Source organism: Phaseolus vulgaris, chromosome 8 (assembly GCF_051622355.1).
Source record: "Phaseolus vulgaris cultivar YP4 chromosome 8, ASM5162235v1, whole genome shotgun sequence".
Lineage (NCBI taxonomy): Eukaryota > Viridiplantae > Streptophyta > Magnoliopsida > Fabales > Fabaceae > Phaseolus > Phaseolus vulgaris.
Window position 1 is genome coordinate 9,650,076 of NC_143505.1, and position 71,647 is coordinate 9,721,722.

General features: G+C 31.3%; 5 protein-coding genes and 1 non-coding gene across 10 annotated transcripts; 2 read left to right on the forward strand and 4 right to left on the reverse strand.

Moving 5' to 3' along the window:
* Positions 1-5,643: 5,643 nt before the first annotated feature.
* LOC137823429 (receptor protein kinase-like protein ZAR1) lies at positions 5,644-10,960 on the reverse strand. Its single transcript, XM_068628561.2, has 2 exons — positions 8,914-10,960; positions 5,644-6,717 (listed from the first exon to the last, which is right to left on the reverse strand). The coding sequence occupies exons 1-2, from the start codon at positions 10,400-10,402 to the stop codon at positions 6,083-6,085; spliced, it is 2,124 nt and encodes a 707-aa protein (XP_068484662.1). The 5' UTR covers positions 10,403-10,960; the 3' UTR covers positions 5,644-6,082.
* Positions 10,961-17,840: 6,880 nt separating this feature from the next.
* Positions 17,841-19,758, reverse strand: LOC137823430 (uncharacterized). Its single transcript, XR_016514703.1, has 3 exons — positions 19,556-19,758; positions 18,350-18,525; positions 17,841-18,212 (listed from the first exon to the last, which is right to left on the reverse strand). It is a non-coding gene; the product is annotated as an uncharacterized LOC137823430 (transcript).
* A 5,796-nt stretch (positions 19,759-25,554) lies between these two features.
* Positions 25,555-30,623, forward strand: LOC137826534 (uncharacterized). Of its 5 annotated transcripts, none has more exons than XM_068632527.2 (5): positions 25,555-25,751; positions 25,958-26,151; positions 26,690-26,757; positions 27,138-29,811; positions 29,899-30,623. In XM_068632527.2, the coding sequence occupies exons 2-5, from the start codon at positions 26,103-26,105 to the stop codon at positions 30,315-30,317; spliced, it is 3,210 nt and encodes a 1,069-aa protein (XP_068488628.1). In that variant the 5' UTR covers positions 25,555-25,751; positions 25,958-26,102; the 3' UTR covers positions 30,318-30,623. The 5 variants fall into 5 exon arrangements, with proteins under 5 accessions (XP_068488628.1, XP_068488630.1, XP_068488632.1 ...); XM_068632529.2 differs by having other exon boundaries at positions 25,614-25,751; positions 26,690-26,762; XM_068632531.2 differs by having other exon boundaries at positions 25,614-25,751; positions 26,700-26,757.
* A 7,054-nt stretch (positions 30,624-37,677) lies between these two features.
* On the forward strand, positions 37,678-40,820 carry LOC137824183 (proteasome subunit alpha type-4). Its single transcript, XM_068629669.2, has 2 exons — positions 37,678-37,793; positions 39,914-40,820. The coding sequence occupies exon 2, from the start codon at positions 39,920-39,922 to the stop codon at positions 40,670-40,672; it is 753 nt and encodes a 250-aa protein (XP_068485770.1). The 5' UTR covers positions 37,678-37,793; positions 39,914-39,919; the 3' UTR covers positions 40,673-40,820.
* A 2,596-nt stretch (positions 40,821-43,416) lies between these two features.
* On the reverse strand, positions 43,417-47,816 carry TBL34 (TRICHOME BIREFRINGENCE-LIKE 34). The gene is made up of 5 exons (XM_068632921.2): positions 47,386-47,816; positions 46,793-46,970; positions 45,488-45,684; positions 45,135-45,293; positions 43,417-43,872 (listed from the first exon to the last, which is right to left on the reverse strand). Exons 1-5 carry the CDS (start codon positions 47,745-47,747, stop codon positions 43,524-43,526), a joined length of 1,245 nt encoding a protein of 414 aa, XP_068489022.1. The 5' UTR covers positions 47,748-47,816; the 3' UTR covers positions 43,417-43,523.
* An 11,503-nt stretch (positions 47,817-59,319) lies between these two features.
* Positions 59,320-60,299, reverse strand: PYL4 (PYR1-like 4). Its single transcript, XM_068631750.2, has one exon. The coding sequence runs from the start codon at positions 60,136-60,138 to the stop codon at positions 59,581-59,583; it is 558 nt and encodes a 185-aa protein (XP_068487851.2). The 5' UTR covers positions 60,139-60,299; the 3' UTR covers positions 59,320-59,580.
* Between the last annotated feature and the right edge of the window lie 11,348 nt (positions 60,300-71,647).

Sequence of the window (71,647 nt, forward strand, 5' to 3'; positions counted from 1 at the left end):
AAACAGTACACTCAAGCTCTTGCACTTTTAAAAAAGTACAGTAGTACAACTTAACATGTACACATGTACTACACTTTCTCATTTATATTTTTAAGGAATTAGTTTTAAGAGAACTAATGCATAAAAAAATTTATAATTTAATTCTAAAATAAATTCAGAGGAACTAATTTATTGTGAAAATTAATATATATAATTATTTCTAACATGCGAAATGGAAAAAAATAAATAAACTCTTACAAGTCACATACTTTGAATCAAATTTACTTAACCATGTTAGTTTAAATTTTAAATTTTTAACAACATCAAGTCTAACTCACGACATAAAATGAATTTGAGAATCTAAGTAATTTTTTGAGCTAGACTAATATTAATTTAAATTAATATTTAGATCAAGTACTCTCTTCAACAGGTAATTTTTTAATTGTTATTCATAATTGTTAAATCAGTCACACGATCATTATTGTTAACTACTAACTGAATATTTATTTTCTTATTTCTTTAAACTTAATTCAATTATTATGTTAAGCTTATTTTATTTTGTTAATTTTTTTTATCTTAATATGATTGACAAATCAAAGGACTTTCAGAATTATCTGGAAATCGTTTTTATTTAAGCTAATCTTGATGAAGAATTACATAAGAATTGCATATTACTGACCATAAATATTAAATATCAAATGACAATATTTTAAATGTACTTAAAAAATAACAATAAAAACAACAATCTTATTATAAACATTGATTTTAGTAAAAATTTTGTTAAGATTCGTAAATCGTTTAATTGTATCATACTAATGGAAAATATGTAATTTTTAACATGTGGTGGATAATTTCATTAAAAAGTTTAGTTTTTTAATATTTCTATCTAAGTGATATTTTAGATCGGGAGTAGGAAGTAGTATCAGAATAAAGATGACAACGATCGAAACAGAGATGCAAGAAGAGGCGACCATGAAATAGAAAACACGACCACAAACACTTTCACTAATGTGACCACCAATGTCACCACGATTGAAACAACGCACCATGATCGAAACAAAGACACACCACCACACAGAACATGAACAAATCCTAGTGTGAGCAAGGTGAGTTTGTTTGATTTTGGGTTTAAAGAAGAAGAAAAAACCCTCTGGACTCGTCAATTCAATTGCAAATTCGCAAGTTCAACCGAGTTCAATGCGAGTTTATCGAGTTTGCTACAAAAACGAGTTTGCTTCCAAGTCAATTCATCCAGGGCGAGTGAGAACATAAATTGGACGAGTTAACTCACAAGTTGTATAATCATTTACAATAACTATAATAATAAAAAACTGTGAGAGTTGAGTAAGAGCTCATTGAGAAACTTAGAGTTGTAATATCTTATCATAGTGGATTTTGTCATGAGCATAGATTGAAGTTTCGTTAACACTTCATTTAAACCATGTTACTTTTATATGTGATTCTTTCTTACTCTTCTTTCATTTACCTTCTACCTGTTTTGTTTACTTATTCTCTTTGTTTTTGTTTATTTCTTATGTGGTAAATGCTCTTACAGTAAGTTTGAATGAGTTCTTCCATTATGAACATGGATTAAATCATTATGCCTTTCGTAAAAAAGAAGTTCAGAAATTCATTGGTTTAAATGATTTTCAGGTTGTGACGATTAAATTTGCATGCTTTCTAGTTCAACAAGGCCTTCCTGAAGCTACTCTGAAAGGTGAATATGAACCTGACGTTGCAATGGTGGAGAAGGACAAGAAAACGTTGTTGGAGAAGGGTTGCATCATAATTATTCTTAAACCTCGATGAGAAGGTGTTGAGGTAAGTCTCGAAGGAGAATACTACATGGATGAAGCTTGAGAGTTAGTACATGACAAAGTCCTTTGTTAACCGTATATTTTTTAAGCAAGTGTCATACTTATACAATATCAGTATGAAAAGAATACTAAATAAATTCAATAAGTTGATTCTTTATCTAAAGAATATTGACGTTGAGATCGATGATGAGGATCAAACGTTGTTGTTGTTGTTATGTTCTCTATCTAAGACCCAAGATCAGCTCAAAGAAACCTTGTTGTATGGAAAAGAGAATATATCTCCCTTTTGAGGAGGTTTACGCTGCTTTGAGCTTCAAAGAGTTGAACAAGAAGTTTGATGTTAAGTTATTTAATGTTGCAGACAACTTTGTAGCAAGAGGAAAGACCTCTTCCAATGATAACAGAGGAGATAACAAGAGGTCAAAGTCGAGGACTTGCAAGAAGGATTGTCACACCATAAGGTTTAAGAACCTTAACAAATTGTATGAATCAAGTAGACAATCTAGTTCTAATAGACTATTTACATCTAGTGAAGCAAAGGTCCTTATCGTGTTAAAAATACTAATGATTAAATGGACAATGAACTTCGGTACTCATTCCATATAACACCTAACAATTTATAATTTTAGGAGTTCATAAAATTTAAAGGAGGTTCGATTCTCCTTAGTGATAACAAGTTCTATAAGATAATTGAAGTAGGAACCATTAAGTTCCTTCTACACAATAGAATTGATATTGTTTGAAGAAGTTAGGTTTGTACCTAACTTAATAACCTTATATTTCTTGGTGAACTTGAAAATGAAGAAACATGTGTTTAATGGTGAGTGGGGAATGTTGAAGGTTATAAGGGGATTTATGGTAATGATGAAAGGTGTGAGGAAGAATAGTTTGTATGTTTTGGAAGATGCTATAGTATCTGGCTCAGTGTATATCCTTGAGAAGACCGTTTTATCTAAGGCTGAGATATGCCATAGAATGTTAGGTCGTGTAAACAAGAAAGACTTAGTTGAGTTGAAAGCAATAACAAAATTGACCAATTAAAATTTTGTGAACATTATGTCTAAGGTAAAACTTGCAAAACATGGTTTAATGTAGGACAACAAAGAGCGAGGGAGCCCCTAATTATGTTCATGTTGACTTGTGAGGTTCCTCTTCAAATCCATTACACTTTGGAGCTAGATACTCCTTATCAATAGTAGATGATTACTTGAGGAAGTTGTGGATCTATTCACAAAAGACCAAAGGCAAAGTCTTTGAGAATTTCAAGAGCTAAAAGCATTTAATGGAAAAGCATAACGATAAGATGTTGAAAATGTTCAAAACTAATAATGGTCTTGAATTTTGTTCATAATTTTTTGACACCTTTTGTAAGGAGAATACATAACAAGACACCAAAGGATAGTTGAGACTTCTAAACATAATGGTTTAACTAAAAGATTCAATATAACTATTCTAGAATGCATGAGTTGTTGAGTGTTAGAGTACCAAAGATGTTTTGGGTTAAAACTACTACTAGTACGAGCTACATGATAAAAAAATGTCCTCAACCGTGCTTGATATGAAGACTCATGAGGAAATTTGATCATAACATTCCCCAACTTTGAAAATTTATGAATCTTTAGTTGTGTTGTATATGGTCACATAAGGCAAAGAAAATTGGACGTATGTGTTGTTAAATGCATGTTTTCTTGCTATCCAAAAGGTGTGAAATGATATTATCTATGATATCTTAAGTTAGGATTCAAGAGGTATATCATTAGTTAGGATGTCGTCTTTAATGAAACTGAGATGACTAATAAACCAAAAGTTTTAGAATTGATTCTAAGAGAGAAGAAGAATCTATTGAAAACATACGCTCTAATGAAGAGAGCTATTATAATGTCTATAAACAAGAAGCGTCTGATGAAGACATACGCTCTAGTGACTACAAACAATCATGTATATTTATGCTATTTATTCTTTCATAGCACTATATTATCTATCTTGTGTTTTTTCGAGACGATAAGTATCTTAACTACTTTAATTATTTTCTATTACTGTGATTTTATACCATGTTAAACTTTTGGAGTAAGATTTGGTAATCAATATTATTTGTGTATAAAATTTTCAATAATTATTCTTTTTCTTTTTCTTTTTATGTTGTTGTTTTTCTTTCTTAATATTGGATTGAAACCAACATTTACTTTATTTTATCCAATCTTACACATGCACAACTAAACACAATATATTTGAACAAAGCAAGATGTAAGACAGATATCTCGCAAACCTCTTTAGTGCAACACAAATAAAAGAAGCGGGGGGAATTGAGAAGTGAGACGAGTGTGAAATAGTGTTTCTTTTGTGTTGAATCAAACACGACAAGAGAATCCTTATACTTAGCTCTTAACCTGCCTAAACTAAGATGACTTCCTTTGCAGAATATTTGTAGGAAAAAGTACGCCATGACTGAGGACAACAATTTAGACACTGATGAACGTATATTTATTCACATTCAATAGCTTCAATAATAGATTATTGAACTATAATAATAAATAAATTCATTATTTTAATTAATATTCATATAATTAGTTTTATTTGGGTCTTAACATTATTTTTGTTAATTTTGTGTGTTTAGAGTAAATGGGTCAAATATTCAAAAGTCAAGTTGCTTCTTGAATCAAAACAGAAAACAAATTCTAAGAAGAAGAAAGAGAAAATAAAAGCTACAATATCTCATAAACAGAATTGAAAACAAATCTTCTGCAAAATACAAGAATTATGGAAAGTTGGAAACGGTTAACAAAATACAAACTACAATATTTTCCCAAGATCATTGGAGCAGAAAAGCCCATAAAAGGAGAAAGAGAGAACTTCATAGGTTTTCTTAGTTTCTTTTCTTTTTTGTAATTCTTTTGTTTTGCCTTCGCATGGAAGACTAAACTTTTTTGGTTAATTCCTTTGTAATTTTCCATAGAGTTCTGAGGTTTTAGTCAATAAAAGTTTTGATTTTTAATTCTCTATATCTATTGTTTTAATAGTCTCATCTCTTAGAAAACTGGTTTTTGTGAGAAGTTATACTTGAACGCATGATTGAGAGTCTTCCTTATCTTAAACTTTGGTTTCTTAGTTAGTTCGCATTGTTCTAGTTAATTTTTTGGGCACATGATTCAAGGGAGATGAGATAAGCATTCCCATGAAGTATAGGCATGGAACAAGATGGGTATTGATTAAACTAGTAGACACATGCTTTGCTGGTGAGTTTCAGTTGAATTTCAATCTGATTTAACTGTTTGAGAATTGAGAAAAAATTAATCTTTAGAAAACTTGTGAAGAATTCAATGGTGAAGGAACTTGAAGATCAACTGCTTTTTATTTGTTATTTTAATCTTTATTATATTTTTTACACAACAATCTTAATCTCTTTTATCTATTATTATTGTTAATTTTCATTGTTTGCAGATATATTCTAAACAATCTTTCTAGACTTAGACAAGTCTATGCTGAAATCATGTTAATTTGATAACAAAACGAGGACTATTAGGCATGTGCCGAGTATATCATTACAATATCCGAAAGAAATTGAACCAATGAATCTGCTGACATGCATGTCTTCATTCCCAAAAGAAATAGACATTCCAGGATTATTAATCGAGTTTTTTAGTATAGCTTGTCGCTTTAAAACACTCCAATCTTAATACATAAGGATTAATTTAGTACCTAATTAATGTAGACAAATTATTAGGTTAATTAGATTAAAAATTCAGTCTCGGTATGTGTCGTTATTTTTCAGCGTAGTCTTTAGATTGGCAAATGGCAATGAACTAATTTGCAAATTTGTGAGTACTGGCAATCATTAGAACACCAAAGAAGAATGTGAAACTTGAGCTGTCATTGATAACAGAGTTGAATTAATTTTATTATACACAAGATTGCATCTTAACTTGCCAACCCAAGTAAATAACGCATGATATTATGAATTTATTGTGATGAAACTCATGATAAAATGAGATCAGAACAAAATTTAAATATATCTATGAACTGCCTTCATTTACCGAATAAAGAATAAAGATGAGACCTGTGATGGGGATAGCCGCCAAAAAATTGCTTTAACTTGAAAACGCAGTAGGGCCTACGGGTGTAGTTGGAGATGATAAGTATTCGCAACACCATCTTGATACCCCCAAGAGAAAACTTTCCGAGTGTTACCACACAAAAGAAATGCATTATGGAGCTGTAATGCATCTTCATTAAGTATCACGGAAATTCCAATCTCGGGTGCACTACTTCAGGTGGTAAACATTAGAACCTTATGATCCAATTCTTTCAAGATTTTCAGAGACGGTTTTCATCCTAGGCCTGACCTCAGGGTCTCCCTCAGTGCATTGTAGTGCTACATGAAACACAGCTAGTACTTCTTTCTTGGCTTGCACTTCATGGAGCATTGACGGATCGACCATTTCAGACAAGGGACTTTCTTGTTCAAACCCTTTCCTAACCCACCTCACCAAATCAGGGACTTCCATGGAAGTTGATGCTGCCAGAGAAGAATCTGGGGACTTTCCAGTAAGCAATTCAAGTAATACAACTCCAAATGAATATACATCCCATTTCTGGGTGGGTCTGCAACCGAGAACTCGAGCCTCTGGAGCTTTGTAGTTGTTAGTTCGCTCTGTTTGTGATGGCTTCAAGTAAGGAAGAGCTCCTCCCATAAAGCCACCAGAGGATGGGTTGTTGCCTGTGATGCTGATGAGTCTGTTAAGACCAAAATCAGAAATGTGGGGTTGAAAGTCCGTGTCAAGGAGGATGTTGGAGGGTTTGATGTCACCATGAACAAATTTTCTAGGACTGCATTCATGGAGATAGGCCAAGCCCCTGGCAGTTCCTTTGATGATCCTTAGCCTGGTTGACCATGAAAAATTCGGTGGTGGTTGACCATTTCTTCCTGCATAAATAAGTGGGGGGAGTAAATATGAACTGCTTTTAACTGAAAATTTGTATTGGGAATATTATAAATCTAGTGTAGAATGCAACGGATTATAAGTTATTTTTGTTGCAATTATAAATTTATGCTATTGATTCAAAAAGGAATTTATACAAACTTCATATAGCTTGACATATTTTCTTGAGAAAGGTCATAAAGCAATTTTACATATTTTTCTAGATAATTTCAAATATACCCACTAGAATTGACTTTGTGGCGGAAAGTTTGCATGACGCTCGTAAGTTTAAAACTTACTGTTATCATTATGCACAAAATTTATAAAATAATTTCAAATACAAAAAATATTAATTATTGGTTGGATTATCTATATCCCATATATTACACATTATTCAGTAAGCAAAAAATTATTAATCGGTGTTCACATTTTCCTAAAAGAATGAAGACTGGAAACAGTACGAAGTTCTGGAAGGGACAGGATAATCAAGAAAGTTTAGCCAAAAGGAAAATAATGGAACAAGGAAAAGTTAAGTTTTCTACTTGGAGTCTAAGAACAAGGAAGTTCCGCTACAATAAACAAAACAAAAAACTAGAAGTTCAATTTCAGCTGCATGAAGTAAAGGCACAAAAGTGGCACAAACTAGAAAGTTCTTTCTGGCCTACCATGGTACAAACACAAGGCTCTGTACAAAGCTTACTTTAAGAGATACGGTCTGCGGAATTAGTGATAACTGAGAATCTGCAAGTATTCGTATAAAAAGGAGATCCAAAAAACTAAAGTCAAACACACACAGCACTAGGGAAATAACTTGAAACTGTGAAACAGCAACTTTTCCACCTAAAGTTTTGGTTTGTTAAGTGGCCCATGTGCAGTAAGTGAGCTCAAGGTCTAGAAGCTCATGGTCCCCAACATGAGTGCCACTGCCATCACATTTCCCAGACACATGGTGAATGTCTTACTTTCTCGTCGGATGTCCCCAAAGCGAGGTCATTAACATTAGCACTGTTGTCTCACCAAACACTTTCTTGGATCTAACGCCCCTTAGCAATAATAAATAAACATCTAACCAAAGTGCTGATCTAACCATACACTTATACCTCAAATAAATTAAATAATGTCATTTCTTTATTTGTACCGAGACAAATTAAAATTTAATATTTGCACATTTGGACCAGTTAACCTACCATTTTGGTCCCATTGTCCCACAAATCTAAAGCAGAAACGACAATTTTATTATTCTAGCAAAACACAAACACTCACAATGAAAATGCAGAACTCCAAACCCAAATTGTTTCATGTTTCCCTGAAAACATATTTTATTATTATCACTTCTTTGAAAAAAAACATGTTAAATTCATATTGATAACAATCCCTTCTAAAAAGACATTTTTTCTGGCTAATTTAAGAAGGACAACAATTAATCTAATCAGAGAAAAGCACAGAACATGACATGCGGACAGAACCTCGTTTGCACAGTTAAAAGACTCTTTTAACTCGTGAAAACCAAAAGCTCAGAAAAAAAAATCTGAAAATAAGTTCACATGCTTATTTATCAGCTCATAGAATAATAACTCAACGATTAGCCTAAGAAAAGGACATATTCCGCCTTAGTGATAAAAAATTATATACTACGATGGGTAATAGTGCCTAAAGTTGCCAATACAGTAAGCTAGTGTTGCATTTTTTATTAATATATTTTCATTAGTTCAATAAATGATATGTTAAATATTTTCTAAAATTTTACTTATAGCTAATTAAGTTATATGGATTAATAAAAAACATCAATACCAAATTTTGTAAAAAACCGATGTTGGAATGGGATGTGTCAGTGAGATGGAACGGTAGATGATCAGGCCTTAATTAATTCTCACTCGTTTTTTTTTAATAAAAAAAACTTTTTTTGGTAAAATACCATTCATTTGACATAATCAAACAGGATTCACTAAAACGACCTTCTGTATTTAGATTTTCACCCAATTATTATCTGTTATCATTATTTTTTTTATTACTATTATTATGCAACTCTAATTAGTAGACATCACATTTTTATCTGTGTATGTGGGAATAACCATCACTGTACTAAAAAATGGCCCCAAACACTCAAACCTTCTGATGATTGAATGCAACAAACAAAATCAATGATCCAAAACAAAAGGCAAAAAGGAAAACATGAACAGAACGTGAAAGAACCCACTCACCTCTAAGGGCAGTGGCCAAATTGCCATTGGAGATGAAATCACTGATCAAAAGCTTCTCATCAGGAGCCCAATAATAAGCTCTCAACTTCACAATGTTGGGATGCTTCACTTTGCCAATGGCTTGAACCTCAGCTGCAAACTCCTTAAACCTCTGTTCCCCACCTTCCCCCAATCTCCTCACAGCCACAGGCACACCATTCCCCAGGACCACCTTATACACAATCCCTAACCCACTCTTTCCCAACACATAAGCAGAAGCCCTCAACAACTCATCAAGCTCAAAGTTAAAACCCTTATCAATGGCCACCAAATCCCCTTCCCCTTTCCCACCCTCCCCCTCTCCCTTCTCCCCCTCCTCCACTTCAGAATCATCACTCTTCATCCCATTACACCAACAACACAAACTAGCTTTCTCGTTCTCCCCACCAAACTTCCTCTTCAAACTACAACTACATCCATTGGACTTGCCCTTCCTCTTCCAATAAACATACACCAACACAAGCCCGATCAAGGCCACCACGGCCGCATCCGCCACCGAGATCAAAATAATCAAACCAGGGCTCAGCCCCTTCGCAGATCGGTGCGCCGACGGTCCATGAGAACTCGGACCACGCCCCAGTTCGCTCGGTGCCGAACCTGTGCACGGTTTCTGCAAAGGAAACCCGCACAGGTTCGCGTTGTTGAGAAACGCGGTGGGACCCTGGTTCGAAAACGACCCCGTCTGGGGAATCTCACCGCTCAAATCATTGTTCCGAAGATCGAAACTCACCGTAACAGGCAAATTCCCTAGAGATTTAGGAATTTTACCAGATAAATGGTTGAACGAGAGGTTTAAGGTTCCAGTTAGGGTTTTAAGCTCCCCGAGTTTGTCCGGGATCGAACCTTCTAGAAGGTTCGATGACAGGTCGAGCTGGACAAGGTTTTTCAGCTCTGGCCAGGGACTCGCCGGAATCACGCCGGAGAATTTGTTGCGGGCGAGGATTAGTCGCTGGAGCTGGGAACAGTTTTGGAGCGTGTCGGGGACGGCGCCGGAGAGGGCGTTATCGGAGAGGTCGAGGTTTTCGAGGCGGGGGAGGGTGCAGAAGGAGGCAGGGAGGGTGCCGGAGAGGTTGTTACCATGGAGGAAGACGCTGTGGAGCGCGGTGGCGTTGAAGAGCTGCGCCGGGATGGCGCCGCGGAGGGCGTTGGTGTGGAGGTTAAGACGACGGAGGTAGAGCAGCGTGCCTAGTTCCGACGGGAGGTAGCCACGGAGGCCCTTGCCGGAGAGCGTGATGCCGACGACGCGCGGCTCCAGCTGGCCTGAGATGTTGGCGCACGTGATGCCGGACCACCGACAAGGGGTGGCGTCGGCGTCGTTCCAGTTGGAGAAGGCGGCAGCGGCAGAAGCGTCGACGGCCGATTTCAGAGTGAGAAGCGCGATGCCGTCGGAGGAAAGAGAAAGGACGGGGCGAAAGAAGAAGAGGAGAAAGATGAAGAGTGTAACGCTCATTTAGAATGTGTTATACGGCAGCGTTTTGGAAGTGGAAGAAAATGGTAGGGAGCGTTGAGTAGAGTTTTTTATTGGAGAGTGGAAATGCAGAAGAGTGTTTAGTTGAGGCGTAAGGAAGAAAGTAAGTATTGTATTTATGAGAGAGACGAAGAGAGGACCAGATTTTAATTTGGTGGGTCCAATTCCCGCCAAAAAGATAGATGATGAACACACAGATAGAAGAGAGGACTTGAAACAGAAAGACCAGTGAAGTGAAGTGAAAGAGAAGCAATTGCTATTGGGAGAGGACGAGAGAATCTTGTTTCATCCATTTGCTTCATCATTCTCCTCAACTCTTTCTAGTTTGCATTTTGCATCGTGGGGTCTTAATGCTTCTTTTTTAAAACTCTATAACAACAAAGAAACACGACCTTTTATTCGCACAAAACTTGGTGCATGTGAAAAATTAATTCTTTCAAAGTTCTTATTTGTTTCTATTCTTGACTTCTTTTCAAGGATTTTGTCTGCCATAGTTGAATATTATAAAAGATAATATTGCACCACTTGAATCCATGACCAATTTGTATTTTGTGTGTTCCAATTTTAGCAATTATTTCAAACAAAGTAAAACTATTGATAAAACAAGAATCTTCAAATATGCATAAAGGGTCAAAAATGTGAGTAGTAATTATGGATCATAGATGCATTGGAGAAGTATGAATTCCACGTCAGCATTATCTCTTCGTGTCATAATGATCTCTTGTTGCCATGACATTTGGCAAAACTAAAGGACTTCAACCAAACGCCACTCGTTAACGTTCATAATGGCAGGGTTACCTTACTCCTACATTCAAGATTAAACACTTCTTTCTTTGCAAGTCACATTTATTTTCAATTTCTCTTAATTGGGTACAACCGAAAAACCCATTTTGCCGTAATTATTTATTCTTTGAATGAAACTATACGTGATAATTGCATCTACTTCTCAATCATGCAAAACAAACTTAGAAGCTACAACATATAGCCACACGAACTATAATGCAATTTGTTTTCAGTATTTCTTGTGCGTATACTTTCAGGAATGATTTGCATCGGCAAAAGATAGAAGAACTTTATGCATGCCCAATGATATCTTCCCCTATTTGAGAAGAGGACAGCTTAAATTCGCACACAAAGAATAATTAGCACTTTTAAGAAAGAAATTAAATTAACAAAAAGCTTTGCTTTGTAATCAAGGGATATAGTTGGTACCAAATGCGTTCCAACTACACAGAACCAGAAAATTAACTCAAACAGTTATTAGATCAGGAACATAGGCCCCGCACCTAATAAATGAACTCAAAAGAAAATATTACATTTGTTCTGTCATTAAATCGAACAGTTCTGGAGTATTTCATTCATTCATTCATGTATGCGAAAGATTTTTGCCTTTCATTAGAACATGAACAACACAACCAAAATTAAAATCAAGTGTTTTGATGTGAACAAAATTCATGTGAACTTCAAGTGATCTAGATGCAGTGTTATTGCGGAAATAAAAAAATCCAAAGCCAAAAAAACACTCAGGTTTATTGTCTTGGTAATATACTGCCATAAACAACTTTGCCTGAGGAGCAAAACATTAATGTATTGAGAAAAGGTCAACGTGCAATTGATGCGTACATGAGTTATTAATGCGCCATGTGCACCTAGCATATGTAGCTCAAGTTGGTTTCAGGCCCTCACAAAGCATTCTCACTTTTCATTCACTCCAATTCCTATTTTTGATAACCACCTTTGCACCTTGGGAATTTGTCTTTTAAATCCATCCTGAACCAGAATTCACCAGTTTTTTTTTATCTACGAAAGGAATAATGGTTCTTGTTGAATGTTTGGTATCGAACTATCTTAATTTCGTTACTTTAAAAGTTGTCAATTCCCCCCAATTATACCGAAAATTAAAGAAATTACTCGCTATTTAACAAATTGCACTCATAGTGATGCCGCATGTGCTATCAAAGTCATCATAATTTTTTAAAGTATATAGGGGATTGGGTAATGGATGGTGAAATGTATTGAATAAGTACGAATAAACGAATTCCATGTGGGTTCATTTCAATCTCAACACGAAGCCAAAGTCCCACAAGAATGGAACAGCAGAACATATAAATCCAATTTGGGGCTTTTTTCCTTTTCTTAGAAAGTCAATGCATGTATAATACACAAGCACATATCAAGGCTTGATTTATTAATACACAAGCACATATCAAGGCTTGATTTATTAATACACAGCACAACTAACCATAAAACTTGTGAATAAAACCCATTTGATCACAAACTAAAACCCATTTTCCCATACGGAAACTACTACAAAAAAAATACAGCAGCCTGCATGACAGCATCAAATGATTAGGTAACCGATCTTATAGCATATCATATTAAATTTTATTCTGCCACCAAAGTAAAGAAATAATATCCAAATAGAAAGTAAAGGTGGGAATAAGTTCTGTTTGAGGCTAGAACAAAATAGGGGCTCAAATTTCCATTATATTCTCAAGTATCTTTCTAACAAATATGGACAGCCTTCTACCACCGATCTGGACCACATACATAAGATCTGTTCTTTTGTAGTTTTAAACGCTTGCATTGAGATAATTAAACCATACACCCGTACAACTGAACAGCCAATTTGACCCTACTTGACTTTAGGTGGTCTTACCCAACTCCATCCAAATCTTTTTGATCCTCCAAACCCAAATATTTACCATAAAATAAGTACTTTAAAATTAAAAATGGCATCGAAATAGTTTTTAACTTGATGTGTAATAGCTTGGTACAAGAATCATTATGATATTTTTTTCATTTTTTAGAAAACTTACTTGATGTCAAATCTTTGAATGACTAAAATATAATCAAGTGAATATCTACTCTACACAATGGGAAATTGGAAACAAAATGGAGAGCTTCTTGCTTTCAAGAGGCCTCCAACAAATAATCCTATTCTCCTCCTCATGTCTTTTGTTCTATGTATGAAAAAATAAGCCCCTTTTAGTCAAGCAAAAAGTTGACAGTGGCTACCTTTTCATGTTGTGCTAGGTCTTGGTTTGGAATCCCTCACTTCAGTGATGATGACGTTTTCTTTTTCATTTAGTACGACTAAAAATGTACTGTAGTTTGCCACATGCACTATATAGCAATTCTATCAGGTTTCTGATTAAAAGTTCATTTTTTTAGAAATCTAAGGCTTTGTGTTCACTTACTGTCTCAAGGAGAAGAAGAGATAATTTCACCAATATTTCATCAATCAGAATTGTTAATAATGTTGGAAAATATAAGAGATCCCACAACTATGAAATGTAGAGTTTCAAAGACAGTCTTTAATCCAATTGAGAGAATATTAAGAAATGATGCTTTCTAAAAAGGTAAGCTTTCGAATAGAGCGGGCATAATTTGTCCAGCAAAGTAGGTAATATTCTCAATTCCTATATGCACTATGCAAATTCAAAGAGTGCCTGAGCGTATGTATAAGATAGACGAGTCATTTTATGAGTGAGGATTTTATGGATTGGAGGAAACCTTTTGTAACTATTTCCTCCTATGCACAAATATGAAACATATCGAGTACGGTCATACTATTGTTTTAAAAACATATTAGATAAAAAAACATAAAAGATATATATATATATATATGCATTAAAATTCATAGTAAATATATAATTGCAATTGTACAAATGCAAATTAAGAGCATACTTAGGCTATAAAAATTATAAATCACTTCCTATTGTTCACAAATAGAAACAGTATCAATATCATTCCTTCGTTAAAATATCCATTAGGAATACCATTTCGAATTTTGGGCAATTTCTTCCTGCACCTCCATAATTCTTGTAATTCTAAAAATACCCTTCTACAAATATTTTTAGGTTAAGGGGTTTTAGTGGTGAAGTTAGTGGTGAAGCTTGTGGTGTTCGTTGCTTTCGTAGTTAGATGCAATGGTGGTTCGCGGTGGATTGTGGTGTTTGGTGGGGGTTTGTGGTGGTGGTAGTGAGAGGTTTTTTATGGTGGTTCTTGGACGTCAGCTAGGTGGTTTTGTTTGAGGTAAGTTTTGTGGTTCTTTTTTCAGTTTTGAATTGTATAATTTGTAGACTTTCCGAATTACACAATCTGGAATATAATCTATTTAATTTTATGTATTCCAGATTGTGAAGGAAAGCCTTCTGGATTGTAAATATAATCCGGAATACAACTTTATATTCCAGATTGTATAATCCAGAATGTATTATTCGATCTGGAAATACCTTCTGAATTGTACAGTCCAAAATATAACATTGTGGACAGTCCAATCCAGAAGGGATAAAATTTGAAAAGTTGATTTTTTTAGTTGATAAAATTATAATAAAGGTCTTACTTATTATTTACTATTGCAAGTGTAAGGGATTGAAACCTGAATTATGGAGAAGAAATGCCAACTTTGGAGCAAAATATCTAATAAAGTAAACAAGTGTCTGATATGGAATAATTAATGAATTATGTGGTCAGTGGAGATGAATTGGTTGAAGGAAACTGTGTTCAGCATTTTACAACAAATGAGGTAAAGAAAATTTAATTGATGTAGTGTGATAACTTTGACAAGTCATGTAATTATATTGTAATTGTAATGTATTTGTGCAAGTTTTTCCTACCTGAGATTACCTCCTTCAATGGGTGCATAGGGTGGCCTTTGGACTTGGTTTAGTGATAGTCATTGTTAGATATGACACCACAAATGGAAAATAGGGGAGAAAGACATTTTCCTTATTAGGTTGTGAAATGGGTGGTAAGTATAGAAAATACAAACATGATTTGAAGGTCAATGTAACTAGCACACACAAATGTGATTGTCCATTTAAATTACAGGGTAAACATGTTAGCAATGGAGAAGGTTGAATATTGAAGGTAATATATGCTAGTCATAATCATAAATTGGCTAAAACATTAGTTGGTCACCCATATGCTTGTTGACATGACTAAAAGTCTAGTTAAGTCGGCGAACATATTACTTACTTTGAAAGACAACAATGAGGATTCTGTTACAACAATAAAGCAAATGTACAATGCCAGATAGGCATACATACAAGGTTATCAAACTTGAGAGTCTACGTAAACTCATACGAGCTCCATAAACTCGACTCATAAAATCGTAAGAGTTTACTTCATGTGAAAAAAATATTTTAATATAATTATTCAAAGTAATTAAAACAAATAAGTCCACACACTAAAGTAACTGCATTTAGTAATGAATATTGTTCCAGATATGCACTCACTCCAACTAAAAAAATTGCAGCCTAACTAAAATATACTGCAGTCCAATTAAAAAAAATTGCAGCCCAACTAAAATAACTGCAGATATGCACCCCAACTTAAAAAAAACAATTTAAAAAACAAGACTACAATAGTGTCTACCCTAAATTTCCCCAATTAAAATGAACTATTTTGCCGCAAACAAAACATAGACCAGCACCGTTTGTTCTCTCTAACCCAATACCGAAACACAACATTGAGATGATGCTACCACTGCACAAGACAAACGCGACCACTGAAGGTCGGAACTCAGACGATGCGACCACCGCACGAGACAAACGTGCCTACTGCACAAGAAGAACGCATCCACCGCACGAGACAAACTAGACCAACACAACGATGACAACCAGAGACAAGGCAAGTGACCACGAAAAGGCAATTATGAACGCTATGAACAACGAAAGCGCAGTAACTTCAACCAACAAACCCTAACGCGAGCAGAAGACACAACATCGTTTTGGGTTTAAAGAAAAAACACTTTGGATTTGCCAACAAGGAGGCAAACTCGCGAGTTCAACCGAGTTAACAGAGTTTACAATGAGTTTGTTGCAAAAACGAGTTTGCTTCCGAGTTAACTCGCCTAGGGTGAGTAGGAACATAAACTCGGACGAGTTAACAAGTTAACTCGCAAGTTTGATAACCATGCATACAGAAGATCAGTTAGAGGACCTAGAACTGAATTGCAACAGTTGATGATGTTGCTAGACCGTAACAACTCTATTCACTAGAGTAGGTGTCATGAGGCTTCCCAAGTTGAGTTATGTTTTTTGGACAAATCCTACTGCAATGAAATTGTTGAATGCATTTAGTATTGTCTTCTTGATGGATAGCACTTGCAAGACCAACAAGTATAGGTTGCCTTTGCTTGAGATTGTTGGTGTGACATCCACAAAACTGACTTTCTCTGCAGCTTTTGTGTTTTTTTTTGTGTTTTTTATCAAGTATGAGAAAGAACTTCGTTTGGGCTCTAGAAAGATTTAGAGGGTTGTTTTTCAAGGAGGGTATTCAACCTTGAAGTCATGGTTAATGATAGAGACTTTGCTTTGATGAATGTTATTAGCGTGGTCTTTCCTCAAGCTTCCAATCTTCTACGTTGCTTTCACATTAATAAGAATGTTAAAGAAAAGTGTAAATGTTAGTTGATTCTGTGGAGGCTTGGGAACTTATCATGAATGCTTGGGGATTGTCATTGAGTGTGGAAGTTGTGATGAGTTTGAGGGCGGTTTGAAATGTTTTGAAAGTATTTGTTCATCATGGCCATTATTTGTTGAGTATGTCAATAGCACATAGTGATTCCACACAAGCAAAAATTTGTAAAGGCATGGGGCAGATTCAGTCATGCATTTGGGTAATATTATACAACATCAAATAGGTATGTTTTCGATTCTTCTTCCTTCTACACCCTTTTTTATAGGCAGTCCCCTGTTAGACCGTCTACACCATCTATAGATGGTCCTCTATACATGGTGTAGATGCTTTCTATAAAACCCCTTAACCTAAAAATATTTGTAGAAGGGTGTTTTTGGAATTAAAAGAAATATGGAGGTGTAAGAAGAAATAACCCCTAAATTGAATTGAGGTTCCACCCATTTAGCATGCCGCCTTAATGGTCTTAAACCAAGCTAAGTCGGGTCATAAGCAAAGTGGTCCAAAATGATCAGTTCAACACAGGGTCAAACCGAGCTAGCTTGATACAAATGTTTTAGGTGGCCCGTCGGCTGTTAGACACCTCTAACCAAGAGATTTTCACAACTTTTTTAAAGGCTTGGAGGATACAAATACGCATTGGTGAAAGTACCCAAAGCACTATATGATCAAATTAAAGTATTAGTGTTTCATAGATTTCCTCAACAGCAGTTTACCACTAACATGATTTGTACACAAGCCTAATATTACCATCGTATGCAGATATTACACAACATAGCAAGGAGAAAACACAAAAGAACTATACTCAAAAGTCACAAGTTTTTCTTTATTGTTGGAGTTGGGGAAGAGGGAAGACGCGAAGGTGACAATGCCCTTGTCCACTACATAATCAAACACATTCATGACCCATCAAAAATATATGTCTCGTGTGTTTCTATTGAAAATGATCTCTCATGAATTTGTATAGACTAATGGATTTGAAGGATGGCAAGAATAAGTAAGAATAGTAATTGGTATAATAGTTTATAGAAATAAGTAAGAATAGTATAAAAACGACAACAATAAAACAGGGAACCTATAGAAACATGTGATGCCAAAAACAAGTCCACAACAGTGTAACCTTCCACGAGTATGGGGAATAATAAAAATACTTAACAGCAAACAATCTTGATGGGATGCATTCAGAAGGTCAATTAAATTCATACATTCAGACCTTTAGCCAATTTATGAAGAAGGTACTTCAGAGCTGGAGCTGACATTATCAAACATTGGGGGAGGGTGGAACATATATCCGTGCCTTCTTAAGAATTTCAGCAACAACCCAATTTTTACGCTTGCTCAATGGCCTAGAAGGATCCAGTCGAACCTAAATAACAGGGCAAAATCAATAAATTTACTAGCATTTGGCCAAAACAAGTGTACAAATTAAGTTATGAGAATAAGAGGAACAAGAATATAAGTGATGAGATGAGCCAATTAGATGGATAAGTTCATGTTACTAACTTTGTCACCAATGTTACAGTGGTTGTGCTCATCATGAGCCATGAACTTGGAGGTGCGCTTGACATAACGATCGTACACCTTGTGGTAGAATAGTCTATCCACTGCCACTACAACAGATTTCTGCATCTTATTGGAAACTACCATTCCTACTACCTGCTTCATTTTCTCCTCCCAACCTGCAATACACCAATTGAATCTTTTTTAAAATAAATACAAGTAATTACACATTTGAACTTCATGGGCTGAAACCAGGGATGCAAATATTTGTCCAAAACTCGCAAAATTGAAATCCCTATAAACGGTACTCAAATATACCTCCCAGCAGCCAAATTTGATCCTTTAGTCCTCACCTACGAGACAGATTAAGGACACAGTACACAAAATTGCAAACTCAGTACGTATTATGCAAGAACAAGACCTTGTACACCACCAGACAAAAGAAAAACACTGACCAACTACAGATGATTTCTAGAAGCTGTTACAGACAAAACTGTTTTCTATTTCTATTTTTATAAATTTGCCTTTAATTATGGAAATATTACCTTATTTTAGACTTATTTTCTGTTTTGATAATAAGTATAGTTATTTAGGGTCTATTTTGATAAACACCTTACTTAAGGACTTAGGGAACAAGTGTCTATTTAGATAAATTTCTCTGTAAGTACTTCAAAAAGAATAAAATAAAAGGAAAAAGCGAAAACAGTTTCGTTCAAAAACTACAATTAACCCATACCTAAATAAATTTGTAGAATCCCTCTCTTATAACTTCTTAAACGTGTTTATAAAAAGTTTATCCCATCAGACTCTGTGTACTTATTTTATACGTACTAGTGTACAAGTTGTTTATATAATTGAAGATGTCCAAACATCTTGCATACATGCATACAAACTCTTAAAATTTAAAACCTTACTCATACAATCATTTTAAAAATATAAAATAAAAGTAAATAACACAGCTGCATTTTATAATTATAACATAAACAATAATGAAGTAAAAAAAAAAGTGATTTTAAGAAAAAGAGCAGCGCCTGAATCTCCAGTGATTATCTCTCAGGTAAGTTTTACAGTAACTCTCACTCAGATATCAATGTTGAAAAGGGGTGAGGGACATCACCCGGCCGGACAGTGCAGTTCAATTCCACACAAATCAAAATCTCAAAAAATAAAATCGCATAAAAATTGGGAGAAATTGCAGTGTTAACGAACCTCGAACAAATCGAAAGCAACGAGAAGTGATGAAAAGTATTCCCTAACGGGGAAACGGAGACTATTTCAAATGGAAAACTTCTAGGCGTTTTCCGTTGTCACCGAAGGGTGGCGGCGACCGGAGGAGGTGGTGGAGCTGCGGCAGAGCCCGCTTCGACTCAACGAAATGATAAACCCAAGGAGTGAGAAAGTACAGAGTGAGCGTTGAACCTATAAGGCTTAAAACCCTTTTGTATGGGCAAAACAAATGCTAAATGATTAATCTATAAAATTAAAAAAAATATCTAATTTTTTAAATTATCAATTATAATTCTCTTTAGTCCTTTTTTTTATTTTTTTAACCAGATATATAAAAGTGACTAAACTGCCAAGGTAAGATCCAAATATTTCTGTATTAGAAAAAAAACTAAGTATATAATATTTTTCACTAAAAGATTATAATAAAATTTTAAAAGCTAAATCTTTATTTTTCAAAATATTTAAGCTTCTAAAAATATTTTTTTCATATTTTAAATTATTTATTATTTTAGGAACAGTAATAAAATATGATAATTACAACTTAAAATTGAATGCTAAAAACTTTATTCTTATTAGTTGTAAGTCAAATAAGATATATAGTTTAATTCAAAAAAAACAAAAATCCAAATAAATATTACTATTATTATTATTGTAATTATATCTGTATATACATTGAATATAAATATTAGTATTTATAGATAGCTAAAATAAAATTATATAATAAATAGAATGTTACTATTTAATATTAAATTATTCTATAACTGTAAAAGTTTATTTAAATAACATTAATTTCCTCAATTCAACTATACATTAAAAACACATTTTTTTGTATCATTCAATTATAGGATATTATCAAAAGAAAATTATTCTTAAAAGCTTAGACCTTAAAAAACTAAATATTTTTTATTGTGGTGATAAAAAGTATTATATTGAGTTTAAAACAGTTAATGATTAAACGTAAAAAATAAAATATACATTAGTGTGGTTATTTTTTTTATCAATCATATTGAGAAAAAACAGTGACATATGAAATGTAGAATGTAATTATAATGTTTTTTTAATTTTTGAAATAATTATATTTAATACACTACTCAATTATAAATTTATTTATGTGCATTCAAAATTAATTATAAATACTTTAGTTAATGAACTTGTGTATATCATCGTGATTTCAAATTTATAGATTTTGAAAGGATTATTGCAAATGCTTTAAACATGATGAGAAAATTGCAAGATTTCATATTAAAGATTTTTACGTTTATTAAAAAAAGTTAGATAAATTCAATCACATCTAAAATACATAGTAATTTAATTAATTTTAAAATAATAAAATTTATTAACAATAATTGATCCTTAGTGACTAACTTATCAAAAGTACATCTTTTTCTCCCATTCAATTTTTAAAATTTTCAAAATTTACAAAATAAATAAAATCACCTCCATCTCTTTTCAGATTAATAAAAGCATTCTTAACAAAATTATATATATATATATATAAAATGGTGTGAACTATTATATTCAAGGTTAATAATAAAAGAAAAAACAAATTTCTTTCTCTCCTTATTCAAACATTTGATTTCAATCTTACATAGATTTTGTTATTCTATAATCCAAGTTTTATTGATATGTAAAGTTTTTTCATTCAGTATACTTATAAAAAAAAATAATAACTTTTAATTATACATTCTTTTCAATATATATTTTGACTATTAATATAGTACAATATTCCTTCACTTTATCATTTTCATCTATTTTATAAACTCATTTGTAATTAATGATTTTTTTTACCTTATGAAAAGTTCACAAGTTTTTATGTCTTACTCTTATGAAAAATATTAATTTTGTTTTACATTATTGTCATCGGAGCATTTGAACCATTCATAACTAGGAATGTTTTCCTTCTTTATATGTATCAAGGCTTGTCATAACGAATTATGAGTACAAAAATTATTTAAGTTCATCTTTGTTGATCACTATTCAACTTTTTTTCTATTTAAAAAAAAAATCATGTTAAGACTTCCAATTAATTTTCGTTATAATAGTATCATTTGTAATGTCGTTATTTTCTTACTCGCTTTGTAATTCTTTTTCCACATATATTACATCCTTGCTAACCAACTTTGTGGATAGTTGGATCTTATCGGTGATACCCTTTCATATTACTAGTATAACCCAAGAATATACATATTTTAGATTTTGGATTAAAGTTTGTTCTTTCTATGGAGTTATATACCACATCAACACGATATCCAAACACACATAGGGAAGACGAATTGGTTAATTTGTTTTTCCACATCTCATCTTCAAACTAATTGTTGTTTGTGATGATTCATTTGTCATATAAAAGACAAGTTTAATTGCTTATACTCAGAAAGGCTTTGTTACTCTCATTCTTAATATAACTACTATACTAGGAAAATTCTATTCATCTACCATGTTACACCATTTTATTGGGGTGTATGAGAAATTGAAATTTGTCTAATAATACCATTTTTTTTTGCAAAATGCCAAAATTTCATGTGTACGCATTCTTCTTTATCACTTGTGCTTAAGCACTTAATTGTTTTTCTAGTTTCAAGCTCTACTTTTGTTTTGAATTCATTCAATACTAGAAAAACATGTAACTTCCTTTTTATGGGTATAATCCAATATGAGTTTGCTTGTGATAGTTTTTATAGCAAAATTAAATATATGTTACTTGCTTATCATACCATTCTTGCAAAAAGGTAAATTAACTTCCTTTAGTCGGGGTAAAGATTACATTCTGCAAGGATTGTTTCTCTTACATAAATGCAATGTCATATTGTCATTGTTTCTTCTTGACTTGTCACTCTAATAGATGTTTTTGCTTCTAGTAACATTTATCAAAAGCACGTATAGATTTATTGTGATCTTATTTTTTTCATCACTATTATATTTCTTTTCACAACTTTTAAGATCTTACCTTTACTCGATTTCATCTAATTTCCAAATGAACAACAAAAGTCTTCTTCAAGTCTTTCACATGTCGTACCATTTAAGTTGTATGAATAGTTTAATCGTAAATTTGTTTATTTTGACATAATTGACTCTAACAACATGTAAGACATGATCATTTTCCACACAAATATGAATTCTTCTAAGATAGGCTCATAAGTGCAAAATCAATCTTGATATGAAGTTATGTGTCATGTTGCACTTGAATTCACCATCCACCCATCATGAAGTTGTTTTTCATCTTTAAAAATATGTGTTGCTTTGCTAACTAGGATATATCCATCTTTTGAAATATTAGCAACATAATCATGTGAGATTTTGCTTCAAAGTTCTCTTCTCTGTTTTTATGTCAACAATCTTTCTTCATGTGTTCGTATCATGCTATAATTGTAACATTTAAGATTCTTCACTTTTTGAGACTTCTGTAAATATTTTGACTCTCAATAGAGAGCCATATTTAGTTGATCTACTTCTCATTACTATTAAATCCTTCTCTTGTTTGGAACTTTTCATCATTTTTTCCTTACACTTTTGCATGGATTATTCATCAATATTAACTTAGACATCATCTTCAAAGAAGATGTTTATCAATATTATTATTTATTATGTTGATGATGAGTTGATTATACAAATTAGACAACTTTGAAGTAAAATCTCAACACCTTGTTTTCTACTATGTCTAAAAAATTTCGTCGTTGGAAGTTTGACAGATAAACTATTTAGTTTGTTGAGGTATTTTATTAGCAACATGGATCCACTCATTAAAAAATGTATAGTTTTTTCTTAAAAAATAATTCTTGTGTATAGTGACTTAAATTTATATAATTTGGTAATAGTATGACAAATATCATTCATATTCTCATGTTTATAACAATGAATAAAACTACAACAACCATTGAAAGTGTAAATTAGCGATAACATTGTTATTACTTTTTTTCTCCTTAGATGTTAAAAACTCTTCCTTCAATTACATCTATAAAATTGTTTTTTTTTTTTCAAAATGAAAAGAAAATTGATTTGGAATGCATTTCTAAGAACCACTATACCCTTTTATAAGAAGAAGGTGAAATCCGTAAGGGGACCTAGCTCTCACAATGTCCATTGAGTAGAAGTGTGGATTTGTTATTCTTGCCTTGAATATATAACTTGAATATACTATTGAAAAAATATTTTTTTTAAATCAAAAGGATAAAAAAAACTAATTTTATATTTAATAAGAATTAAGTTTATAAAATATTTTAAATGCATGTATAATCTGTTTGGACATTATTTATTAGTATTTTTTTTTTTGTAACAATTAGTTTATGAGGCTCGAATACTCCTTTTAAATGACATGTCTGTGTCGGACACACGTATCGGACACCAACACTCGTACGACACTTGTAAGACATGTATCGGTGAAGTGTCAAATTCAAAAAATATTTGTTAGATTTCAGACAATTTTAGCACGGACCTAACACTATTTTAAAAAAGAGAAATACATTAATTTTCTAAAAACTCAAATTTATTGTATAAATTTTTATTATGATTATAAAAATAAGGAACAAACCCTTTTGAACCATCCATGAAAAACATTTTTCTATCCCAACAAAAAAAAACTGAAACATACTTGTGTACATACATTTTTATTGTCAATTTATATAATTCATAATTATATAATATATAAATTTGTGTTTCCATGTCCTACATTTTAGAGATTGTACGTATCTTTGTGTTTGTGTCTGTGTCATATAAGTGTTTGTATCAGTGTCTATATTACATAGGTTTGTAGTTTAGAATAAATATATTTTTCATTGGATTGAAAATGGAAAACTCGAAAACATTAAAGTATACCTAAATTTGGTTAGACAAGTAACAGTCACTACAAGAAAATCATGAAATAGAAACCAATTTTTAGATAACAAAATAATTAGTTGTAATAGTAACTAAATTAGAAACCATTTTAGAAACTAAATAAAAAATTGGTTTCTAAATTAGTTTCTATTATTGTTAAATAGTTTCTAAATTGGTATCTAATTAGTAACCAAGATTTTAACTTCCAATTATTTAGTTTCTAAATTTGGTCTCTAAAACCTTGGTTGCTAATTAGATACCAATTTAGAAACTATTTAACAATAATAGAAACTAATTTAGAAACCAATTTTTTTTTAGTTTCTAAAATGGTCTCTAATTTAGTTACTATTGTAAATAATTATTTTGGTCTCTAAAAATTAGTTTCTATTTCATGATTTTCTTGTAGTGAGGATACCACTCTTTAAAAAATTTACTTAATTTCTTATATCTTTTAAAATCTCAATATAAAATGATAGTCAAGAATATTTAAAAGCATGAATTAATAGTAAACTTGTCTCTGATGATCAAGAAAGAATACATATTTAAAAAAAGTTTTTCATAAACACTTTTAAAAGAGATTTTTTTTTTTTACAAATTTCAATATCTTTGATGTTTTCATGTGTTTTTTTGTGATAGTATATATATATATATATATATGATTTGGAACAATATATGAAATTATTGGAGAAATCTGATCTTGCTGTCTTCACAATCTTTTATAGACTTAAATGACCTTTCATTCCACAATTGTAAAATCTCAGTTTTCATCATTCTACCCACCTCACCCTTCTATCTATTGAATTGTTGTGTTTTTCACTAAAAGTTGAATTGTTGAGAGTGACTATTAAAGTCTCCTAATTATGAGGCAGAGGACTAAAGATTTGGATCAAAATTTCTTTATGAAAATAAATTTTCTACGTTCTCACTATAGAATAGTTGTCCTCTTGGAGTGTATAAACTTTTTTTGAATTGTGTTTTTCCTTAAATTGAAAGTTAAGTTTCCATGCGTCAAACAATCAATACCAAAATTTCCCACCAATGACAATTTTGCTATAAATTTGAAGAGAATACCAAACTTCCACGATATGCATTCTATCACATCATTCCAACTTTCTTCTTGTTGACTTATGTTGCAGTGTACTACACGGTCTCATTGATGCTTCTACAGTCTCACCTTGACTTAATCATGAAGGAGACAATGTTTTAAAGACAGTCTGTGACCACAATTTCTGCAGCAACTTCAAGGTTTTTGGAGTGTCTGCACCCACAAGACAACCCCAATTGTGGCTGCATATATACTGCATTTGCCCACAATTTCTCACAATATCAAGGAATGTGATGAAACTGCAGTACACCACAAACTTCAAAGGTTGGTCATGTATGTTTCTTTCCTAACTGAAGTATCCAATTATATATCCAGGATTTGTTGTCAACTTGAACATTTTAGTCGTGAATTAATACTCTAAATTTTGTGGCAATTTTTTAGAGAAAAATCTCAAGTAATCTCAAGTTTACCTTATTGTATTTTTTGTCATATATAACTATCATTTATATATTTAATTTTCTTGCTTACAGTTTCTGGCAACGAGGATTGGCTAAGCTTGTGATGTGATGATGAACATGAGTTCATTCATCACACTTTTGAGTGGAAGAAGCTAAGAAAACTAGAAGGTCAAGACTAGAGAAGAAGCATAATCTGTTACCTACTTTGTTAAATCACATGTCCATAAATGATTGCAAGATAAAGAAAATTCAGACGATTAAAACAAGTAAGTTTGAATAGGTTTTTCCTCTGTTTTATTTTTTTTTTTTAATTTTATGACATATATGCTTGAAACATGATATCCGAGGTATAAAATTTAGCTGATTCGACAGTTTGCTTTTCAGTATTTTGCATAATTTGAAAGCTTTCAACGTTTAAATGTTATGCTTAGAGCCTCTGATTTTGCATTTTATATATTCATTTGGTTACCAAAATATAGACTTCATTTTTAAAATTTGGTGAGCATTTCATATATAGAAAGTAGAGATGTTTAAAATTAATCAAATATACAATAGCTTTTCAATTTTGTAGTTATTCATTATCATCATGATTCATGATTTCATATTTCATGAATCAGAACAGGGAGGAAAGGAAATGAAAGCTACTTGTAATCATGGTGAAATAAACATAGTTATAGTTGCTGAAGTGTTTCAATTATAGAAATTGTGGTAAATATTCGTGCAACCAATATATAACCAGTATCTGTCATGTTTTTAATTTAGACTTGCATAAGGTCTTTGACAAAACCAGTTCAACTTGCATAGTCACTTGCAGGGAAAATTATAGCAAGAAGTTCAACTGGTGTTGGAGTATTGGAACAAACATTATTCAAGTAAGGTAGTATGTAAACTGTGGTTATTTACATTGTGAACGTTAGTGTGCGTGAGTTGTAATGAGGATGTTTTTGTTGGTTGTGCATCGAACTGTCAGAAATGTAATGTAAGTGATATATTGACAACTCGCATCAGTCTACAATCTTATTTTTCTGTTTAAAATTTCAGTTTTTTTTTTATGAAATGACGAAAATATCATTTTTTTCATATACCAACCACAGATTGTATATTGGAGCATGTTGTCAATGTATCATTACTTAAAACAACTGTGGTTATTTAAAAATAACAATCATAACTATATCATGAGTTGGAATCTAATTTCCATGACTCTTGTTTTATGCAGCTTCCTTTAATGATGTTAAGTTTTTTTTTTTATCAGCAAATGATGTTAAGTGTTGATTGGTCCATAAGCATTGGCTGGTTTCTTCTCTTCTCTTCAAACTTTTGGTCTCAAAATATAGTAACTACCTATGCATTGGGAAATGAGACCGATCAATCTGCACTGCTCAAATTCAAAGAATCAATATCTCTTGACCCTTTTCAAGTGCTCAACTCTTGGAATAGTACAAGCCACTTTTGCAAGTGGTATGGAGTGACATGCAGTCCACGACACCAAAGAGTTATAACGCTAAATCTAACAGGATATCACTTGCATGGTGTCATATCACCCCACATTGGTAACCTTTCGTTTTTGAGAATCCTCTTCCTCGAGGACAATCACTTCTATGGTGAAGTTCCACAAGAATTGGGGCGTTTGTTCAGGCTACGTGCACTCTATTTCACCAATAACACCTTAGGGGGAGAATTTCCAATCAACTTGGCAAATTGTTCTAAACTGAGCTATTTAAGTTTAGATAGAAATCTTTTCATTGGTGAAATACCAAGGAAGATTGAATCCTTTGCCAATCTTAAACATTTGAGAATTCGTTGGAACAATCTAACTGGACAAATCCCACCTTCCATGGGAAATTTATCTTTCCTCACTCGACTTTTATTGAGTTCAAATAAATTGGAGGGGTGCATTCCAAAAGAAATAGGCATTTTGAAAAATTTGAGAATATTGGGCTTGTCAAATAATCAACTATCTCACAATATTCCACTTTCCTTATACAATCTGTCATCTCTCTATCTCTTCTCACTCACAAGCAATCAATTTAATGGTTCTTTTCCAGTCAACATGTTCCTCACCCTACCTAATCTTCAAGTTTTTACAGTGAGTGGGAATCAATTCTCAGGTTCAATCCCAGCTTCCATCACTAATGCATCTGGGATGCAAATATTGGATATTGGTGACAACCATTTGGTAGGACAAGTCCCAAGTCTAGGGAAGTGGAAAGATATTTCAACTCTGCAGCTAAGTTTAAATAATCTGGGTAGCAATTCATCTAGTGACTTGCAATTTTTAAAGTCTTTGATAAATTGTAGTCAGCTAGATATATTAGATATAGGGTACAATAATTTTGGAGGGCCTTTTCCTAGGTATGTGGGCAATTTTACCAGCCAACTCAGCCAACTAATTGCTGGTGGTAATAATTTTTTTGGAGAAATTCCTATGGAATTAGGAAATCTTGTTAACTTAATTACCTTGGCTTTGGAGAAAAATAGCCTAACTGGCATCATTCCAACTACTCTTGGTAGGCTTCAAAAGATGCAATTATTAAGTTTGGGAGTAAACAAATTGTTTGGAGAGATACCACCTTCCATAGGCAACCTGAGTCGGTTGTATTACCTAGAATTGTCATTCAATATGTTTGTTGGAAATATTCCTTCAACCATTGGAAATTGCCAACTTTTACAGTTTCTACATCTTTCAAATAATAGCATTAGCGGAGCCATACCATCACAACTGTTTGGAATTCCCTCTTTATCTATTGCACTGAACCTATCACATAACTCATTGAGTGGCAGTCTACCAGAAGAAGTGGGCAAGTTGAAAAATATTGACTTGCTGGATGTGTCTGAAAATTATATCTCTGGTGTCATTCCTGAAACAATTGGAGAATGCATAACCTTGGAGTACCTTCATTTAGAGGGTAACTCCTTCCATGGAAGCATGCCTCCTTCATTGGCTTCCTTAAAGGGTCTCAGAGCATTAGACCTTTCAAGAAATAACTTGTCTGGATCAATTCCGGAAACACTGCAAAACCTTTCTTTTCTAGAATACTTCAATGCTTCTTTCAACATGTTGGAGGGTAAGGTTCCAATGAATGGTGTCTTTCAAAATGCTAGTTCAATTTCAGTGATTGGCAATAGCAAGCTTTGTGGTGGGATATCTGAACTAAAGCTTCCACCTTGCCGTTTAAAAGCTAAGAAAAGAATACTCCATAATCTCAAGTTAGTAGTGGCGATATCATGTCTGGTTTTTTTTCTTGCTACACTATCATGTGTCCTTGGCATGTATTTGATAAGGAAAAGGCACAAAAAGTCATCGACCAATTCAACAATTGATCAACTTCCTAAGGTATCATACCAGAACCTACACCATGCAACTGATGGGTTCTCATCTTGGAACTTGATAGGAATAGGAAGTCATGGGTCTGTATATAAAGGAATTCTTGATTCGATAGAAGGAATTGTTGCTATAAAGGTTCTAAACCTTCAAAATAAAGGGGCTATGAAAAGTTTTATGGCTGAATGCAAAGCATTAAGAAATGTACGGCATAGAAACCTAGTGAAGGTTGTCACATGTTGCTCTAGTGTGGATTACAAAGGAAATGATTTCAAAGCTTTAGTGTTTGAGTATATGTCAAACAGAAGCTTAGAGGAATGGTTGCATCCACAAAATGGAAGAGAAGAACAACAACCAAGAACTTTGAACCTTGAGACAAGATTAGAAATTGTGGTTGGTGTTGCTTCTGCACTACACTATCTGCACCATGAGTGTGAGCAACCTATTATTCATTGTGATTTAAAGCCAAGTAATATTCTTCTTGATGATGAGATGGTTGCTCATGTTAGCGATTTTGGCTTAGCAAGACTTCTCTCGACAATCAACAACTCTCACAACCTTAGCACAAGTGGAATAAAAGGGACTATAGGTTATTCTCCCCCAGGTATGTTTTCATCTTATCTATGTTTACTTTTCGATTGATGCTGTGAAAATGGATCTGAAAATATTGATGGTTTCTCAAATATTTCAGAGTATGGAGCCAGCTTTCAGGTGTCAACAAAAGGTGACATCTACAGTTTTGGTATTCTAATTCTGGAGATGTTAACTGGGAAACGACCGACAGAAGAAATGTTTAAAGATGGACACAGCCTCCATAACTATGCTAAAAATTCATTTCCAAATAACTTGTTGGATATTGTTGATGCAACTCTTGTTCCAATGGAAAATGAATCTCCTACAATGACTCTAACAGAACAGCACAACATCTCTGAGATTGTAGATCATTTTCATCCTAATACCAATAAGTGTTTGTTTTCATTATTTAAGATTGGTCTAGCTTGCTCAGTGGAGTCACCAGGAGAAAGGATGCTTATGATGGAAGTCACCACGCAGCTAAATATGATTAGAAATGCTTTTTATGCTCGACGGATCAGAGGTAGATATAGCTGAAAATAAGGTGGTACCTGAACCGTAATTAGGGGTGGCAATCCGTCCACCCTTCTTCATTTAAGTCAGGTTAATTTTTGAACTCATCAACCCACATTGGTTCGACCTACCTAGTATGTCAATCCTCCAAATTCCAGGCGGGACGAGACATAACGAACTAGTTTGTCAATTTGTCCTTTTATATTTATAATATTTTTGAAGAAAGATGTCATGCTTTTGAGATCAAAATTGATGGTTATTAATATTTTATATGAAACATTATTTACATTAATTTCTTTATATATAATTTGATTAAGTATTGTTGATATTTATTTTCTTTTCTTAAACATTAAAGCTTGTTTGATTAGAATATTGAAGTTTGGTTCAATTTTATTTTGTTTCCTTCCATTTTTATTGCACAGAAAATGATATCAACAATTACAACCAAATAAATAGGTTCAAAACCAAAAAAAAAAAAAAACTGTAAAAAAGAAAGAGAATTTAAAAAAAAAAATGAAAAGTGATAGGTCAGCTCGTTAGCACATCCTATGATGGGGCGGGTTAACAATTTCAGTTCGTATAACCTAGATGGGTTAGTCCCCACACCTCACTTTTGGTGGGCCAGTAGCGGGTCAAACCCGTTTTGTCACCCCTAGCTAATTTAGACTATATAAGTGGCACTAATCCTCACCTTACAAGTTTTGTAAAAAATAAATTAGAGTTAAACTCACTTCTTATGATATTAGAGTTTAATCTAACTAAAATTACCCATAATTGTATATTGTAAACTGATCTTATTTGTAATAAACGTGAGATCTCCAATAAATAAGTATAGTTTTTTTAAGATGTGTTCTTACGAGAAATGAGACGTGAGAGTTATGAGGTGGAAAATGGATGAATTCTCTGTAAGTCGAGCTCTTTAATACTTACCAATCACAAAGAGGGAAGGGAGATACACCTGCAAAATACTCTTTGACGTTCAAGTCGATAAGGATACATAATATTTTGTGAGTATAAGAGAGTATGAAGAGTTGAGCGAGTACTTCATGAGATAATTATAATGTGCTTATAGGTCCTCTTGAATTAATACAGTTAAGAAAACATTAAACAATTATTATGAGATATAAATGGATTTTATACTTGTAATCTATAATCACTAGTAACCTATAATCGAGTTATTTGTCTAAATGAGTGGTTATTGGTTTGAATGTATTTGACTGCAATCAGGAATAGGTACATAAGTCCCCTCCAACTCGAAATCAGAGAAGATTTATTGGTGGATCAAATTGAAGGATTCACAAGCTTGATTTTGACCCTTTGGGGTTTAATGTAGGTCAACCCCTAATTTCAATTTATTGAAACAAAAAAATAGCTGGCAGACATTTTCACCAAGCCTTTGCCAAAGGACAATGAGTTGGGAATTGTTGACTCTCAAAATCTTTCTTAAACTTGATATTATCAAACTGTTTTACTCTATTTGAGAAGAAAAATAGGGGGAGAATATGATGGTTTGATTGCTGATTGATTGTTGTTTTTAATTGCTTTTAATAGCTAATATGTAGTTGGGCAGGAAACTCTTATTTTCTCTCCTACTTCACTGGTTATCACACTGATTTTGTGGTTTCTCCTTGAGAAAATCACATAGTGGAAGCTGGTTCAGTAGTGTAAGAGGTTCTGGATGGAATTGCTCTCTAGTACAACTGTTTTGATGGTTTTGCAGGTACCTTCAAATTCAAACAGAACTCAACAAAGCAAACCAGGGATTTGTCTTCATCAAATAGGAGGAGATTGTTGAAGAAGAGCTTTGATGACTACAAATCTCCATGGATTGTTTGAAGGCTGATTGTAGCTTAGTTGGGTGTGTTCTAGGGTAGTTTGAATTTGTTAATTCACTCTTAGTTTGAATCCAAAAGCTGGTTTAATTCAAATCTTTTCAAAAAAAGTGTTTTATGAATAAGCATAAAAACAACCAGTTGTTTTATCGTTTTAATCGGTTGTTTCATACTTAAGGTTTTTGAAACTAGTTTTGGCATATTTGAACTTGGTTGACTTTACTATCAAACCAATTCAATCGGTTATTTCAACAAAACAACCGACTTTTTTTATCTGCCTTAACATAATTTTGTTAAGTTTGTTAAATCTGCTTTAAATGTTTTCAAACTGATTTGACTTTAATAATAAATGATTTTAATTGCTAATTGGAGTATAAATGTTTTGTTATACGCTCCTAGCAAAAAAGTTACAAGATCAGTTTTTGAAATCAAGTTTTCTCCAAGATTGCTTAAGGCTTTGGATTTTTTTCTCTAAGAGTGAAGTAGGACTTGTTGTGTACTTTGATTTGATTTGTACCAGGTGTGATTATTTCCTCCTTCAATTGTATTTTTGTAAGGACTTGTGTTCACAGAGTCAGAGGGTGCTCTGATCTGTGGTGTGATTGTGTGTGCCAAAGGAAGTGTGTGTTCTTGAGGGGATCAAGATCACTTCTTTGGTGGTTGTGTGTTTGTAATCTGGTTTTTTATTACTTAGTGGATACCCAGAGGTTTCTGAGAACTGGATGTAACTGTTGGTATAAGAGTGAACCAATATAAAATTGCTTGTGTGATTCTTTCTCTCCTTTAACTCTTGTATATATGTGTTTAGTTGTTTTTATACACTGCTGATAAAAAAAACCGGTTGAATCGCAGAAACAACCGGTTGAATTTATGGAATTCAATTAAAACAGTTTTTTATCTTGCATTCTTTTATTCCTTTGGCTGTGATTCTTCTTTGATTCTCTTCATACCTTATAAATTTTAGAAAAAAGTTAAAATACAATTCACCCCCCTCTTGTTTAAGGCCCACAATTCTAACATGATATCCCCACAATATGTTGGGTATCTCTTTGGTCCAAAGGATTTTGGCTTCCCTGAGTTTCTTTTTGAGCTATGGGCTTTGCATGTGGGAGTATGAAAAACTTGTGGAAAATGAAATCAAGTTCGATGTCTGGTATGTCTATTGAGCTCCATGCGAAGAGGTCATAATTCTCAAGCAGCACTTCCTAAATTTGCTTTTGAAGTGGTCGATTGATAGATCTACCGACCTTTGTTACACTGGTTAGGTTGGCTTCCAAGTTGGATCTCTATCAACAGTTCTCTGATAAGTGTCATATTGCAGTAATATTTCATACTAAAAGACAAACACTTATGGGTATTTATTGATAAAATAATTGTAATTTAACCCCTAATTTATAAATTTAAATATTTTTACATATTTTATGATTATAATATGAATAAGGACAATTTATTCCCAAATTTGTGTTAATTTCAGGATTCTATGGGAAAATGGAGATGAAAGGGCTGAGAGAGAATAAATAAGATGAAAAGGGGAACTTGGAACATTGAAAACTTGTTCAAAATTTGTCCAAACTTGCCCAAGCCAGATCACTTCAGAGGAACTCTCCCAAAACTGTCCCAAGGCTAACACAGACGAGTTCACTTTAGAGAAGTTGGACTTTTTCTCGTCAAACTCGCCCATGCGAGCCCAGACTCACCCAAGCGAGAAGTCACTTAGCCCAAACCCAACTAGGTTAAATATGAGGCGTGAGGCATAACCCTAAACATCATTAGGAGAATAAAAAGAGATGAAAACCCTAAAGGAGGCAACCGTCAAGGAGAAATGGATCTTCTTTTCTTGCTTTTCCATGCTTGTAATGTCCAACATGAGTGGCTAATTCTACCCTTTGGGATTGAGAGTAATATGTTCAAACTCTTATGTATTGAGGTGATATTTAAACATAATATTTTGTTCTTGATTGATGATTGGTATTGTCATTTTGTTCTTAACACTTGAATTATCATGATTTTGATATTTAAATTTGACTAGAAAGTACTTCTAAGCATTTGACCTAAATGTTAATGCTTAACATATTTGAATGCTAGGAATATATTTGAAATGTTAATTGCTATCAACATCCGTTTGTAACGCTAAGGAGTTTTTATAAATATACGAGGAATCAATATTTAGGAGACTATCTTAATAATTTTATATGTGATGAATCGATATAAATGAATTTTATATGAGCATCAATATCAATCAAAGGTAGAATATTATATGCTTTTCAAATTACAAAACAGTGAGAATGATGAACCCCAATCCCAATTTTCTCAATTGAATCAAACAAATCTTTTACCTTGCTTTATTTACATTCTTGCAAATTCAAACAACAAACTTCCTACAAACTTTTACATATTGTTTTCTATTTAGTGAATATTATACTTGAGAATTCAATTGTTCCTTGTGGGTTCGATATCCGTTCTCAGAGGTAAATTTATTACTTCTGACACGGTACACTTACTGTAAATAATCATCATTCTCCATAAATTCGACTCGAGGATCAAGATCGACTTCCTCATTGTCTTCTTATGAGAGCTCTATTTGACATATTTACTTGTCACTATGATGGTCGTTTTCGCTATCCTGATTATTCCCATCGTCGTGCTCTTTAAGAGACTTTATTTTCTCATCATTTAGTGTTATCGCCGAGGTCTTTACAAAACAAGGGCTAACCTTGAGACTCCAAACATAACATTTCCTCGTCGTCTTTGGATTCACCTTTACTGTAATGATCGTCCCATTATCTTGAGGGAATTTCATTGTCATGTGTGGCGTTGAAACTATGACTCCTAATTGATTGAGGGTTTTGCGATCGAGGAAGACGGTGTAAGATGTATCGATGTCAACCAATATTTATTGAACAAATAAGGTTGGTGTGCCTTACTCGTCCCAAATGTTATCAACAAGTCAACATAGCCCCTCGTGTGTACTCTTTCTCCCACGAATCCGATAACAGGATCTGGGTAGGATTGATTGAAGGTAAAAAGATTGTCCAGGTTTTGGAAGATTGACTAGTACAACACATCGACAGAGCTTCCTCGGTCGATGATCACCTTCCTTACTTGCCAAATGGTAATTGTGGATGTCAGCACAACTGTGTCATCTTGCTTTAGGTCATGAAGGAAAAAGTCCTCATCCATAGAGGTGATGACAGGTAGAGATCGAGGTGGCAACAAATTGATCGAAATGATGCTTCGAAGATATCTCTTCCTCGACGAGCTTGATGATCCTTCCCCACCAAAGCCCCTATGATGATGTTAATTATACCCCTCACTTCGGGAGGGTCTTGCTCAGGTTGGTCTCTTCACTCTTGCTCGGACTCAGATGCTTCCTTTTCTTGTTGGACTCCTTGACTTCACCCTTGAAACCTCAACGAAAGCCTCTTTCTCGGCCTCCTCTTTAGTTTCCTCGACCTCGACCTCAATTGTTTTGTTATTAATAGATTTTAAATCTTAAATTATTAAAATTTAACACATTTTTACATTATTTTTCATTTTTACCCTAAACCTTAAAATGCTAAATTCTTCATCTTCCTCTTTACTTTTTTTTATTAAAAGGAATTATTACACTAATTTTACTATTGTTTAAGAATTTCTTTAACATTACACCATTTATTTTAAGTACTACACCTTTAAACTCTTTATATTATATTTTAATAAAATACTTCATCATCAAACAAAAATTATAAAGGTTTATAAAAAACTTAGACAAGTGTTTCGTGGTGGATGATATGGAAAACCTAGGTTTTTTTTACCACCATGGTTTTTTTTTTCTATTTTTACCAAAATGAGGTCCCTTTCAAAAAAATTACAATTTTGGGCAAGTCGTGCTAACTTGGCATGACTTTGTCACGTCAACCTGAAGTCATGCCAAGTTGGCGCGACTTGCCACGACTTCTGCCACGTCAACCCCTAAAGTCATATATATATTATTTCTATTTTTTTAATTTTCTTGTAAAATTTTATTATTTATATTTTGAGTAGTAAGTTATGTAATGTTTAAAATTAATTTGATGCATAATTTTCTAAGGGTGTTAGTTTTAAACAATAAAAAATTGAATAATTGTGTATAAATCATGTTTGACGGTAATGTAATATATTAATTTGGTTATTAGATTAATAAAAAATATGAAAAAATTGTTATTGCATTTGGAAATAAATAGAAATGAGAATTAATTATTTGGAAAATAAATAGAGAATTGTGGGGAGTTTCAAGCTATACGTCTGCCTTGTCCACATGTAATTGTTATTTGCTTATTTTGTCATTTACAACTAACGACATTTATCGCCCCAGTGTCTCCACAATATTTCCAAACTTATGAGGTCTAATTTAATCCATAAAATAGATTATTCAATTCTACATAAACAAAAAAAATGTTCATATTGTAGAACCGAAGGTCATAATAGAAACAATTATCCGCACAAACAAGCTTGATAATAAAACAAATTTCAAGTTTGATTATTAATTTCCTCATTTTCTTTACCTAAATATTTATACTTTCATAAAAAAATTATTTATCAATTTAATTTCAAATATTACATAACTTATAATTATAATTAAATAATTAATATATATATATATATATATATATATTTAAAAACAATAATTTTTTTTAAAATATGACGTGGATTAAGTTGTGCCAACTTGGCATGACTTTAGGTTGACGTGATAGAAGTCGTGCCAAGTTGGCACAACTTCAGGCTGACGTGACAAAGTCGTGCCAACTCGTGCCAAGTTGACACGACTTGCCTTATATTTGTAATTTTTTTGAAAGCGACCCCATTTTGATAAAAAAAAAAAGTTTCCATGGTGGTAAAAAAAAACCGAAAACCTATTTTAATTGTAGAGTTATTTTTGCATTCAACTATCTTTACAATAGATTTAAGGAAACTATTGTCCATAGGGATTTAAGGATAAGCAATATTTGTGTTCATGACGACATGGTTGTTAAGAACTTCTTTCAATAATTAATCAATATCAATTTTTACAAAATAACCAAAATCCCTTCGAACGAGAAGAATGCTCATTCGAGTTTAATGATAAATTAGTCTTTTTTTAATGTCATTACTAATTAAGTCATTAAATCTTTAAACATTAAATCTATTTTAGTTTCTCTAATATAAAGTAAACCTGTGTTTATTCCTAAATTTAACATTAATCCTTGTTTGAGAAAAAAAATGTTGTAGACCTTGTATTTCAAATGCTATTTTGGTGACATATTATAACTTATTTATGACCGTTTATTTTTATTTTTTATTTTTATTATCAAAATTTTAGGATAACAAAAATAAATAAAATGTGATAAGTTTAATTTAAAGACAGATTCTCTATTTTTGAAAATAAGAGAGTTATATGCATTTTAATGAAATTTATCAAACGAAGCCCATTATGTATTTAATTTTGTTTATATTCTAATATATTTCTTTATTACAAACTCTAAATATAATATAATTTATATATTTAAACATATTTACTTATTATAATATTGAAAATAATTATCTATTAAATTATAGATTTGGATTCCTTGCTCTTTTTCTTTTCAGCTTCAGCAACACTCACTGCGCTAACGCGTTCTCTCTATTTCTCTCTCTCTCTCTTGTTCTGCGATCGCCGTTTTCACCATTTCTGGTATTTTTTTTTGTATTTGTTTATCTTTACTCTTTATCCTGCAATTTTTATCTCCCCGCATTCTGTCTAAAATGTGTTGAAAGTTTTTATTTATATTTTTAAAATTTCTGATTGTGTTACCATCTCACTGTTCTTGTGGTTTCTGAATCGTATTTCTCCATGCCAATAATCGGGGTTTTTTTTATAAACTTGACCTTCTAAAACTTTGGAAAAAGTTAAAGTAGATTCTCAACATTCTGGAAAATCTGTGTGCTTCGAAATAAAATTACGATTCGGTAGATGAAATTATGTTTGCACTTTTTTACGGGTCTCAGCTTAAGTTGAATGCTTGATTTATTGAATTGAACGATGATTTATTAATTAGGAAATTCTCAATTTTGTCCTAGCCAAGAAGGCAAAAGCCCTATTCCGGTTCCTGAGAATCCACGAGTTTGAGCCGCATCGGTCTTTCTCAGGAACTAATTTGTTTAGTGTATTAGGGTTAATATGGTTAGACATATGTGGTTGCTCCTTAAACTAGTGTGAACTTTTACATTTTCTAGGACTAATATTTCTTCCCCAAATTTTTAGGGCAATTTTAGGGATTAAGATCTGTTTCTTTTAAAGTTTGATGGAATTGATGTTAGGATCCAGTTTCTTGGTAGGAGACTTGAGTTTCACATTTGAAGTATGGGATTCTAATGCGAGTTTCACTTTTATTAATATGGGAAACATTTGTATGTTCTTTTGCTTTGGACTTATTATCCATTCTACTTGTCAGCTTTAATGCTATATGTGTAGTCCCTGCTTCTGAATTTCTTCATACTGTAAATTGTGATATTTTGAAATTAAGTTTATTGTGTTGTGTGATTTTGTGGAAGGAAGACTTGTGTGTGCTGTCCCTTTATTTGCTGTCTGGGCTGTAAAATCTTTCAAATGGTTTTTGAATTGACTATTGGCTGTACCTTTCTGGATTGCTGACATTTTCAGAGTTTCTAGGTCATTAGTCATGCATTACTTCCACATGTCTTCTGAGGTTTATTCTCATTTTTCTTAGCATGTATTTGTGTAATTCATGTGATTTTCAGAATAATGTTCTTACTTTTTTAATAGAAGAGTTAAAGCTCCCCAACCATTGTTTGTTGCTTCAGAATGCCACAATTGTTTGTTTGGAGCTATTGATGTGATAGACTGTCTCTGAGATGGATGACTGAACCAGGGTTCTGTGAATTTATGGTCATCTTTCAATCAGTCTTCTGGTAGTGGAGATGTCTATATGGTCTAATATTTGAAATTTGAGAATCTGGTTTTTGCCTCCTATGAGGAGATAGATTTTACCTGCAGCTTGAAAATAATTTGAATAGTCATCAATGACCATCTGTATCCACTCTGAAATCTTGGTTCTCTTTGTTGTTCTATCTAATATTTGCTTCCATCCAGAATGTACCCCTTGTCCCGTCCCTTGTCTTTCAAAACCCCTCTAACTGTTTTTAAAGAACTAGCAGTCTTGATCATTTCAGGTTCAGATTTAAACAATTTCTTTTCTTCATTAATTTTTAATTTGAAGGTTAGTATCAAAATTTGCATTGATATCTCCCAAACTTTCTAGCCACTCCAAACCTCAAAACATCAGCACTGCCCAAACTAAATAAGATTTTCTTTTGTTTTACGGTCAACTCTTGTAACTCTGGTAACAACCTTTTATACTACCTCCACATGCAATTTTCTGGTTGTCACCAACCTCAAATGAATATGAATTTGTATTCTCTCTTATTTGTGAGCATTATTATTTTGGTTTGTATTCTGCTCCTTGTTGCTATGTTATTAAGTTGTTATTTTGATACATTCCTCTACTAGTTTGTTATTTTGTATTGAGCTTCCAATCTATGTAGAGATAAGTGTAACAAAATTAATCCATGGGTGGATTTCAAAAAATAACCATTGTCAAAAATGCATGAAGAAAGAGTTATTATTCAAAGTGGTCATTTAATCTATTCAAGTCAAGGTATTAATATAACAATCACTTAAATGGTTATCTTTCTGTTCAATAGGAGTGCCTTTTCTCATTTATTTTATTTTACCAAAGCTATACTTTACTCATTTCTTTACACTTGTTTTATTTGTTCTAACTGAACACTCAGATCAACATGTCTCGAAGATATGATAGTCGGACAACAATCTTCTCCCCAGAAGGACGTCTTTACCAAGTGGAGTATGCAATGGAGGCAATTGGGAATGCTGGTACTGCAATAGGGATATTGTCCAAAGATGGGGTTGTTCTTGTTGGTGAAAAGAAAGTCACATCCAAGCTGCTGCAAACCTCAACTTCCACTGAGAAAATGTACAAGATTGATGATCACGTTGCATGTGCCGTTGCTGGAATTATGTCTGATGCCAACATCCTAATCAATACTGCTAGGGTCCAGGCACAACGTTATGCCTTAGCTTACCAAGAGCCAATGCCTGTTGAGCAGCTGGTTCAATCTCTCTGTGATACTAAGCAAGGTTACACACAATTCGGTGGTCTCAGGCCATTTGGAGTATCTTTCCTCTTTGCAGGTTGGGACAAGAATTTTGGCTTTCAGCTTTACACTAGTGACCCCAGTGGAAATTATGGTGGTTGGAAGGCTGCAGCTATTGGTGCCAACAACCAGGCTGCCCAGTCAATTCTGAAACAGGACTACAAGGATGATATCACAAGGGAAGAAGCAGTTCAGCTTGCACTGAAGGTACTGAGTAAAACTATGGACAGCACAAGTCTTACCTCTGAAAAGCTTGAACTTGCAGAGGTTTTACTCTCACCCTCTGGAAAAGTCAAGTATCAAGTTTGCTCCTCCGAAAACCTAACTAAGCTGTTGGTGAAGTTTGGGGTGACCCAACCGGCAACAGAAACTGCTTAGGTTGTTTCATGTAATATGCTATGCCTAAACAGTGCATTTGGAACGTTCTTCCTTTCAGAGACTTCAGAAAATGTCCCAAATTTATTTCAGAGTTCAAACTTTAAGCATTGTGTTTCTTAGTAATGATAATTGCTTTAGTTCGTATTTATTTTTTATTTTCAGGACATTTATCTATGATATTTGCACCCCTTCCTTTCTCTTTCTATCAGTCAATTACAAATCTAGTATATTAATCGATAATAGAATAACGTTTTAGCGATTTCTTTACAGTTATGCACTGCACTTATATGTGCACAAATTAATTATGTGATCCATTATGCTAACATTTTCAGTAAATTGGGTTACTGTTCCAAATCAAAATTGTCAATTGGAAACAATTTTCTTGTAAGAAGAAAGGGGGTTGTTGAAATTCCTTGAAGTACTTTAAGAACAAGACATCTTAGTGTAGGACAAATATTAGAATGGCTCTTTCTTTTTTTTTGTAATTTAAAGATATGAGTTGTATCATATTTGATCTTTCCATGCGAGATTTATGTTCATTAAAATGGGAGGTAAAAGTTTTTCCGGCAGAGTCAAGCATATGTTATTTTAAAGGAATTTGTGAATTTGAATAACATGACACTTACATAAGTATGGCCATTAAAGAATGTAGAAGGTAAATCTCTCAAGGTAAGACTATTTTTGTTAGGATTATTACACTCCTTATCAACTTAATGGTAGGTTTGATAGAAGGCCCAAGATAGCAAGTTCTATTAGAAACAAAAAAAAATCCACAAGGTTTAGAAATTTTATCTAGAAGCAATGAGCTGTCACTTGAGTAAGAAGAATATATTTCTGTTATAAGGAGTATGATGATCTCTTATAGACTAGTTAGCAAAAACAATATAATGACTCTGGGTAGTTAAGAGGCAAAGAAAGAGATTGTAGAACTGTAGAAATTTTCCTTATCTTGGTAAAGTTCTTCTCGTAGCCACTTCCTCTATCCCATCCCTGGTTGGGAACAAAAATCACACTGCTTACACTACAACAACTACAACCATTCCACATCTTCTCCCTTCTCCTATACAATCATAAAAAATACAACTATGACTGTGACCCCTTAGACTACTTATTCCAAGTTGATCATTTTTTTTCCAGTTTTCTAATAATATTCTTTTGGGATTCTTGTTTAAGTATGACTGCCTTTTACATGCGAGGTGATGCACTTAGTTGGTTTAAATGGATGTATCAAAACCATCAACTTAATGACTAGATCTCTTTTAGTCGTGGCCTTGAACTTCGCTTTGGTCCCTTAACATATGCTAATCATCGGGCCGAGTTATTTAAACTGTGTCAAAACACCATATTTGCAAAATATTAAAAAACTTTTGAAAAACTTTGCAACCGAGTGTTGGGCTTAAATCCTGAGATGATACTTAACTATTTTATATATGACCTACTTTTGAAGATTCACAGAGAAATAGCTATTTAGCAACCTACTTCAATCACCAAGCCTTGGGCCTAGCCAAGCTTTTAGAATCTAAAATCAATTATTCTAAACAGTCTTTCCGTTTTCCCCATACTTTATCCCAACCATTCATCCATTTATTGCCCCCACCACGTCCCTCTCATCCCACCACTACACCTTCACATGCAATCCCTTCCATCCCTATAATAAAACTAACATCAGCCCAACTTCAAGAGCGTAAGGCTGCTAGTTTGTGTTATAATTATGATGAATTTTTTTTTTAGGGCATAAATGCACAACCTATCATTTTCTTCTCTTACTAAGTGAAGATTCCCCAGTAGAAAACTCTATAGAGGACTACCCTAGCACCTTCCATATGACACGACCACATATACACCTACACACATTCACCTCTTCTTCCAAGCCTTATGCGGAGCTCCCTCATCCCACACTTTTACCTTTGATGACTACATTGCCCATCTTCTAGTTACCATTCTAATAGACACAAGCAGTTTCCATAACATTGTCCAACCACAACATTAGATGAAATGTTATTACAGAGGCAATTGACCTGTATGATTTGTTTATTGTTATGTAGTACAGACACTGACACTGATACGACACAAACACAAATATACATAAAATCTCTAAAATGTAAGACACGAAACACTTTATTATACAATAATGAACTATATAAATTTATTATAAAGATTTATGTGCATAAATATGTTTCAATTTTTTTTTCTGGAGCTCAAAGATGTTTTTCATGGCTGGTTCAAAAGGATTTGTTCCTTATTTTTATAATTATACTAAAAATTTATACAATAAATTTGAGTTTTTAGAAAATTAATGTATTTTTCATTTTTAAAATTGTATCAGAACCATGTTAGAATTATCAGAAATCGAACAAATATTTTTTTAATAAGACACTTCATCGATACGTGTCCTACGAGTGTTGTCATATGAGTGTCAGTGTGTTCGACACGGATACACCATTTAAGAGGAGTGTATGAACCTCATAGTATTGTAGTTGTATTTTATTTTGTACACCGAAACCTTTTGTATACCGCGGCCTTCAAGTTATGCCTTTTGAAATTCTAATACATGTCATTATTATGATGAGTATGAACTTGAGATCAATATATTTTTTGTTATTTCTAATCTATGTTGTCTTTCATCATCCCCTTTGTTATTTTTAAAATATCCACACACCCTTATTAAATTAACCCTGTTACGCGTAGGAATGTTTTTGAATATTAGTGGTGTTCCATAAACAAGTTAAAGGAGAAAGGAAAGTCCATGCTTTACAGTTTTGGTTGATTATAGAATCATTAAATAGATAGAATGAATGTGTCATTTGAACACATATATACTATTTTGCAAGCTTTCCATGTCAAACATATGTTATTGGTAGAAAATATAGGCATAAAGGAGCTCATTCCACACATCAGGCACTCCAGGGAGACACCAATGTATGCAATCTGAATAACTATTAGGGTTTGCAATCTGTTCTTGAGTTAGAGAATTCCACTGCTTCCTGTAGATAGAAGGGTGTCCTTCTTTTCTGTATTCTGAAAGTTGTGTGATGTTAAGAATTTGAACATTCAAACCTCTTGCTTTCAAATCATCAACCACATTCTCCACCACACGCATCATTTTAGGGTCAGATCCCTTGCCCCAATACCCTTCTTCTGCAATCATATCTGTCTCACTGAAACAATTGTTACCCTTTGCAGATCCCCATTCCTCAGCCCTGCAATTTTTTCTCAGTTACACATCTAGTATATTCATTCATTCTAGTAAAATTACAGAACTATAATTACTTTACTATATGTATATACTCTGATATGTAATTTTGCTCGAGTTTTGTGAGTAATGGGATATTCACTATAGCTAGTATGAAGCATAAATTTCAATATTCTTGGAACAGTTCGCTTGAAAAATCGTGATTTGAATTTGATTTTAAATTACTATGAATATTATGAATGAGTAGCATACTGAATTATTACTTTCTATACTGAATTTAACTACAGCTGAAGAATTGTTGTATTGTGATGACTGGTTATTGAAACTGGATTAATAGTAAGTTATGTGAATTGTGAACAATGGGGATGTTTGTGTTATAAATATATCGAACACAAACAAGGGAAAACTTCATTATCTGTTGTAAAAAAATGATTACAAAGGACCTTCTTAACATTATTTTTTGCATAGAAGCTGTACACAAATGTATGAAGTTTTGAAACCTGAATTAAAAACAAATAGTAGATGGTCATTGAATGAGTTCTGTACTTTATTAAAATGAGAATTGTAGCTGTATAAACCAAATTAATTGTTTCCCAACCAATAAGTAATGACTTAAATAAATAAAGATATCAACCAATTTCGAAATCGTTGATTAATTTTACGGATTAGTTGCAAAACAGTCAAACAGAGATAAAAGCGTTTTTCCATTTGATTACTACGTTGTATTCTTACACAATATAGAACAATCATTAAAAAATCTTCTAAAAGTTTCTACAAATAAAAAGCATCTAGCATCAATGGTATTTAACGAAAAAGCAAGATGATTTTGCTTTTCGTAGAATCAATACAACATATTTGAAACTTGAAATTTGAGTTTGAAAAACCATTTATAATTTATAATTACTTCTCAATGTTTGAACATGGACTTTGTTGGGAGGAGAGGGTTCACTATAGATATTTGGGATAAATTGGCCCACCCATGTGCATAAAATTGTAAATGTAGTTAAACACTTTTCAAACCCAAGTATTTTTCTAGATTTTAACTATTGAATCACATCTAATTCTTATTTCAGTTGGATTAATTCTATATACATAACTTAAAAAGCATAAGGTTATATTCTTCATGATAAATTAATATTTCATGATTATAAGATGGCATCACTTTCATAACTAAATACTCATGCATTTTGGGTTGTCTAATGGATATGGTTATGTATATGATCATGAGCAATGAAGAAATATGATAGTTTGTTATGTTGATGTGGATACCTTTCATGAGTGGGTGACATGCTAACGAAAAACAGTTGGGTCTTCTTACGATTGACATGGACTTCCAACCAATCGGACCAGGTTCTCAGGGCCATTTCATAGACTCTCAGCATTTCAACACCTTTGTATACACCATCTGGGTCTCCAAATGATCCCCACCTGCTTGTTCAATTAAAATTGTCACATTCAAAATCAATTTGTAAAGTGGAGTTAGATGCATGATTGTGTGATGAATAGTACAATACAACCCTACACAATCATGTCATGTGGTGGTTGGAATTGAAGTTGGAGCTGTTGGCATGCAAGTTGATGAAATGAAAGGAAGAGATGGTTAGGTTAACTGCTGCACTTACAGAACATTCATGATTGGCCTTCTCCACCACAGATATGTATTGAAAACCAGAAAGTCTGCATCAGTCCAATACTTAGCATGTTTTTCTATTGCCTTCACTCTTACTGTGCGTTCTACCACCCTATGGTTTACTGGATCATCTGAGTTTGATTCTACTAGTAGTGGGGACCAATAATGCTCAATACTCGCATTGTATTCCTTCATTACACATGTCAATTAATCATTTCAGCAACATAGACAATAATATTAGAATTTTTTTAAAGCACAATGCAAAAAAAGTACTTTTTGGACATAACACAAAAGTTTACAGTTAGTATTTTTCCTCTTAAATATTTTAGACACATTTGATCTCTCTTTCTAAGAAACCTTGATTTAGCCAGCTGGGACACTTTACCATCAAAATTTATAGAGGTCATATTATAAAATAAAACAGAGATAGAACAAAATAGTAAAAAAAACAAAAGATATGAGAATGGATATCTCTAATATTATTCTAGTAAGATAAAAGCAAATAATCTGAACATATACAAGCAGTACACTCATTCTAGGTTTGGCTAAAAAGAGAAATAATCAATAAATACTAGAATCATAACAAACAAAACAAAATAAAGGTTATTCACTTCTATAAACAGAAAAAACATAATTAATATTAGGATCATTCTATAACTCTTATATTTATATCATTTAATAGGTCAAATTACTATGTTAACCGAAACAATTGCAAAAATCTAGGTTGCTGAATAACTTTTAGGATTACACATAATACCCGCAAGAAGTGATGAGGAAGTATTAATTTTTGTTGTAGCAACACAATATTTTGATAATGTCTTTGGGGGTTGTGTTTTTTTTTTATAGTGTTTGTTTGTTGGGGCTTGGAAAGTTAGTAACAGAAAGTTATTTATGGTCCAGACGTAGATTGTTTTGATGAATATAAGGTGATAGGTTATTAGAAAGATATATTTTTTTATAAGGATTGTGACATCCTAAAATATTTTATTTTTATTTATTTTATTTTTAGCTGAAAAAAATAATAATGTTAAAGTTGTTGCTTCACTTTGAATTTGTAGGTTTAAATATTGAAATACAGTTTATTAGTTGTGGAAATAAGGTTGCATGCATCTATTTCTGAAGGAAAATATGGATTCCTAAAGCTTACATAGAGAAAGCAAAAAGAGAACTTTTGTTGGTGGATAAATAATATGATGTGATAAAATGAGAAAGATACAAATCAATGAATATTGTTGAGTATTGAATGTATGAGTGTTTTTATGATTTATCTCAAACCCTTACGATGGTGAGGACTTACTTTGGCCTTGAAAATGTTTAGTGAAGCATTGGCAGTGGAATGCATGGATTTGAGGGTTTTGGGAAGTATGGAGTCAACAAGGCAGACCATGGAAACCCATTGGCCTCTAATGAGTGAATCTCCCACAAACACAAGCCTCTTGTTCCTTAGCCTTTCAAGCAATGCTGTGGCATTCAACCTTATTAACATACAAACAAACACATTCCACAATCCTCAAAAACATTCCCAAACCTCATTAGTCACATATACCATACACTAACAGAAGAAAAGAAAGTATTCAATGATCTAGACCATATAATAATTTGTCTATTATAAAGTAGACTTTAAGCTTAACTCAATCTCATAAAAATCAGCTCATGGGTTGAGATTTGCGCTCGTGCGTGGATAACATATTACAGGTGGTTCGATAACGGTCCGACTGAAATAGTTCTGATACCATATTACAAAATGGACTTTAAGTCTAACTCAACCTCATAAAACTGGTTCATGGATGAGGTTTGCACTCACTTATATACAATGAAATACTTTAATCTCTACTCAACGTGTAATCTCTAACATTGTGTAAGGAGAAGAGAAAGAGAGAAGAGACACACCTGGGAAGGTCACAGTGGTGTGGCTGCCACCTATAATTTTGGTAACTCAGGTCTTTCCTTCCGAACTTCTCACAAGCCAATTGATCTGACATGAAGCTGCATTGCTGCTCTTTGTACAACGGATAAGATTCGTTATCAAAAACCCACTTACCAGAGAACAAGTCACACTTTGATGATGATGACGATGATGATGATAAGGAGGAATTACTAGAGGCATTTATCGTTGGAGATAAACGTTCTCTACCATGTCTTGCATAAATGGTAGTGAGAACTAGAAGAGTGGTTAAGATGGCTACAAGAGAATGAAAGGTGTTTCTAACTCCCCAAGAACTCCCTGCAACCATTTTCTGCTCCATTTTCATTTTGGCTTCTTCGTCAACATCCCTTCCTCCTTTTTGAAGCTTCGTTGCAATCGGTTGGTGAGAAAGGTTTGTATTCTAGCTTAGACAACTTGTCCACTAAAAGTAGTAGGTAGAGTATGATGCACTTCCAAGCTTTTGTTTTTCATATATATTCCACTCAAAATGGTATCATATAAGTATTTGATCAAGAAAATTATGTTAACAATGAAACCAATTTTAGGTTTAATATAAAAATAAACAAACTTAGTTAGCCTCATCATTACATAAATTCTTCTACAGATATACAGACATACTTGATCTGCTCCTAAAGTATACGGATTTTTCTAACTTCACTGTACTCGTAAAAAAAAATGGTGAAGTTTTACTTTACTTTTTATTATTTGTAATTGATAACAACGTTCAATCGAGAAAACTGTCCCAAAAATTAGAAATAGATTCTAAGATCAAGAGTTTCTAAGTAAAAGTGATTCATAAGAAAAATATTTAAACATGCATATAATTTGAGCAGTTAGAGATTCGAAATTTAGGTTTTGAGTTGCAGATAAATTAAATTAAGGCAACAGTTTTAGGTATTATTGTTTCCAACTTTTATATGATATGACTTAGACGCAGGCCCAGTTTAACGATAGAAATAGCTTTAGGTTGTGTTGTTGACGTTTTCACCAATCGATACATTGCTTGAAGTAAGCTCGAAGCCTCATTGTGCTTTCCACATAATTCAGATTAAAAATCAACTAACAATTATCATATATATAATATAATATTTCTCTACATTTTTTCATGTTGTAGTGGATAACAGATCAGATATCCTTCACATTAAATTTATTTGGTTTTGTCTTCAAACACACATGATCGACAGAGAAGAAAGAAAAGAAAATTGAGAGCCAAAGAACAAATCTTAGAAATGCACAACACAGTAAGTAAATTTTATGCAGTAATAAAATATGGCAAAGAAGAAAAATAAATAGAAGTTAATTAGAATAAAGGTTGTATTGTATGAGGCTGATTGTTTAATGTTTTCTTGAGTTGGTTTGGTTGTTCCTTATTTAAGTTGGAAGGTGTTCCTTAATTGGAGGTTGGTAAGACGCTAGCTCTTTATGTATAAGGGTTGGACCACTCCAAAGTGGTTCCTATTTATTTATTTTTTATTGCTGATATAAAAAAGAGTGGAAGTAGTATAGTAATAAAAAATTGGATGAAGAGCTCAATTAATTTTACTTGATAAAGAGGCAAACATTGTTAATTCAAGTTGGTTATTAATGACTTTTGCACCTCAAGGTCTCACTTCTTTTACAAACCTTTAATTTTACACTTCCTGTGCAAAAACTTTGACCCTGAGTTAAAGTTCAAGGTTCAAGTAAGCTGAAGAAGAAAACTCTTATGTCAAGAAATAGAGGAGTTACTTGGAGTCCACCGCAACACCATGTATAGACGTTAATATTGAGTTATAAGAAAGTTTGTGTTTCCTTGTTAATTGGAAATTATTAGAAAAATCAGGATCATTAGGTTTATTAAGATTAATTAACATAATCAGATAGTATCACTAAATAACTTTTTTTATCCTTGGCTAAGAGTCTAATTTTAGCATTAATTGAATTATATTAGACTCGTGACTCCTCTGTCCTCACTTCAAATGTTCGAATATTAAATCTACAATTACTGTAATTAATTTTATATACTTAAATTAGACTTTAAATTAATTTGTAAGATGGTGTGCTTTTTATCAATGGGAACGTGTTTTCCAAGGTCTTTTTAAACCTCAGAAAAATCTTTTAAAATCTCATTAAATATCATGGGTTTAAGAATTTTCATAAAATATTATGGGTTTTAAAACTTCCATAAAATATCATGGGTTTAAAAACCTCTGTTAAATATCATAGGTTTAAGAACCTCTGTAAAATACCACGAGTTTCAAAATTTTCATAAAATGACTTGACGTCTGAAATATTCTTCAACCTTATTTTCCATCATCTCTAACGATCCTCCTGACTTCTCTCTTCCATCATAGACACATTGCTCTCCGACACAGGCTTAGTGGCCGCCAACGACAGTCCTAGCAAGGAATTACAATTCAGCCACACTTATGTCTATTATATCTAAGGAGAAGAAACACAAAATAAGGCATTATCTTCTTCTTACTTCAATATTGTTTCTTCCATCACCTTACTACCCCAACTTTATATATCCTAAATAATTGCATTACCTCTTAGATGTGGGCTTCAAAGCCATGTGTGTTCTTGTCGACAAGGGCTTCAAAGATTACAAGAACATATTGCGATGAGAAATTAATTATATTACTTTTGACTTTCACAGTGAATTAATTATTGGATGCATTTAAAATAAAGGTCTTAATTCAAAATATTTCAAAATTACGAAAACTAAATATTAACAATTATAACTAAAACTAAAATTGCACATAAAATATATGCACAACAAAAGTTAAAACAACATAAGTTGAGTTTTTTGAAGTATGAGCTCATAACAAAAAAAAACTAGGAATTATATAAATCAATAATCATCAATCATAAGAAATATGGAAATACTATTGAAATACTTATTATCTAAGATTAGTTGTTGAAATACTTATTATCTAATATTAGTTGTTGAAATACTTATTATTTAATATTAGTTGTTGAAATACTTATTATCCATGGTTATTTTGTTTTTAAAATAATTTTTTTGAAACTTTAGAAAACTTATTTGTAATGTAAAATTACACTTTCAAAATTTTAGAGAATTTAGTTATAAAATATATTAAAACTATATATATTTTAATTATTTATTTATAAATATATTTATTTATTAAAGTTTAAAAAATCTAAAGTGTTTTATTGAGGTTCTACAATAAATCTTTGGAATTTAAAGAATGTTAAAAAAACCTCATTTATTTTGTTAGATGTTTTAGAATAAACCTTTGAAACTTAACGAAGGTTAAAAAGACTTTTGTTAATATGTTGAGGTTGTAGAATAAACATTTGGAACTTAATCAATGTTAAAAAAAAAAATTGTTATCTTGCTGAGATTTTAGAATAAACCTTGGAATTTAACAAAGGTTCAAAAAATCTTCGTTATTTTGCTAAGATTTTAAAATAAACCTTTGGAATTTAACGAAAGTTAAAAAAACCTACGTTATTTTACTGAGATTTTAAAATAAACCTTTGAAATTTAACTAAGGTTAAAAAAATCTCCGTTATTTTGCCGAGGTTTTAGAATAACCTTTGGAACTAAACGAAGGTTAAAAAAACATTTGTTAATTAAATTGATTTCTACAGTTATATTAACCTCCACTAAATAACTTTCGTTAAAATCTTTTTTTTTTTCTTGTAGTGAATGGTGACAACAATAAAGAACCCCTATAAAACCCCACCCCGAATAAAAAAAACCACCTAGCATTTTCTGACAATTCTCATACATATCAGAAGCTCAAGACACCAATCAGAATACGAAAGACTTACCCCGCTGGCTTTGGAATTCACCCATGACCAAACCTTCAATTACACCATTGTAAAAATTTTAATGTGGTCTATCCTGTTGCTTTTAAAAATCTTCTTATTCCTATGTTTCCACAATTCAACTACCACTGCTACCCAGACACAACCCCAGATCTGATAAACACTTTTATTCACCCCACTGATCTTAAAATTTAAAAACTGCATTTTTGGCTCCTAATGATCCGTTGATGCCACCTCCATCCACTTGTAACTCTTTGACCATACTAGTCAGGCAACTCTACATACAAAAGAGGTGGGACGTAGTTTCCTTTTCCTCCCCACACAAACAACAAATATTGTTAACCATACTAATTCATCTTATCTTCGAATTCACTTTAGACGCTATCTTATCCTCCATCACCCTCCATATTGTGAAGAGAGCTGAAGGTTGAGACTTTATCTTCCAATAACCCATGTATAAATCTCCCTCATTCCCCTTAACATCTTTTTTAAGGATTTTGTATGCATATTTGACTATGTACACTTTTGTCTCACCATCTTTCTAAACCCAGATATCCTCTTTATCAACATTTACACTCTTCTCTTCCAATAGATACAACAACTCTTTTTCATGGTTTCTCTCCCATTCAAGCAGTTTCCTTCTTCAATTGATCTTCCAAGTCCACTTTAGATTTTCTTTCTTCTCCCCTCCTTGCCAAAGAAAAAAATCCTAATCCTTATCAAAACAGATTGAGAAAAGTCTAAAAAATTTGACCTTGAGAGTTGTAATAGTATATTATTATCGATTGTTGCTAAATTTATATATTATGTCACCACAAACATCCAATCTAGTAAAATACCTTTAAATTAAATTATTATACGTATGTTTAAAATATGGATTAAATTATATTGTGGATCAATTTGATGCTACATTATACGGGTGAACAACGGTGTAAGGTATGAGTTCGAACAATACCATAAAGGCTATAAAAAGGAAGATATGATTTGTGTTGGAAGAATTTTACCGGTGTAATAATTTTGTTTCTTAACATTTTTTTTATCTGCAATAAAAAAATATAATAAATGAAAGTATTTTAAGGATATTTAAGTCCAAATACACAAATTATCTCAAATAGTCTAACAAACAAGTTTTAACATCCAATCAAAATAACTCACCCACTTACCTAAACTAAATTGACCTTTACAAAAGATAGAAAAACAAAGCTTCAATACCGCATTATTTTTCATAATAGACAGAAAACTAGGTTTTCTTTTAGACTTACCATAAAAGAGTTGTTATGAATGACTCCATGTCACTTCAGAGTCAATCAAATTCAATCAAATATGTAGTCTCAGGTTATAAAATCTAGAAGTTAAAATTTGTGTTTGAAATTGTATAATATTTCATGTTACACAATCCGGAGTACACATGTATTCTAGATTGTAGAATTTGGAATTGATAATTTTAGAATTTTTTAGAATATGAGGTTGTAGAAAGAAATTATGACGATATAGAAAAAAATTCAAAATTTTTAAGATATGCAGGTTATGCGGGCTAGCCCACCCCACCCTGCACTTGACATGTGTTGCAGGTTATGCGGGATGGACTTAAGCGAGCCAACAAGTTGAAATAGATAGTATGTCCCACACTTTTTCTTAGCGGGTCGCAAACCGGTCCGTAGGGTCCAAGGCATAATCAAACAAGAAAAGTCAATAATAATAAAGAATTAATATTTTATCAAAATAAAAATTGTAACAAATGTTACAAATATATTATTGTTAATATTGGAATTAAATATTTAAAAATAAGATTTAGAATTTGTTATAGATTGTAAATTATATATAATACCACAATATTCATATATTCATTCTATATATAAATTGAAAATTAAAATATATGTATATATTATTCGCAAATATTTGAAAATCAGATTATAGAAATTGTTATTGAATATAAATCATATATATATAGTATGGGTACATGTATACTATAATATTCATATTCGTCTTATCAATTGATAATTAAAAATATATGTATATATTATTGATATATATTTATTAAAAATCCCATTTTATGTCACTACAAATTTTATCACCAATATCATGTGAATTTCTTAATTGTTTGCTTATTAAAAAAATAGTCATATTTTTTCCTTTAACATCGACAAGTTCGTCAACAACCTTGTTTATCAACATTAAACGGTAGCTTCTACAAACAAAATGTCCATCACTGAGTTAACAAAACAACAAATGGTAAGTTGTTTTTAACATCAACTTTAGGTGGTTAGAATTAATCAAAGGAGTATGCGAACAATGAATTTTCTTCTTATAATGCTAATGCTCTATGATTTTAAGCAAGAATTTAGTGATCCACTAAAAAAATTACTTTACCGATTGCATTTAAAATATTTTTTTATAGAAAAATTGACCAAAGTTGTCACGTGACAACAGGGTTAGATATTCACCAATAGTTTAAAATAAAATTGGTTCTTGGCACTTAGTTTATATCATATAAAAAAATATACTTGCCCATCAAAATCATTGTATCATTTTTACACTATTTTTAAAAAATAATAGAATAATCTATAAAGAGACTGTGTGCAAGTATGAAGAGACTTGTGATGATTTACATACACATGCGAAAGTGGCATGAATGCAGAAAAATGGTGGTGGTGTCTTTAAGAAACAAAGGAATTGATATAATCATGGTTCCATGAAAGAATATGATAAAATGAATATGAAGATGACATTGAAAAGGTAATAATAAAAAAATGTTTGATATTGTACTTGGTACTTGGCAGGCAATTGGTACAGTTCAGAAAGGAAGAAACAGAGGGTGCAGCCATATTGATATTGTATGGTCAATTTCCAGTTTCAAAATAATGTAGCAATAATGGAGCTATCAGCCTCAATTAATGCTTCAAAAATAAAACGTGTGAGAGAGAGAGAGACAGAGAGAAAAGGAGCAGAAGGTGGTCTGAAAAAATGAAGATTCAAGAAAGCAAATTTTATTGAATAATGGCTGAGAACCTACAATGAGTATTATTATATGCACAAATCAAAGGTGGTACCCTTTTTTTCTCTCATATATCTCCATCCATCATCCACCTTTTTCGTTTTTATTCCTTTTTCTGTGTGGAGTGTTTGCCCAGGATGTTTTCTATATATATACATCTCTTTTTCTTTTCAAAATTAAGGAAAAAGTTAAAACTTACATGAATTTTGAACACATAATAAATTGTACTGTTCTAAATTTAATGGCTCAGTGAAATATCCAATGCATTTTGTACAACAAATTTTAGAATATTTATTGAGGCTCTCAGAGTCTCTTAATCTCCATCATCTCAGCCTTTGTTCTGGTATATTATAAAAAAATATTAAATATAAACTAATTTTAAAAACTAAAATAATTAGTTATTATATTCACTAAATTTCATACATAAAAAATATTTAATATTAAAATAATTTTTATTATTAATAAAAAATTTATAAAATAATTTTTAAATATTAACTATAAAGATTTAAATTACTAATTATTTTATATTTTAAATTAGTCTCTATTAATCTTTTAGTAATTAATTTATAATTTAAAATATTAATAGCTGTAATTAATTTAAATATTAATTTAAAAATTATTTTATAAATTTTTATTAATAATAGACATAATTTTAAATATCAAATAATTGTTTAGTCTTGATAATAATATCTAATTTAATTAAATATAAAATTAATTATTTTTTTATCTCTATATGTTGTTATTTAATGATTTCTTAGTTATTATAATAAAAGACAAATATTAATTTATAAATTTCTTTAAAACTTACTAAAACAAATTTGTAGAAGTATATTAATTCGAATATGACAAGCTTAACTTTATTTTGGGAGTCAATTGTTTACCGAGTCTTTAAAAGTTATGGATGTTTGTTGATAAGTTTTTGAATAGTTTTTTTTGTCATTTGTGTTTATGAAAATTTTGTCCGTTAGCAAGTTAATCTTCTATTAGTAGCTGCATTAAAAAAAGTGTAAATAATTAAGTAACTTGAGAGTGGGTTTTCTCACTCATAGTTAGTATTCTGTGAAGGTTAAGTGAGATGATTAAGAAATTTAAAGATTCACAGTTGACTATGTAGAAAGTTTTTTATTCTACCTAATATAATTAATGCAGTATTATTGTCATGTGTAACCCAATTATCCCCATCCATAATAATGGAAATACAATTAACAATTGTGAAGTGTTGAATGTAAAAAAACATGAAGTACAAAGGGTAAACCCATTTTGACTTGCTTAGAAGAAGTTAAGTGTTATATTAGGAGAACAATTTCAAAGCTACAACAAAAACTAATTTTAAAGAACAAAAATAATTAGTTGTTATAGTAACTAAATTTGAGACTATTTTAGAAACTAAAAAATTATTAGTTTCTAAATTAATTTCTATTATTGATGAATAATTTTTAAATTGATATCTAATTAGCTACCAAGATTTTTGCTACTAAATTTAGAATCTAAATAATTTGTTAAAATCTTAGTAGCTAATTAGATACCAACTTAAAAACTATTTATCAATATTAAAAACTAATTTAAAAATTAATAAAAAAATTGTCTCTAAAATGATCACTAATTTAGTCACGCAACTAATTATTTTTTGTTTTTAAAATTAATTTTTATTTGATGATTTTTTTTAGTGAAAGAAAAGAAAATTAGAGTCGTGTTTGGTTAAGAGATTTTTATATGGACAAAAGAATAGGTACACAATTTCGATAACAAATTGGATACATGCACATTTAAATTATGGCATCTTACAAGTACCAAAATGTTTGTCTTTTTTAAAGTTTATGTTAAACTACCGTGTTCTTTAGTGGCTTAATTTGTTTTAAATGTATAGGCATACCTTCTGAGTGAGAAGCATGTGCTACAATTTGCTACAAAAATACGAGAGAAGACTTTTGTGATGCTTGTTGACAATGGAATCATAAAATAAATATGTGATTATTTCAACCCATACAAAACTTAGTGCAGGAGATAAAGTATGAGAAGCTACCTCTGTCACCAAGAAGAAGAAGAAAAAAAAATTATGAAAAAAACAAAAACATTGAATTAAGATAATGACTAGTGTTTCTTAACCCTCAATATTTTAAGGACGAAAGCATGGAAGATAAAAGAACCATAGTTAAAAAGACGAAACAAGAGAGTTAAAAGGGCAAGAGAATGATTCACAACAATTGTTCAATTCTTCTTTTTTTGAGAAAAATAGTCTTTCGTTGAAAACTCTCATCTCTTATATTTTTAAGAGTAATTGTTAAACTAAAAAATAATGATATTTTATATCAACTAAAAGAGGTTAGGTTTTACGTCTTAACTTAAAACTATTGTGTTTATCTTCAACATATGATATCCTTAAGTTGTTATCAAAGTTAAGAGTGGTTAATATTCTTAGTGTAAAGCTTAGAGAAGTTATCGTGTGGGTAGCTAAGAGAGACAAGTGAATATAATATTGTGTATGTAAAATCTGAAGAAGTTTGTCAAATAATACGTGTTTTAAGTTAAAGAGTGATCTTAAATCATACTCATGTTAATCGAATTTAACCAATTGATTAAAAATTGAACGTAATATAGATGAACTGATATAAAAATATTTGTAAAATATCTTTTGTTTCTCCTATTTAAATTTATTAACCAACTTTAAAGTTAGTTTTATTATTTGTGAAAATCTAGTTAATAAACTATCGTCTACTGTTTTAATAGTCTATCTCTCAAATCAGACGATGGGTCTAACTTTTTACAAAATATTGAACTACATGTAATCTATTATTGTGTGTTTTTCAAAAAAAAAAAAGAATCCATTAAGACACAATTCAATCCATATTGCTTTTACAACATGTACTAAATTATTCTCATTCGTCACAATTTCCAACACAAAATATGACAATTACTTGGGTGATTCTGTGAAAAAAAATTAACTTAAAGATAGAAGCATTGTTGTTGTTATTCATGGCATGAACTTCCAAAAACAAAACATCATTCTTAACCAAAGTTAAAATTGAAAAGAAAAAAAAAACTTAACTTTAAGATAACAAATACACCTTGGCACGGGACAAATTTAAAAAAGAAATCTCAAATTTATGTTCTTACCCTTGCCACAACTCTATTTCAATATAGCACAAGCATCATAACATCATATTTTCTTCTACTACTCATCACACACACAACTCAGACATAATAGCCCTTAACCACTATAATTGAGAATTAAAAATCAGTTAAAAGTGAGAAACATGTCACAAAAACGATTAAGTGATTATTTTGACTTTATCTTAGTATTTTCACCAAGTGAAGTGATTATTTGACTTTATGTTAGCATTCTCACCAACTAAAGGAGAAAATATTGTAAGAACTAATTGAATGAAATAAGATAAGACAAAAAATTGTAGAAACTGATTGAAGGTAATTGCACAAGATTGCAAAACTATTGAATTAATCTTATTCATTTTGATTTACTCCAATAATATATATAATAAAATTACAATATCACTCAAATATAAATAAGTATTAAAAAAAAACATATTTATCGACAGTAAGTTTTAATGAGTGGAAAAACATTTTATTTTTGTAGTATAAATTACTCACAATGCTACCTATTTAAATCCCATTGATATTAAGTTAAAATTCACTTAAGAGATTATTTCATAAACACTTAAAAGAGAACTTGTTGAAGTAATTGATTAGTATGAAAATCATGTCTCAAGAAAAGGATACGAGGATATTCGAAGCGAAAGTTTGCAGTTGGAACTTTAATCATTTGTGTGAATCTATTAAGAATCCAATAAATTTGGGTTGGAAACATAAATATTATATTTTATTTTTATTTTTGAAAATATTTATTTAGTGAGTGAGTGAGTTGATGAGCATTTAAAATATATACATAATTGATAAAGCAGAAATGGACAAAATAAAGGGTGGGTAGAGGGATGATAAGAAGAGCATCTATTATCTCGTGTAAATGTTAACTTATCACCCACTTGCACACCAACTTGCATAAACCGACGACAATTCGCTGATTATTCAAACAAACCAACCCATGCTGCACCACATTTCTTTTCTCTTCTCTTTTATTTATATCCCTTTCCATCAAATTAAATAACAACCACTGTGTCTCAACAATACTCAAAATATAATAATACTCTTTATGCTGCAACTTGCATCCCTTTTTTTCTCTTTCTTTAAACTAATTATAATATTTCCATGAACTTGCCTCCAACTAGGCCTGTGTTCATCTTTCAAAACCCCCCAAAAAGTCACAATACAGCTGAATCCAGCTAGATACATGTCTACTGTTCATTCATTTTTCTTTCTCTCTTTCTTTCTTTATTTCTCTAAATCTAATAACCTTTCTCATTTTGAAGGTATAGAGGAATTGGGATAAGTACTTGCAAAGGTACAAAAGAAAGAAATCACTGGGTCAATTTATGGCACCATAAAATACAACATACGTGATTACTTGATCCAACTTTTTTTGTTTCCAATTTATAGAGTTCAAAATTTACCAGTAACTTGTGGGAAGCATTTATGTTGATACCTTTTTCCGCTTGGTAATTAAATTGTCATTAATGGAAAAAATCATGTACACGTGACAAATGGATCCGTGCACAACTTCACCCGAACAAGTCAGAAAGTGAAAGCACGAACGGAACCCATGCTGCAAGTTGCATCGCCCCACAACTAGCCATCGTCACATTCGCCTTAACTTCTGGGAAGGTCATGTCAAAAGCTCTGCATTTCATGTGGAAACTTGCAATTCACATCTCCTCCTCCTCCTAAGTTACACAACCACTACCTTCCAATATCATCAATTCTCAAACAACTACATAGTCGGTGCAATTCTTATCCCCTCCCATCACATTTTTATTATGCATTCTAAGAACCCTAAGCTTCTAACTCTGTAAAATTACCAAAATCACAAACACCTCAATCTATGTGTTTCTTGTCTTAATGTAAGTCATATAAGAAATTGGGAATTGGGAATTGGAAATTGGGTGAGGAGATTACAAACAAAATGTGTAAACTTTTATATTATTCATACTGATTGTAGATTATAAGCTATGAGGACAAGGAAATTAGTACAAAGGGAACAAAGAATACACCAACATTACATAAATCCTTGTTTCATTCTTCACTTTCTCTCGGTAAAGAGGAACAGTAAAATGATCATACAAGGGTAAAATTAAGAGAAACTTGGTGTTTTTCTTAGGTGACAAGCTCACACAACGTTGTGATATTAATCAAAAAGTATACAACAGCTACTTAATGGCTAAATTACAAAAGGAAAAGGAGAAAAGCCGAAAAAAGTGAATGAAGAAAAAAAAAGGAATACGAACAGTGTTTAAAGTTTGAGGTTTGAAGATCGAAGTCATCGTTGTTGATGATGCAGTTTGGTCGTTCGAGCGAGATTTTCGGCGAATTTGGCGAGGGATTGGAGGTTGCAGCGGAGGATGGTATCGACGAACACGCGCGTGTCGTCGGTGGTGTTGCCGGGAGGGACGTCCACGACGTAGGACTCCACGACGACGGTGCCCGCGGCGGAGCGGGGGTGGAGGGTTGTGACGGAGCGGTAGTTGGAGAGACGGTGATCGCCGCCGACCATGCTGAAGCCAATGACGTGGCGCTCGTCGTCCAGGACGTCGAGGCGCTCGGTGCTGACGGCGGCCGGGAGGCCGGAGATCACGCGCACCTCCCGGAGCGTGCCCACATCGCCGTCGCCCAGGATGACGTGGCAGCTCTTCACGAAGTGCTTGTAGGCCTGCGGGTTGTCGAAGCGCCGCACCACGGACCACACGGTGGAGACGGGCGCCGCGATCTCCTGCACAACGGCGGAGCAGCACTGGTGCGGAGACACCGCGTGGATGTGGTGGCGTGCCACCGCGTCGGGGACGGCGGCGGTGGTCGGAGACAGAGAGGGGTTCGGCATTTTTTTGAGGTTTGGAGTGAAGAAGGTTTGTGAGGGAAGAATGGAATGGTTTGGTTTGGTTTTTCTTTTTTTTTTATTAGAGAGAAGAGAAGGGCTGTTGTTTTGAAGGGAATAGAGGGAAGTTAAGTTTAAGTTGGAGAACAAAAGAGTTTCAGTTGCTTCTGCAGTTATTGGATTATTATTTATATGCATATCAAAACATTTATGCAACCAACATAATTTTTTACAGAATATTTTTAATTAAATAATTTTACTATTTAATTACTACATTCTATAGGTGATGGTATGATTCTTACTAAAAAATCATGTATAATTTTCATTTTTTAATTTTAAAGTTATATTATTTTAATAGAAATGTGGATATATTATATTTGTGTATGTGAAGTTTCATGAACGAGATAATGTACTCTAGGGAAGATTCAATTTTTTAAAACTTTTTATTGAGTTGGATTTTGTTAAAATATTTTTGAATTATATTTTAGTTCTGGATCATTGGAGAAAAGAATAAAAAATGGTAGGAGATGAAGGGTTGAAAGAAGATGGCGGCTTTGATTGTCAAAGTCTGAAAAGGTTATTGGAGTGATGTGAGATCATATTATAAAATAAATCTCATTTTCAATTTCTCAATTCTTCTTCTATGTATTTTTAAACATAATTATGTTTTTCAAAATTTAAGGCAAGGGATGAAGTTTTAGTTCAAGACATGAAGCATCTGTAACCTTAATTTTTTTTATAGAACTACGGACACAGTCGCAATTACCCCCACACATTTTTTTTCTATTAATCGGTGATAATAGAAATTTAACATCCATACAAAAATTTAGATGAATTAAAATTGAAAAATAAAAATTAACATGTAAAATAAATAAATTAAATAATTTTTTTTTCTTTATCTCTAGTTTAAGTGTTTCTTCTTCTTCAAACTTTTTCTCTTTTCATTGGTAGTTTTGAGATCGGAAATAATGTTCACATTGAGGTTATGATTGATTTGATAATAGATATAAAAAAAATAATGAATTTACTAAATAATATAGTTGCTTGAAATGGAGTGAAGAGAGTGATTGAAAATTGAGCTTATTTTATTTGATGTGAGATTTGGTGTGGGGATAAGTGAGAGTATGTTCTCTCTTTCTTCCTATTGTTGTCTTAAAATAAGGAATTAAGATAATAGTGGAGAAGTTAGTTTGCATATAAAAACTGTACATTAATATTAATTTAAAAATTTAAACAATAATTTTATTTTTTAAGTAATTCATATAAAATGACAAAATACTTCATTATTCTAATAAAATGAGATATATTAAATAAGAGTAAAATCAGAAAATATTTTTGTACACCAAAAAATGGTTATAATGGAGAATTTCTTTTTTATATAGGTATAAATAAATATATTTTCTTATGTCATTTTATCCTTATCAATTATGTATATTCTCCATTATAACTGCTTTTTGGTGTACACAATTTTTTTTGTTGATTCTACATTTATTTAATATATCTCATCTTATTAGTACAATTAACTATTTTGTCATTTCATATGAATTATTTAAAAATTAAAATTATTTTCTAATTTTTAAATTGTTTTTTAATTTTTTAAATTAATGTTATGTGATGCAAACTAATTCTCACTCTTCCTTTACTTTCTTATTTTAAGGCAACAACAGAAATAAAGAGATCATAATCTCACCCTCACCCTCACTCTTTCATTCTCACACCAAATCAAATAAAATAACATTAGTTTTCAATCACTCTTCACTCCATTTCAAACAACTTTGTTTTTTAGTAAAACCATCGTTCTTTTTTATTTACCTTAACGTGAACATCATCGTACTCTTCGATCCCAAAATCACGAATGGAAGAAAAGAAAAAACTTGAAGAAGAGAAACTCAAATCATAAGAGAAGAAAAGATTGATTAATCGAATTATCATTTTTTTATATGTTTTTTGTTTTTCAATTTCGACCTATTCAAAATTAGTTTTGTATGTATGTTAAATTTTTATTATCATAGAGAAGTTGAACAGAATAAGAAAATGGGGGATACATAGGTGTTTTCGCTAGTATTAATAATGAGAATTACTAAATATTTTAATCTAATTAGTTAATTAAAATCTTTCAAATTCTAGATTCCAAATTTAAAATTTTTAACTAACTTTCTGCATATTTCGCAAACACGCCCTTAATTTGATCATTCAAAGCAAATTATTATTCATTAATTGCTAGAGTCTAATATAGGTCGAGTTATTAATAAGGCTTTAAATACCACTTTTGTCTTCTTTCCATTTTTAATTTTTTTTTATCGGCATCTTCTTCTTTCCATCCTCTCCCAGTGGTATTAACATACTCTATTTAAATAAATAAAGATGGTCTAGTTGGATTTGTTTCCAATGTTATTCATATAAAATCTAAAGCAAACCAAGTTCACATGATTTGGGTTAGCATACAATGAGTAACTAGTCTACTATTTTTTAATTTTTAGAAAAACAGAATAAAATAATTGCTTGTGTAATAAACACAAAGTGCACCATTTATGAAAGTTCTTCGTAATTGTATCCTTCCAATTTTGCAGCAATTTTTACTATGAACTTAGTTTCTTCATGTTTTTGACTTTTGAAGTTGATGAGGGATTATTTATGCTTATAATCATGTATTAATCATTCATTATAACTTTAACTTCTTCACACTTTAGAGCATAAGGTTGAAGTAATGTATATCCTCTTAATTATTTATCGAAAATATCCTGCATATCTTTATTTTCTTTAAATAGATTGATTGTTATAATATATTTATGCATAATATTTTATTTGTGAAGATTATTGATTACTTAATTTGACAAGTTACTAAGTCAGAAATAATAAATTGTCTTAAAAAACGGATATTGAATCCATAATGAATAGTTCTAAAATCTCAATATATAATATTCACTAAATATCAAAAGATGTGTCAAAGTTTGATTGAAATATCTTTGGTATTATAAATTTACGTGACAAATTAAATGAAAACAAAATAAACGATTAAGATAATTCAATTGAGACTGAGATTAATCTTTTTCACTCGTTTGTATTCTTAATGAATAAAACATAACATTTTAACTTGATTGACATTAATGCACATATAAAAATCATTCATATCGATTCCTCACATATAAAATTATTAAGATTGTTTCCAAAATATTCCTCACATATTTATAAAAATATTCTTATCATTACGAACATATGTTATGAAACAATTAACATTTCAAATTTATTCATAGCATTCAAATATACTAAGCATTATTATTTAGGTCAAATACTAAGTAGTACTTTCCAGTCAAATCTAAGGATCAAAATTATGAATAAAGATTTAAGCTTTAAGAATAAAATGATAATATCAATATCAATCAAGAAAAGAATATTATAAATAAATATCACCTTAATACATAAGAGTTTGAACATATTATTCTTGATCCCAAATGGTAGACTTAGTCACTCATATTGGTCATTACAAACATTGAAATCAAGAAACAAAGATACAAAGTGTTTCTCCTTGATGGTTGCCTCCTTTAGGGTTTCATATCTTTAATTATCCTCCCTCCTCCTTTACGGTTCTGTCTCATGCCCTTATTTAACCTAATTGATGTAGGTTAAGTGGCATCTCACTCAAGCGAGATTATTGCTTGCTCAAGCGATTTTTACAAGAATAAAAAACATTCACTGGAGCAAACCTGCTTAAGCGAGTTTGAGGGAGTTTTGGGCGAGACTTAGGCGAGCATGGGCGAGTCCTTGGCAATTTTAATCCAAAGAGCAAGTTTTGCCTCTGGAATGATCTCGCTTGGGCGAGTTTGCTCCACAAAGCAAGTTTGTCTCTAGAGTGATCTTCCTTGGGCGAGTTCTAAGTGAATTTTGAATGCCTCAACTTTGTGTTTCTCCTCGTCTCTAACTTTTCTATTCCTCTTTTAGCCCTTTATCTCCATTTCCCCCCAGATTCTTGAAATTAACACAAACTTGGGAATAAATAGTTCTTAATCATTTCATAATCCAAAAATATGTAAAAAGATTCAAATTTCTAAATTTATGGTTGAATTATAACTTTATCAATAATTAAAATCCATAAGTGCCTATCTTTTGACGTAAAATATCACTAAATTATTGCACTTATCAATCACATAACTCACTATCATTCTCAATTTGGGTAACTATTTCATCGAGAATATCAGGAGAAAACATCCAACAAACTAGGAGAATCATCCTATAAACACCGAGTTTTAAGCAAGAAGGTGAAAATACCTAACACAAAGCAAGGATGATTGAGTTGCAAGTTTACTCTTGAATGTTTTGATTAGGTTTCCTAAAACCTTAATGACCACCTATATTGAAACAATGATGTATTTTTTTGTATTAGTTATTTAGATACTTATTTTTATGAGAAAAAAAGAATAAAATAAATTGACTCATTTGAAGGATGATCCAACTCGTATATAAAAAGCGTTCAACTTTGATGTTATCAAACAGACCACTATTACAAAGTACACAAATACCAACTCCCACTAAGGGGAGAACCCAAGCCCAAAAAAGACAATTTGGTTCATACTCCCACCTTGACGGAACCCTAAAAGTTGGAATAAACATGTTCATATTTCAACAAATAATTGTTGAATCCAACGTTTTTAAACCAATACCCTGCGCCTACACATTGGTCATGCAACGTCCCATTTCCCTCCACACTCCTCTAGAACTCGTTATGATATTGTTGTTGTTTCTCATATCCTTCCTCGCCCATCCAAAATGTAATGTCTACTTCATTGCCATCAAAGTAACATGCAACACAAAAAGTACCCTATTCTCCCTTTTAGATAACTTATTAAATGTTAATTATGAATAATTAATTCCTTAGTTGAGTAAGACATATTTATAATGTTCCCAAAAAATTAGAACCCACACATTACATAGCAAGTCATACCAACATCAATAAAGTCAGCATAAGAATGATAACCTGCCTTCACAAAACCAATACACACACAAACATATATAAAACACCCAAATTTACCTCCAACAGGTTGATCTGTGTGTGATAGAGTTTATGCACATAACTGGTTTCGAGCACCAATTTGAGTATGCAAACATTGCATATTTTTCTTTGTTTGATAGCCAAACCTAGGCTTTTAGTTGGGTCATAGTAAAAATTTCGATGGGATCGGGTCTAGCAATGTTAAAATAATAAAATTCCTCTATTTTCAAATTTAAGTTATAACATATCATTTTAGTGTACCATTTGATTGTAAAAATATCTATATCAATATAATTTCAAGAAAATTTAGCATGAAAGAAGTTGAACTAGGACATGCTCATGTTGAAAAAAAAAAAAAGACAAGTTTTTAGTCTTAAATACTTCCATGAAAAAGCAAAATATTACCAAAGCATTGACTATTAGAATTCTCATTCTCATGTATGCTCTGTAGTTTGTATTCATTTTGATAAAGTTTTTATTTATATTGAATGTATGCTTTATAGTTGTATTCATTTTGATAAAGTTTTTATTTATATTGAATGTATGCTTTATAGTTGTATTCATTTTGATAAAGTTTTTATTTATATTGAATGTATGCTCTATAGTTTGTCTTCATTTTGATATATTTTTTATTTATATTGAGAGTATTAGAGAGATACTTGAGTAATCCTGGCACATAATATTCTGACTATAATGTTTAAATTAGTCTTTATAGTAATTAATTTAGAATCAAAAGTAGTTAGTAGCTAATGTTAGATACAAATTTAGAAACTAGTTTATAAACTTTTATTAATAATAAAAACTATTTTAGATACCAATAATTTTTTAATTTATAAAATAGTATCTAACTTAGTGAATATAATAACTAATTATTTTTTGTCTCCAAAATTTCTTTCTATTTAATGATTTTCGTGCAGTGTATATGCATGATGATATGGTATAATAATGTGATAATATGATATTTTTAAATTCATTAGTTCACCCTTGCATGCTTTTTTGTGTGACTATAATAATCGTACCTAGTACGAGAGCAAATGTTGTTTCAATTCAAGTTAAAGCAAACATGCTTTTAATTGATGGTTGCTGCTTCATTTTAACAAAGTTTTGTTGATGTATGTTTTGTAGACCTTATGCTCCTAAGAATGGATGTATATTATATACACATAGTTATATTTATATCTTAATTTTTATTAGTATGATAGCAGTAATTAATCAAGGCGTTGCAGGTTACGTTGAAGACAATAACAAGGAATGTGTACAACACCATTAAGGAATAAACATAATACTAAATGAAAAAGTTTATGTAACTAATGCTTAATTTAGTAAGTGAACAAGGTGAGTGAGTAAATATTATTATTGAAAGAGTGAGATTGACGTTAGTTTCTCAATTGTAGTGTTTTTTTTGGAATAAGCGTCTACCACTAGGTTAGAATATAGCTAATACTCAAAGCACAATTATTTTTACTTAGGTGTGTAACAGTCTAAACACAACATTTTGATTTTGATTTGACATACTTAACTTCTGTAACAAGAAAATTAATGTCACCTGTATAATCTCCCTCTCAACAGTTGTTCTATTGGAAATCGAATTGTGACATTGGGTCTCATACCAATTGTTAGATCGAATTTTTAACATTAGATCAAATTTTTTTGTTAACAATTAGAGCACAAATCTTTCTACTTAAAAATGTTAGCAACCTAAGCATCACAATTTATTTGTAACATGATCCACTTAACTTTTGTCATGGGACAATTGATATCACCTCCAACCGTAACAAGTGTAAAAAAAATCTTTTTACATCACAAAATCTACATCAGTTAACATGAAATCACTATAAAAAAAAATATGGTGAGATTTTTATAAATACTATATATGTATTCTACATCAATTAGTCTTCTAATCAATGTAAAAAAGAAATACTACATCGGTTCATTTGCTAGTAAAAAAGAAATAAAATTACTTATATGTGTCAATAAATTGTTCAATATTATACATAATATTAAATAAAATATATTTAATTATAATAGAGTAGATAATAAAATTATTCATCGTGATATAATATTAAGACATAATATCGATATAAAAAAAATTATACTATAAAAATGCATAACCGATCCAAACCAAATACAAAATTTAGTATGGTTTGCTTCAGTTTGAACTTTTTTATCATAAAAAATCAAACACTAAACTATAATATCTGAGCCTTTCTATTAGTTGGAGACTAAAACTAATATATAAAAAATCATGTTTGTTTTTTTGTGTGTCAAAATGAGTGACATAATGCTTTGTTGACATAACTATTATAGTATATCTATCAACTTTCCATTATTAATAAATGTTAAAACTATATTCCTTTCAATGTAATACCTATATTAATATTACAATAAATTTAAAATATTTAAAGTAATTGATACAAATATTTTGTATATTTAGACATATGTAACCTTGTTCATTAATAGTATAGTATAATATAATAAAAGATAATTTTATTGAAATTTATTATTAGTTTGATATTAAATAAGTTGTTAATACTAAATAATCTTATAAAGGTATACATTTTATTTAAATGATCAATAAATATGATTAAAATACCATAATCTAATTCGACATCATTCATCCATATTTATTTCTTATATATTAAGCATATGTGACACACTAGATTTGATACAAGTTGTGACGGTTCTATTATTAATACAAAATAGATCACATTGTAAAGGAAAAATCTTAATAAATTGTATACAGACACACGTGTCCAAGGTATTTTAATCTAACTATTAGATGCACGTATCTAAGGAAATTTTAATATAACTATATAGTGAGCAATATTAAATCTAAGTGAGAGAGATCGTTGAAAATTTATGTTTTCCTTGTCTAATATATATAGACTAATATGGTTACATTTTTTTACAATTATATTATTTATTTAGTGCTGTAATTTAAATGATCAAATTAAGAGAGTTTATTAGACTCCTAAAACGAAAATTGTACGATTTTAATGATTGGATAGCTTAATTGGTGAACTTTAGTATAGCAAAATTATTAGTGTATCTATTTTTTCTCTATCCGAAACCCTAGTTATAGTTCCAAAACATCAAGTTACATAATATGTACCTATTTTCTCCATCTGAAGAATTACAAAGGTCTCACTAAACAAGTTTAACAAGTGAATTTATTGATCAACTTTAAACAAAACCGCAGCAATATTAATAAATAAAAAATCTTGTTTACCTATGTATAATAATATAAAATTTAATATCTATGAATAATAAATCGATACAATTTAATCAGATTAATTGTAATTATATAGCTGAGATATTTATATAGTAATAATTAATTAAATAATAAATATTTTATAATTAATAATATTTTTTATTTATTTATTTTAAATAGTTTTGAACACTTTTAATGTTAAAAAAAATTATAAATACCTATCAATTTCACACAAAATTTATAAATATATATATTTTACATAGAGTACTTACTTACTCAATTCTTAAACTTACCTAATGTACTTATAACTTTCCATATTTTTGTTGACTTGAATGTCATTTTTATTTTTATTTTTATTTTTGCAAATGCATCTACATCATCTTCAATAAACTTGATAATCATGTCTTAAAATTATAACTCGGCTTCTTAAATACATTATATCTTTAATAAACTCAATGATCGTATCTTGAAACTATAATTAGGCTTCCTAGATATATTATCTTCTTCTTGCCAATAAAAAAAAAATCATCTTCTTCTTTTTCTTGGAAATTTTTTTCAATAAGAACACTCATATTCATGTACTGTTATATAGAATATATATGTCTACAAATTTTTGGTTTCCATTAAAAAAAAAAGTAAAGAATGTTGAATAAGATTAAAAAAATTAAAAGAATAAAATAAAGTGCGAAAAACTTATTGGCATTACGGAAAAAGACAGATCCGAAATTTCATGAAGTCGGAAGGCAGGAATAAATGCTATGCAGCCAGAAACATTTATTCAAATGAATTATGATCAACTTGCAGATAGGTCGTAAGCTATGAGATCATACCTAGTTTTTCAAACATAATAAAGGATTTAGAAAAAAAGCAAAAAAAAATCACGTATACCAAACATACTAAATTACAAAAGTCATTGTATTTTAATAAGAAGAAAAGATGCAACTCTTTTGTTAATTTTCGAAAATATTAATGTAGTTATAATTCTTGATATCTAATATGAAGAAATGGAGAGGTTATATTGTCTAGGGCAAGTGAAATTGGAGTAGACTGAATCAAATCTTTCGATTGTATTTTAATATGAGAATGTTTAGTCCTCAACTTCATTATAGTACTTTTAGAAGAGTTATATTTAAAATATTGTTCACTTAATATTTTATGTCTATATCATCGTTTTACATAAAAAAAAAAAAGAATTATGTTTTGTTTGAAAACATTTACAATATAATGAGAGTTTATTGAAGTAAACTTTAAGTTTGATTAAATCTTAAAAAATTTATTTGTAAGACAATATTTATATCCCCTTATATATAAAATATCTTTAATTTTAGTGAATGTGATATATTTTTCTCAATAAAAATTTATCTTTAGTGGATATGATATCTTTAACACACTTGTCACGCTGAGATCTGCAAACTTGTGTGTTATACAATATATTTATAGGTAATCCGATAATGATCAATAGTAGTCCAATAATGAATGACTTGATAAGTTCAACAAACTTTGGTTAATATATAACCTCTAAATAAATCTGATATCACAATTAGAAAGTGAACTTTAAGTCTAATTCAACCTTATAAAACTTATAAGGTGAAGTTTACATTCAATTATATACTATAAAATGTTTTTATCTTTAATCGATGCAGAATCTGAACCGAATTTCGAGTTTGATATCTAAGTTTATATTTCAATGAATGGAAGAATATCTTAGATTTTATATATGTATGCCTATGCGTGTGATAGTCACATAGAGGTTTGACGCGTTCCAATTTTGCAGAAACAGTTAATCCATATGAACGCAGACTGGTTCATGGTGTTGGAGAAGACCTTTGGGTGGCTTTAAGTATGGTTTTTCCATATTCAAAGTGAAGACTTGACAGAAAGTCTGAAACTGTGCGTGATCATGAATGGGATGGGAGTGGCAAAGGCCAAATTCAGACTTTAGACCTAATATTTTGATGCACGTGACCTCAATTTATACCAACACATGCACCTGTTCCCTCCATTCACTCCTAAACTTACAAGACCTCACCATATCCTACCAACTTGCCTTCACAATGCAATGGGACCATGCACGTGACATTTTCTTCACTTTACCACTTTTCTTTCACTAACTCTATTAATTGCATTTTCTTTTCCTTTTTCAAGAATATATATTATCCACTTCCTTTCACCTACTTGTTAAGGAATCAAAATAACTTATACCACACACTATTATATATTAATACTTAGAAAAATCATGTTCACTAAAAATAAGATTAAATTATAATAATAAGTCTGATTTTGTGGAATTGAATTAAGTTTAAATTTTTATTTCTTAAATGATATTTGAATCATTCACAATCTACCTTAAATACTCATGCTAAATTTCCATCCGTCTTTCTTCTAAAAGTTTAATATTTTTAGGGTAAAATTATTTCAATGAACACACATGTTAGGTTTTCTTTTCACCAATGTTTCTCCTAAAAGTTTAATATTTTTAGGACAAAGTTATTTCAATGAACACATGTAAATCAAGGTGTAATTTGAATTGGTAGATGAAACTACAGTGCAAATGATCAAAGTATTGGATGGTTAATATAGAACAATAAATAGCAACTACAAATTCTTGTGTTTTATAATTGTATTTTGTAGATACCTGAGTTTGACATAGATTCTTAAAGTTTAGAAAGATGGAAGTGTTTTTATGAATGGTTCCGGTTTAAGTTCTTTAGATCTCTTTTTGTGTATATATATAATAGGATTAGAGTATTCTTCAAATATTCTCATTTATTAATTTTTGTTGTTGATAAAAAAAAAATAGGAACAAATGATAAGATTGAGAGTTTTAAGTGTAGTTTTTGATATGTATTATAGTTAATATTATTATGAGGCAGACATGAATGAGTGGTTTGAGAAGCTGCATTCTTCTTTTTTTACTTTATAAACAAGTTGGTTGCTTTTTAATATGAATTGAGATGTGTTAAGCAACTGGTTGTTCATTTTATATGGTTTCTTTCATTTTCGAAGAAAAAGGAAGTTCGATATTCTCTTATATCCTTTCCTTGTTTCTTCAACTTGACCATCCAAATATAATAAGCGTGATACCCAATAAGGTCCACTTGAAAAGAAGACTGATTCTACAGGTCCCCACCCCAAATCCCAAATAAATATCCAACTTGTGGATGATTCTTCTTGTCTAATTTTTTTTATTTTTTTTGTGTGGTCAATTATCACTTTTATACATTAAAATGACGAAAAAAAATAATTTTTTAATACTTTCATTGTATTTGTTTCTTTTTTACATGACTCAAATTATAATGTTCTTTTGTATTATTTAT

Excerpts from the sequence above, each read along its gene's own strand:
- LOC137823429 (XM_068628561.2), bottom strand. The coding sequence starts at position 10,402 with ATGAGCGTTACACTCTTCATCTTTCTCCTCTTCTTCTTTCGCCCCGTC. Across the intron at positions 6,718-8,913 it reads TTTGGCCACTGCCCTTAGAG|GAAGAAATGGTCAACCACCA; the intron begins GTGAGTGGGTTC and ends TTATTTATGCAG.
- LOC137826534 (XM_068632527.2), top strand. The coding sequence starts at position 26,103 with ATGTCCATAAATGATTGCAAGATAAAGAAAATTCAGACGATTAAAACA. Across the intron at positions 26,758-27,137 it reads TTGGAACAAACATTATTCAA|CAAATGATGTTAAGTGTTGA; the intron begins GTAAGGTAGTAT and ends TTTTTTTATCAG. Across the intron at positions 29,812-29,898 it reads TATAGGTTATTCTCCCCCAG|AGTATGGAGCCAGCTTTCAG; the intron begins GTATGTTTTCAT and ends CAAATATTTCAG.
- LOC137824183 (XM_068629669.2), top strand. The coding sequence starts at position 39,920 with ATGTCTCGAAGATATGATAGTCGGACAACAATCTTCTCCCCAGAAGGA.
- TBL34 (XM_068632921.2), bottom strand. The coding sequence starts at position 47,747 with ATGAAAATGGAGCAGAAAATGGTTGCAGGGAGTTCTTGGGGAGTTAGA. Across the intron at positions 46,971-47,385 it reads CACCACTGTGACCTTCCCAG|GTTGAATGCCACAGCATTGC; the intron begins GTGTGTCTCTTC and ends TATGTTAATAAG. Across the intron at positions 45,685-46,792 it reads TAAACATTTTCAAGGCCAAA|GAATACAATGCGAGTATTGA; the intron begins GTAAGTCCTCAC and ends TGTGTAATGAAG.
- PYL4 (XM_068631750.2), bottom strand. The coding sequence starts at position 60,138 with ATGCCGAACCCCTCTCTGTCTCCGACCACCGCCGCCGTCCCCGACGCG.